Raw genomic sequence first — 72,089 nt, 5'->3', positions numbered from 1 at the left:
GCAAACCAGATTTTTTTTTCAAGGGAATTTTCCACGTCTCAGTAATTTCTCTCGTCGTATTCGAGTGCTGATTGCCGTGTTATAGTTTGTTAACGAAGCTTTCCCTCAAGTCTAAATATTTTAAGGCAGTTTTCCTAGCCTCTAAAGCCGCTCGAGTTCGCTCTTCTCCTTGAGCGGCCATTTTTCCTAGAAAGTATGCCTTCCAACTACTCTGCCCTTAAACTGGCTCTCTCAACTACTACACGCAGAGACAAAGCAACAGCGCGCGCATTAGATCCCATAGATGAGATGAATATTTACAATTAGTATTAGGGTTAAAATTATATTCGAGTGCTGATTGCCGTGCTATCGTTTGCTAACGAAGCTTTCCCTCAAGTCTAAATATTTTAAGGCAGTTTGTCGTGTGCGTATCGTGGCTACGCACGCTTATATCGCATTCCGTTTCTCTACCACGGCTGCGCTTTAAAACCACGGCGCTGCAGTTTTTTGCTTTTCTTTTCTTTCTTCTTCTCCGCCCTTAAACTGGCTCTCTCAACTACTACACGCAGAGACAAAGAAACAGCGCGCGCATTAGATCCCATAGATGAGATGAATATTTACAATTAGTATTAGGGTTATAATTATATTCGAGTGCTGATTGCCGTGCTATCGTTTGCTAACGAAGCTTTCCCTCAAGTCTAAATATTTTAAGGCAGTTTGTCGTGTGCGTATCATGGCTACGCACGCTTATATCGCATTCCGTTTCTCTACCACGGGTGCGCTTTAAAACCACGGCGCTGCAGTTTTTGCTTTTCTCTTCTTTCTTCTTCTCCGCCCTTAAACTGGCTCTCTTAACTGAACTACACGCAGAGACAAAGAAACAGCGCGCGAATGCGATCCCATAGATGAGATGAATATATATATATATATATATATATATATATATATATATATATATATAGAAAACTATCAGTCGTAGCTCTCGTAGTATAGCCCTCTGGGCCGTTTCCTTTTTTTTTTTTTCGAAAGTAGTCCTATTAGGGTTATTATAATTACACGAAGGTACTTCGCCCTCATCAGCAGCAGTCCTTGGTATAGTTATTCTGGCGGCTAGCTTCCCACGCTATGCGTGCCGCCATCGCACCTGGTTAAGCTTTTCCTAGACGCTAGAGCTATGCGTTGTCCGCGCAACCTTGAGCGATCGGAAAGCACGTTTCCCCCTCTTGGCCGGCGGAGAAGGGATGCTTCGTTCCGGCCGCGAAGCTCTCCACATCTCTGTAAGGTGCCTTGTGGATGTCTCGCGCTGAAGATGCCCTCTCGGTGAGCGCATATTTCACCCCTCATCTTTTAAGAGGTTCAATACATACGAGCATTTGTCTAGCAAACCAGATTTTTTTTTCAAGGGAATTTTCCACGTCTCAGTAATTTCTCTCGTCGTATTCGAGTGCTGATTGCCGTGTTATAGTTTGTTAACGAAGCTTTCCCTCAAGTCTAAATATTTTAAGGCAGTTTTCCTAGCCTCTAAAGCCGCTCGAGTTCGCTCTTCTCCTTGAGCGGCCATTTTTCCTAGAAAGTATGCCTTCCAACTACTCTGCCCTTAAACTGGCTCTCTCAACTACTACACGCAGAGACAAAGCAACAGCGCGCGCATTAGATCCCATAGATGAGATGAATATTTACAATTAGTATTAGGGTTAAAATTATATTCGAGTGCTGATTGCCGTGCTATCGTTTGCTAACGAAGCTTTCCCTCAAGTCTAAATATTTTAAGGCAGTTTGTCGTGTGCGTATCGTGGCTACGCACGCTTATATCGCATTCCGTTTCTCTACCACGGCTGCGCTTTAAAACCACGGCGCTGCAGTTTTTTGCTTTTCTTTTCTTTCTTCTTCTCCGCCCTTAAACTGGCTCTCTCAACTACTACACGCAGAGACAAAGAAACAGCGCGCGCATTAGATCCCATAGATGAGATGAATATTTACAATTAGTATTAGGGTTATAATTATATTCGAGTGCTGATTGCCGTGCTATCGTTTGCTAACGAAGCTTTCCCTCAAGTCTAAATATTTTAAGGCAGTTTGTCGTGTGCGTATCATGGCTACGCACGCTTATATCGCATTCCGTTTCTCTACCACGGGTGCGCTTTAAAACCACGGCGCTGCAGTTTTTGCTTTTCTCTTCTTTCTTCTTCTCCGCCCTTAAACTGGCTCTCTTAACTGAACTACACGCAGAGACAAAGAAACAGCGCGCGAATGCGATCCCATAGATGAGATGAATATATATATATATATATATATATATATATATATATATATATATATGTATATATATATATATAGAAAACTATCAGTCGTAGCTCTCGTAGTATAGCCCTCTGGGCCGTTTCCTTTTTTTTTTTTCCGAAAGTAGTCCTATTAGGGTTATTATAATTACACGAAGGTACTTCGCCCTCATCAGCAGCAGTCCTTGGTATAGTTATTCTGGCGGCTAGCTTCCCACGCTATGCGTGCCGCCATCGCACCTGGTTAAGCTTTTCCTAGACGCTAGAGCTATGCGTTGTCCGCGCAACCTTGAGCGATCGGAAAGCACGTTTCCCCCTCTTGGCCGGCGGAGAAGGGATGCTTCGTTCCGGCCGCGAAGCTCTCCACATCTCTGTAAGGTGCCTTGTGGATGTCTCGCGCTGAAGATGCCCTCTCGGTGAGCGCATATTTCACCCCTCATCTTTTAAGAGGTTCAATACATACGAGCATTTGTCTAGCAAACCAGATTTTTTTTTCAAGGGAATTTTCCACGTCTCAGTAATTTCTCTCGTCGTATTCGAGTGCTGATTGCCGTGTTATAGTTTGTTAACGAAGCTTTCCCTCAAGTCTAAATATTTTAAGGCAGTTTTCCTAGCCTCTAAAGCCGCTCGAGTTCGCTCTTCTCCTTGAGCGGCCATTTTTCCTAGAAAGTATGCCTTCCAACTACTCTGCCCTTAAACTGGCTCTCTCAACTACTACACGCAGAGACAAAGCAACAGCGCGCGCATTAGATCCCATAGATGAGATGAATATTTACAATTAGTATTAGGGTTAAAATTATATTCGAGTGCTGATTGCCGTGCTATCGTTTGCTAACGAAGCTTTCCCTCAAGTCTAAATATTTTAAGGCAGTTTGTCGTGTGCGTATCGTGGCTACGCACGCTTATATCGCATTCCGTTTCTCTACCACGGCTGCGCTTTAAAACCACGGCGCTGCAGTTTTTTGCTTTTCTTTTCTTTCTTCTTCTCCGCCCTTAAACTGGCTCTCTCAACTACTACACGCAGAGACAAAGAAACAGCGCGCGCATTAGATCCCATAGATGAGATGAATATTTACAATTAGTATTAGGGTTATAATTATATTCGAGTGCTGATTGCCGTGCTATCGTTTGCTAACGAAGCTTTCCCTCAAGTCTAAATATTTTAAGGCAGTTTGTCGTGTGCGTATCATGGCTACGCACGCTTATATCGCATTCCGTTTCTCTACCACGGGTGCGCTTTAAAACCACGGCGCTGCAGTTTTTGCTTTTCTCTTCTTTCTTCTTCTCCGCCCTTAAACTGGCTCTCTTAACTGAACTACACGCAGAGACAAAGAAACAGCGCGCGAATGCGATCCCATAGATGAGATGAATATATATATATATATATATATATATATATATATATATATATATATATACATAGAAAACTATCAGTCGTAGCTCTCGTAGTATAGCCCTCTGGGCCGTTTCCTTTTTTTTTTTTTCGAAAGTAGTCCTATTAGGGTTATTATAATTACACGAAGGTACTTCGCCCTCATCAGCAGCAGTCCTTGGTATAGTTATTCTGGCGGCTAGCTTCCCACGCTATGCGTGCCGCCATCGCACCTGGTTAAGCTTTTCCTAGACGCTAGAGCTATGCGTTGTCCGCGCAACCTTGAGCGATCGGAAAGCACGTTTCCCCCTCTTGGCCGGCGGAGAAGGGATGCTTCGTTCCGGCCGCGAAGCTCTCCACATCTCTGTAAGGTGCCTTGTGGATGTCTCGCGCTGAAGATGCCCTCTCGGTGAGCGCATATTTCACCCCTCATCTTTTAAGAGGTTCAATACATACGAGCATTTGTCTAGCAAACCAGATTTTTTTTTCAAGGGAATTTTCCACGTCTCAGTAATTTCTCTCGTCGTATTCGAGTGCTGATTGCCGTGTTATAGTTTGTTAACGAAGCTTTCCCTCAAGTCTAAATATTTTAAGGCAGTTTTCCTAGCCTCTAAAGCCGCTCGAGTTCGCTCTTCTCCTTGAGCGGCCATTTTTCCTAGAAAGTATGCCTTCCAACTACTCTGCCCTTAAACTGGCTCTCTCAACTACTACACGCAGAGACAAAGCAACAGCGCGCGCATTAGATCCCATAGATGAGATGAATATTTACAATAGTATTAGGGTTAAAATTATATTCGAGTGCTGATTGCCGTGCTATCGTTTGCTAACGAAGCTTTCCCTCAAGTCTAAATATTTTAAGGCAGTTTGTCGTGTGCGTATCGTGGCTACGCACGCTTATATCGCATTCCGTTTCTCTACCACGGCTGCGCTTTAAAACCACGGCGCTGCAGTTTTTTGCTTTTCTTTTCTTTCTTCTTCTCCGCCCTTAAACTGGCTCTCTCAACTACTACACGCAGAGACAAAGAAACAGCGCGCGCATTAGATCCCATAGATGAGATGAATATTTACAATTAGTATTAGGGTTATAATTATATTCGAGTGCTGATTGCCGTGCTATCGTTTGCTAACGAAGCTTTCCCTCAAGTCTAAATATTTTAAGGCAGTTTGTCGTGTGCGTATCATGGCTACGCACGCTTATATCGCATTCCGTTTCTCTACCACGGGTGCGCTTTAAAACCACGGCGCTGCAGTTTTTGCTTTTCTCTTCTTTCTTCTTCTCCGCCCTTAAACTGGCTCTCTTAACTGAACTACACGCAGAGACAAAGAAACAGCGCGCGAATGCGATCCCATAGATGAGATGAATATATATATATATATATATATATATATATAGAAAACTATCAGTCGTAGCTCTCGTAGTATAGCCCTCTGGGCCGTTTCCTTTTTTTTTTTTTCGAAAGTAGTCCTATTAGGGTTATTATAATTACACGAAGGTACTTCGCCCTCATCAGCAGCAGTCCTTGGTATAGTTATTCTGGCGGCTAGCTTCCCACGCTATGCGTGCCGCCATCGCACCTGGTTAAGCTTTTCCTAGACGCTAGAGCTATGCGTTGTCCGCGCAACCTTGAGCGATCGGAAAGCACGTTTCCCCCTCTTGGCCGGCGGAGAAGGGATGCTTCGTTCCGGCCGCGAAGCTCTCCACATCTCTGTAAGGTGCCTTGTGGATGTCTCGCGCTGAAGATGCCCTCTCGGTGAGCGCATATTTCACCCCTCATCTTTTAGGAGGTTCAATACATACGAGCATTTGTCTAGCAAACCAGATTTTTTTTTCAAGGGAATTTTCCACGTTTCAGTAATTTCTCTCGTCGTATTCGAGTGCTGATTGCCGTGTTATAGTTTGTTAACGAAGCTTTCCCTCAAGTCTAAATATTTTAAGGCAGTTTTCCTAGCCTCTAAAGCCGCTCGAGTTCGCTCTTCTCCTTGAGCGGCCATTTTTCCTAGAAAGTATGCCTTCCAACTACTCTGCCCTTAAACTGGCTCTCTCAACTACTACACGCAGAGACAAAGCAACAGCGCGCGCATTAGATCCCATAGATGAGATGAATATTTACAATTAGTATTAGGGTTAAAATTATATTCGAGTGCTGATTGCCGTGCTATCGTTTGCTAACGAAGCTTTCCCTCAAGTCTAAATATTTTAAGGCAGTTTGTCGTGTGCGTATCGTGGCTACGCACGCTTATATCGCATTCCGTTTCTCTACCACGGCTGCGCTTTAAAACCACGGCGCTGCAGTTTTTTGCTTTTCTTTTCTTTCCTCTTCTCCGCCCTTAAACTGGCTCTCTCAACTACTACACGCAGAGACAAAGAAACAGCGCGCGCATTAGATACCATAGATGAGATGAATATTTACAATTAGTATTAGGGTTATAATTATATTCGAGTGCTGATTGCCGTGCTATCGTTTGCTAACGAAGCTTTCCCTCAAGTCTAAATATTTTAAGGCAGTTTGTCGTGTGCGTATCATGGCTACGCACGCTTATATCGCATTCCGTTTCTCTACCACGGGTGCGCTTTAAAACCACGGCGCTGCAGTTTTTGCTTTTCTCTTCTTTCTTCTTCTCCGCCCTTAAACTGGCTCTCTTAACTGAACTACACGCAGAGACAAAGAAACAGCGCGCGAATGCGATCCCATAGATGAGATGAATATATATATATATATATATATATATATATAGAAAACTATCAGTCGTAGCTCTCGTAGTATAGCCCTCTGGGCCGTTTCCTTTTTTTTTTTTTTCGAAAGTAGTCCTATTAGGGTTATTATAATTACACGAAGGTACTTCGCCCTCATCAGCAGCAGTCCTTGGTATAGTTATTCTGGCGGCTAGCTTCCCACGCTATGCGTGCCGCCATCGCACCTGGTTAAGCTTTTCCTAGACGCTAGAGCTATGCGTTGTCCGCGCAACCTTGAGCGATCGGAAAGCACGTTTCCCCCTCTTGGCCGGCGGAGAAGGGATGCTTCGTTCCGGCCGCGAAGCTCTCCACATCTCTGTAAGGTGCCTTGTGGATGTCTCGCGCTGAAGATGCCCTCTCGGTGAGCGCATATTTCACCCCTCATCTTTTAAGAGGTTCAATACATACGAGCATTTGTCTAGCAAACCAGATTTTTTTTTCAAGGGAATTTTTCCACGTCTCAGTAATTTCTCTCGTCGTATTCGAGTGCTGATTGCCGTGTTATAGTTTGTTAACGAAGCTTTCCCTCAAGTCTAAATATTTTAAGGCAGTTTTCCTAGCCTCTAAAGCCGCTCGAGTTCACTCTTCTCCTTGAGCGGCCATTTTTCCTAGAAAGTATGCCTTCCAACTACTCTGCCCTTAAACTGGCTCTCTCAACTACTACACGCAGAGACAAAGCAACAGCGCGCGCATTAGATCCCATAGATGAGATGAATATTTACAATTAGTATTAGGGTTAAAATTATATTCGAGTGCTGATTGCCGTGCTATCGTTTGCTAACGAAGCTTTCCCTCAAGTCTAAATATTTTAAGGCAGTTTGTCGTGTGCGTATCGTGGCTACGCACGCTTATATCGCATTCCGTTTCTCTACCACGGCTGCGCTTTAAAACCACGGCGCTGCAGTTTTTTGCTTTTCTTTTCTTTCTTCTTCTCCGCCCTTAAACTGGCTCTCTCAACTACTACACGCAGAGACAAAGAAACCGCGCGCATTAGATCCCATAGATGAGATGAATATTTACAATTAGTATTAGGGTTATAATTATATTCGAGTGCTGATTGCCGTGCTATCGTTTGCTAACGAAGCTTTCCCTCAAGTCTAAATATTTTAAGGCAGTTTGTCGTGAGCGTATCATGGCTACGCACGCTTATATCGCATTCCGTTTCTCTACCACGGGTGCGCTTTAAAACCACGGCGCTGCAGTTTTTGCTTTTCTCTTCTTTCTTCTTCTCCGCCCTTAAACTGGCTCTCTTAACTGAACTACACGCAGAGACAAAGAAACAGCGCGCGAATGCGATCCCATAGATGAGATGAATATATATATATATATATATATATATATATATATATATATATATAGAAAACTATCAGTCGTAGCTCTCGTAGTATAGCCCTCTGGGCCGTTTCCTTTTTTTTTTTTTTCGAAAGTAGTCCTATTAGGGTTATTATAATTACACGAAGGTACTTCGCCCTCATCAGCAGCAGTCCTTGGTATAGTTATTCTGGCGGCTAGCTTCCCACGCTATGCGTGCCGCCATCGCACCTGGTTAAGCTTTTCCTAGACGCTAGAGCTATGCGTTGTCCGCGCAACCTTGAGCGATCGGAAAGCACGTTTCCCCCTCTTGGCCGGCGGAGAAGGGATGCTTCGTTCCGGCCGCGAAGCTCTCCACATCTCTGTAAGGTGCCTTGTGGATGTCTCGCGCTGAAGATGCCCTCTCGGTGAGCGCATATTTCACCCCTCATCTTTTAAGAGGTTCAATACATACGAGCATTTGTCTAGCAAACCAGATTTTTTTTTCAAGGGAATTTTTCCACGTCTCAGTAATTTCTCTCGTCGTATTCGAGTGCTGATTGCCGTGTTATAGTTTGTTAACGAAGCTTTCCCTCAAGTCTAAATATTTTAAGGCAGTTTTCCTAGCCTCTAAAGCCGCTCGAGTTCGCTCTTCTCCTTGAGCGGCCATTTTTCCTAGAAAGTATGCCTTCCAACTATCCGACTATCGCGGACAACATGAGTCTCTTTCCACGTAAGTGTGAGGCTCGGAGGAGGAGCTGTGGCGCTTGAAAGTAGCCTGGGGCCTGACGAACCAACCGACTGAGCTATCTTTCCGGGCAACATCGAAGGGTCACGAGTTCAAATCACCTGTTATGTTCCGTTTTTTTTTTTTTTTTTTCCGCCCCCTTTTTCTTTCTTTTTTTTCTTTCTTTTAATGTCTTTTCCTTTATTTTATCACTGTACGGGAACCCTCCTAAAAAAAAAAAATAGATATATATCTTCAAATATGTAAGGCCTCACATGTGCAGGTCATAAATACGAGGTTCTCTAGCCGAGTGCCATCCATGCGGTATAACCGAGCTCAGATTGGTCCACCTTGACTGACCAAGTAGGGCACCACTGTAGGTTAAATGAGGCGTACAACTCCTGCGGGACCCGCCGTGGTTGCTCAGTGGTTATGGTGTTAGACTGCTGAGCACGAGGTCGCGGGATCGGACCCCGACCACGGCGGCCGCATTTCGATGGGGGCGAAATGCGAAAACACCCGTGTACTTAGAATTAAGTGCACGTTAAAGAACCCCAGGTGGTCGAAATTTTCGGAGTCCTCCACTACGGCGTGCATAATCAGAAAGTTGTTTTGTCACGTAAAACCCCATAAATTAATTTTTAATTTAACTCCTACGGGGACGGTAGAGTATCCGTCTCCAGTGCAAGAGGACCGTGATTCAAATCCCGGTGCCGCGCTATTCTCCACCGGAAAATACAAAAAAAAAAACCGTGTGTTGAGAAAATTGCACAAACAGGCCTGGAGTGCGGCCTGATCCCGGTGACCAGAACCGGTAACGCACTCTCTCACCAGAGCAGGATTGGCCACCCTGGTGCAGTACTTGGCCACAACCTCCTATATGAATACAACAATCGAACCCCGGCCCTCAGTCCCCAGCAGCCGCGAAGCAACTGACCACGGCGGCGGTCAGATCTGTGACGCTGCAGAGGGTGCTAAGAATACCTGGCTCCGGACAGGCCGCCATTGGAATCTGAACCTGGCAACGTTTAACGTTAGAACGCTATCTAGTGAGGCGAGTCTAGCAGTGTTATTGGAGGAATTAGAGGGTAGTAAATGGGATATAATAGGACTCAGTGAGGTTAGGAGGACAAAAGAAGCATATACAGTGCTAAAAAGCGGGCATGTACTGTGTTACCGGGGCTTAGCGGAGAGACGAGAACTAGGAGTCGGATTCCTGATTAATAAGGAAATAGCTGGTAACATACAGGAATTCTATAGCATTAACGAGAGGGTGGCATGTCTTGTTGTGAAACTTAATAAGAGGTGCAAAATGAAGGTTGTACAGGTCTACGCTCCTACATCTAGTCATGATGACCAGGAAGTCGAAAGCTTTTATGAAGACGTAGAATCGGCGATGGGTAAAGTCAAAACAAAATACACTATACTGATGGGCGACTTCAATGCCAGGGTAGGCAAGAAGCAGGCTGGAGACAAGTCAGTGGGGGAATATGGCATAGGCTCTAGGAATAGCAGAGGAGAATTATTAGTAGAGTTTGCAGAACAGAATAATATGCGTATAATGAATACCTTTTTCCGCAAGCGGGTTAGCCGAAAGTGGACGTGGAGGAGCCCGAATGGTGAGACTAGAAATGAAATCGACTTCATACTCTGCGCGAACCCTGGCATCATTCAAGATGTAGACGTGCTCGGCAAGGTACGCTGCAGTGACCACAGGATGGTAAGAACTCGAATTAGCCTAGACTTGAGGAGGGAACGAAAGAAACTGGTACACAAGAAGCCAATCAATGAGTTAGCGGTAAGAGGGAAACTAGAGGAATTCCGGATCAAACTACAGAACAGGTATTCGGCTTTAACTCAGGAAGAGGACCTTAGTGTTGAAGCAATGAACGACAATCTCATGGGCATCATCAAGGAGTGCGCAATAGAAGTCGGTGGTAACGCCGTTAGACAGGAAACCAGTAAGCTATCGCAGGAGACGAAAGATCTGATCAAGAAACGCCAATGTATGAAAGCCTCTAATCCTACAGCTAGAATAGAACTGGCAGAACTTTCTAAGTTAATCAACAAGCGTAAGACAGCGGACATCAGGAACTATAATATGGATAGAATTGAACAGGCTCTCAGGAAAGGAGGAAGCCTAAAAACAGTGAAGAAGAAACTAGGAATAGGCAAGAATCAGATGTGTGCGTTAAGAGACAAAGCCGGCAATATCGTTACTAATATGGACGAGATAGTTCAAGTGGCTGAGGAGTTCTATAGAGATTTATACAGTACCAGTGGCACCCACGACGATAGTGGAAGAGAGAATAGCCTAGAGGAATTCGAAATCCCACAGGTAACGCCAGAAGAAGTAAAGAAAGCCTTAGGAGCTATGCAAAGGGGGAAGGCAGCTGGGGAGGATCAGGTAACAGCAGATTTGTTGAAGGATGGTGGTCAGATTGTTCTAGAGAAACTGGCCACCCTGTATACGCAATGCCTCATAACCTCGAGCGTACCGGAATCTTGGAAGAACGCTAACATAATCCTAATCCATAAGAAAGGGGACGCCAAAGACTTGAAAAATTATAGACCGATCAGCTTACTGTCCGCTGCCTACAAAGTATTTACTAAGGTAATCGCAAATAGAATCAGGAACACCTTAGACTTCTGTCAACCAAAGGACCAGGCAGGATTCCGTAAAGGCTACTCAACAATAGACCATATTCACACTATCAATCAAGTGATAGAGAAATGTGCAGAATATAACCAACCCTTATATATAGCTTTCATTGATTACGAGAAAGCGTTTGATTCAGTCGAAACCTCAGCAGTCATGGAGGCATTACGGAATCAGGGTGTAGATGAGCCATATGTAAAAATACTGGAAGATATCTATAGCGGCTCCACAGCCACCGTAGTCCTCCACAAAGAAAGCAACAAAATCCCTATAAAGAAAGGCGTCAGACAGGGAGATACGATATCTCCAATGCTATTCACAGCATGTTTACAGGAGGTATTCAGAGGCCTGGAGTGGGAAGAATTGGGGATAAAAGTTGATGGAGAATACCTTAGCAACTTGCGATTCGCTGATGATATTGCCTTGCTTAGTAACTCAGGAGACCAATTGCAATGCATGCTCACTGACCTGGAGAGACAAAGCAGAAGGGTGGGTCTGAAAATTAATCTGCAGAAAACTAAAGTACTGTTTAACAGTCTCGGAAGAGAACAGCAGTTTACGATAGATAGCGAAGCACTGGAAGTGGTAAGGGAATACATCTACTTAGGGCAGGTAGTGACCACGGATCCGGATCATGAGACTGAAATAACCAGAAGAATAAGAATGGGTTGGGGTGCGTTTGGCAGGCATTCTCAAATCATGAACAGCAGGTCGCCACTATCCCTCAAAAGGAAAGTGTACAACAGCTGTGTGTTACCAGTACTCACATATGGGGCAGAAACCTGGAGGCTTACGAAAAGGGTTCTGCTGAAATTGAGAACGACGCAACGAGCTATGGAAAGAAGAATGATGGGTGTAACGTTAAGGGATAAGAAAAGAGCAGATTGGGTGAGGCAACAAACGCGGGTAAACGACATCTTAGTTGAAATCAAGAAAAAGAAATGGGCATGGGCCGGACATGTAATGAGGAGGGAAGATAACCGATGGTCACTAAGAGCTACGGACTGGATTCCAAGAGAAGGGAAGCGTAGCAGGGGGCGGCAGAAAGTTAGGTGGGCAGATGACATTAAGACGTTTGCAGGGACAACATGGCCACAATTAGTACATGACCGGGGCAGTTGGAGAAGTATGGGAGAGGCCTTTGCCCTGCAGTGGGCGTAACTAGGCTGCTGATGATGATGATGATGATGAGGAATGAAAATAACGGTCGCGTTCGCCGTCTAGAAGTCATGAATGTCAGGAGTGCTACGGGAACCGTATTACAAAGCCGAACGACATGTATTGTTGAAGGCACGGAGTATCCCGTGTCGTCTGAATAAAATCTGCACATATACTGTGCCTCCTGTGCTAAAGGGTATTCTGATTCTGCGTCCCGTGTCGCAGAATTCTTTGACACATTAACGCGCAGACACTAACATGTTTCTTCCTCAACGACGTCGTATACCTCGGCGATCTCCTTGACGAAATGCACCGAGCGCACGCATGTGTTGTTTCTTTTCTGCACTTTGTGAAGCGGACACACTGTACCTTGTGTATTCTTTGGTTGCCCGGTAATGCCGCTTGGCGGATATTGCTTACTCTGCTCATTCCACCGCTCCTCGCGATTTCGCTCTTCAGGACTTTTATAACTACCCGACCATATGTTTTCACAACGGCAAAAGATCCATTATGGCACGCAAGTTGTACTTCCCTCCACAAAGCGTGGCGCAAGTATAGTTGGAAGTTTGCGACCCAGTACGGGAAATCGTACGAAAACGCTTCTCGGTTTGTGCAACGTCGCATCCAACTGAGGCACTGGGAAACTAGCCTACTTAATGTAATGTGCCACAACCTCGACGTGAAACGTAGAACAGAAAAGTAAATATCTTCTTTCAAATCAGATTTGGTGGAATTATAGCCTAACGACTAGAAAGTTGGCGGTATGCGAAGCACGCAGCGCCTACTTAAAGCGCCAGTAAACAAAAAGTAAAAATAAAAGCTTTTCGAGGAAGCCATTAAAAGCTTCCTCTTCCGCCAATAGTTGTTCCTCTTTTTTTTTATCCAATTCACATGCCCGCAGTTGTGCATCGTTTGTCCCAACTACGCAACGTGCGCAAGTTGCCCCATGTGCGTTGGCAATTGCTCGCAAATAGCAACACTCTCGTGCGCCGCCACATTTAAGAGAAAAAGCAATTATACAAGTGGCATTGTTTAATGGTTGGCACGTTTTATCGTTTGCATTTCACATAATGCCAGAATAGCATCGAGAGCGTGAATAAAAAAAAACTAATTATCTGTCTTTTCTTTTGAACAACACAATGCCTGTTCAATGCTGAGCACACGCCGACTTCCCGAATTGTAAAATTATGCTTATTCCAGGAAATATCGCAGCCACGTCGTATAAAAACAACTAATAGTAATAACTAGACTTCTTTCTCGCTCCGTAGCACACAAAAAAGGGACAAAAACAACGAGCAAGAAGATTAAAAGAATGTTTCCTTATTATTGCTCTAAAAAACTAAAGAAGCAAGGCAAAGTGATTACGGAACAGAGAGCGTGGCGCTAAAATGTGCTTGCCTTCGTTCAACAAAGACTTCGCCTTTATCCGGTTTCCCATTCTCTCGTTTACTTCTGGCTGGCGCTTTAATTTGACACGAATCACCTCCGTGTTTTTTTTTACATTTGTTTTCTTTTTTCTCGCACACCATAGCACACACAGTCACCATTGCCCATTGAGGCGATTCTTCTCTATTGTAGAAAATAGAGCGCATAGAAGACGAGCTGCGCAAATACACGCAAGACAGGTGCTGAAGTGGCTAATGAACACTTATTCGACGCAAGCAGAATATAACGCAAGAAAATAATTGTACAAGCGAAGGCAGTTTTCAGAAATGGGGTACACAGCCCTGTTTTTTGCAGTGTGAAGCTGATATGGCATAGGAAATGCTATTTTTTCCAGGTTGATCATGTTACTGCAGCAAACCTGCTTGTTCTGCGAACTTACATGCTTGCTCTAGCATTCCATTAACTTGGAGGATACACCATTATCACATATGTGTAAGCCCGTGATAAGCGCTAGATGGAAGCCCATGTTCGAGATTACTGGTTGTGTCTGTGCTTGCGAATAAAGATAAGCAGGGAAACGGCAGATCTGCATTTCATTAAGAACAGTCGTGACAAGTGTATGCTTGGGCTGTCTATTTCCTTTCGTGAATACGAAGTCGCAGGTCTTAATGAAACCTAATTTTCTATAATTCGCATAGTTGCTTGGCCGCGGGCGTGCGCGCAGGATGAATGTTCTTTTATACTCGCGCCGTGTTGAATAAACATTTATTTGGTACTTCATCGCCCTCTCCCGTGTACTTCTTAGGCTAGCTTCTTTAGTCTTTAAATTATGCTGTCTAAGGGGACAGCTAAAGCGAAATAATTTATATAATAGAGTATCTGTGTTTTCTAACATTTGAGGAAAAACCTCGAATGTCATTATGCTCAAACTGTGATCAGGCTTTTTTATGCGAATAAGTACTTGTAAGTCGAAATACCTTTTTTTAAAGAATTCTTTTTAGTAGATGGTCACTTTCTTGTGTTAACCACTGCATTTTTGACCGGGAAGAAATCTAATCCAGCACTAATTAGCACGATACACAAATTAACCCGTACTAGTTCCTAAAAGGAAACTTTGCACCTGACAAAGATTTGTCTTGGTCCCAGGATTGAGCCAGGCTTCCACATTCACACATAGACGTGTTTTTCTTCAACTCCGAAGATGTATTTCTGAACAAACCTCTAAAGGTTTACTTCGTGACCTCGTGTTACTTTCGGGAAAATACCTTCTTTTTAATTTTTGTAAAACTTCCGTCACCTTGAGTATTCCGGCAGACTTATATATCTTGTTCTATGTTCATGCACTCCGAGTTGTCGAATGTTTTGCTCCGGTGCTACTGTCTGCCAACGTGACGCAGTACATTATTACTTCAGTGTTCGCTATCGCCGTAGAAAACTGCCAATGGGCCCGTTCTGTCATTCTGTTTCTAGTCAAACCATTTTTTTCTCCTTGCTTTGATACTTTCTCGTTTTGAATGTTAGCGCATAAACAGTATTCCTTTGCAGAATATTAAAATACAGTAAGGTACTGCTATAACTATTTATATGCAAGAAAGCTGTGGCGTAGAGAATTGAATTCATCGGAGAAACACTGAAAAAAAAATTATAGAACTTGGAGGGTGTGCTGCATATAGGGGAAACTAAAATACAGCAGTTTCGTCAGACGGACGTCATTCCTTTATGCATTACTAGGACCTTTCCATAGCTAACTCCCAAGCTTGCTTGTACGACCTGCGTAAACATTGTAGTGCAAAGAAGGGTTAAGGCGTACAGACAGGGACACAAGACAAGAGAAGTGGACAACCCGAACGCTGACTCAACTGAAGAAAGCGCTGAGGCCAAAAAAGAGAGAAGACACAAAACTCATCTGCGCATGCTCTTGAACGGTAGCACCTCGTGTGGATAGGGTACCGGTGCCAGTCTACGTGAGAGGTTACAGAAGGTACAGAAGGCAGTAATAGCAAGAAAATAGTAGTAGCTATTCCTTACATTCATTCCAGTATCGCATAGGCTTAAGGAAGTTGCAAGTAGATGTGGTGGTAATGTTGTTTTCGCTGCTCCTAATAAACTAGTTAAGTTATGCGCTGCCGTTTAGAGAAAAAAGGAGCAAGTGAAAGGTAAAAAAAAAAGGAACAGATATTTGTCCAGAGAAGCACTTCAAGAACAACAATTTTATTGACTGTCGCATGGGTGTGGTATATAAAGTTCCCTTTAGCTGTGGCCATTTCTACGTAGGGCAAACGGAACGGTGTATCAATCAGAGGCTAATGGAACATAAGCAGTCATTAACCGGTGGATCGCCTTCTAATCTTTCCTTACATTGCCAAGACTACCAAGATTGTAACTGCACGCCGGAGTTAGATGAATTCGCCAAAATGTACAGGCATAGGAATGAAGATACGCGTCTTATGGTCGAGGCACGGCATATCAATAATGGTGGAGTGCGTGCGTAAGTCAGCCTTCGATTACTTTACATAAGGAAGACATCAAATGCCTTAACAGTTACCTCTAACGCAGACCGGCACGTGTACCCGATGGACACGTGGTGCTACCATTCCAGAGCATGCGCAGATGAATTCTGTGTCTTCTTCCTTTTTTCGCCTCACTGCTTCCTTCAGTTGATAGTCGGCGTTCGTGTTGTCTAGTTCTCTTCTCTTGTGTGCGTGTCTGTACGCCTTACCCCTTCTTTGGATTATGAATCCTTACCAACTAGCTAAGTTTTCTGTCGTGTAGAAAGAGAAAGAGAGAGAAAACATTTATTCGGACCATCGATGTTGTTGATATTGAGGTCGAGTGGGTGCTAAATATTGTAGAGGGTGCACAATCTGAGACAAGGCTGATTTTCTTAGAAGACTGCGAAAATGACGTAGAATTGGGAAGCTGTAGTCTAAAGTAGTGTATGTGACCATCACAGGCTCACATTTATTCAAAAGCTGGATGACACAACTGAAAACAAAGTGAAGTTTTAACGTGATAGCGTTAAGGAGCCGATGACACAGAAAATACGGTGTCGGCGTCGGGCGTCGTTTCGGCAAAAAGATATTCGAACGAGTCATATCCATGCTATCCACGTGACGCAAGGAATCTACTGAACCAATTTAATTTCTCAGGCTAAAATACGTGGAAACATCATAAACTATGACTTACACACAACCTAAAAACATGACAGCTCTCGTATTGTAATTGGTCTATACGAGAAAACAAAATTCTGATACGCGAAAACTTAAAGAAAGCTGTTTTCCAGCGTTTCCACCATCCACAGACCGGCCGCGGCGGCCGCCATTTTCCAGCGCCGGAACGTTGGTGTCTTGCGGGCCACTGAACGGCGCGCCCGTTTCCTTGCAATACCTCCAGCTGGCACTCGCCTCCACCTCATCGCGGCCCCCGCTAGAGGCCGAGTTTCTACCACAAAGCGCGCCTTCGTGCATGGCGTTCGCGGCCAGTGTTGCCCGGTAAGCATTATGGCTACATACGCTCCAGCTGCCGGGAAGTTTGAGAAGCAGTCAGAAATCTTTGAGCTATCGCGTTCCACTCTAAAAGGCGATGCATAAGCATCCTCCAATTTTTGTATAGCATCTCAAGCACCGTGAGTTTTCGACAGCGACTGTGCACAGGCGCGGTTAAAATATCACCTTTGTTGCACATAGGCCAACGTCAGCGACAATTGTCTAAGACGGCCGCCTGCCTGACTTACTATCTGTTTTGTTATATGTTTTCTTCTTACTTATCTCTAAGACGGATATATAAGTTATCTTACAGATAGCAATTGGTTCGAAAATGTCCCGAGGGAACCGGCGAAGATATCCATAGGGTAATGAAGATAATTATGCTACATATATACGCGTTCTCCTACTTTGCTTGTACTAATATTTACTGGAGCTTCGTGATTTAGCAGAAAAGGCCCATGTACAATTGAGAAATCCATTGTAATTATAAATCTAATGTCACTGCGTGGGTCTCGGCAATCGGCAACACTGTGAACAAGTTTGACTTCAGCATAATGTCAGCTTTTGTGCGTCACCTGTCCAGAAATTTAATCAACATAGAACACAGAGCGAGACGTGTTCTTCACAGGGTTCTTACTAAAAAAAGCGGTGGCTAGTTACAAAGGCAAATTTTAACATGATATCTTCAATTAATTTTTTTGGTGCGTGGCAGTCAACGTAGCAGACACCTATACTCATAAATTTGGCGCCATACCTAGCTGTATAAGTTGCTGTAGAAAACAACAATGTTCTATCGTCATGCGACACAGAAAACACAGATGACGTACCGCGCGCCTGATTAAGTGAGATATGTTAGCTTGGAAGTCAAACTCTGAGTCAGAATCAAGCCTCAGATCGCTCATTTTATATCCAGGGACAAAGTGTCACCATCTATTTGACACATGAAGATATGAGCCACGTAATATACGTGTAGAAAACACTACATTAGTCTTTAAGTTAGACGAAATATTTAGCGGAGGACTACTTGGCTAAAGCAGTGAGGTCTTGTTGAAGTAACTGACAGTTTTAAATGGCATGGATTCCTTTAAACTACGGATTTCATCAGCGTAGGAAGAGAATAAGGAGTTTTTGCTGCTGAATAACAGTTTATGAAAACGAACAACAATAGTGTCCTAAGGATGGACCCTTGAGGGACACCGCTAGTGCCGTGCACGTGATAGAGCTCTGTCCGCTCGCGCTGACGCTACACTGACGCTCATGTGACCAGTGACCATAAAGAGATAAGTAAATAGATTTTTGTACGATGCTTAGGTATCTAGAGTGGGTGTCTAGCAACGTGCATAGCGTTGCTCAAATCAGGATAAAAGTGTCGAGTTGCGCTCTACTGGTTGCAAGACACCGCTCAGAAAACTGATGTCCTTCGTTGCTGAACGGCCTCCTTATAGCCACGTTGATTTCATGAAAGCGTCGTCTGGACACAGCCTAATAATACTGTTACGCAAAGCAAACACTATGCAAATGGTGTTTTTCCACTGAGATGTAAGAGCCTCAACAAAATTGTAGAGAGCTCGCACGTAGAACGACACCATCCTCCTCGTTGTCTTTGCACAGCGATATCTCTCTCTTTCTTATTCAGTAGTAACGTAGCATTACCCCCGGCGGCAAAAGCACCATCTCAGTCCAGCTAGACTTGTGTATCTGAGCGACATTGCCAAGCTATATGATTCGGCTGACATAAAGCACGTCACTGAACTTGGCCGCAGGTTGCGTAGTAGGAGAGACAGGAACGAACATCGTAGTTGGAGTTTCAGACCTGGTTCATGACACGCTAAAGGGCAATGAACCGGGAGAATCGCTTCTCAGACAAACCTTTACGATAAAACAGGCACCACAGGAGAACCAAAGAATTGTGTAAGAAGCAGATATTTTGATGCTGGCTCTCATATAGGCGCTTCTGGTTGGCTTGCCAGGCCGACAACCATGAGTGGGGGATCTGGCTGGCGCTATCAGAACGAGCCATGGCATCACGCGTGCACTCGCTGGGCGGCACTGTTGCAGTAGGAATCGGCGCGTCCAGTAACAACGTACATTCATGGGCAAAAAGCATGCACAAAGGCAAATAGCGGGCGCTGTCGTGTCGTGATGGATTGTAGGCAAACGTCATGTAGCGCAGCGCCAGATCCCAGGCACGGTGGTCTGTTTAAATATACATAAAGTATACATGTCTGTGAGCATGAAATTTGAGCGCTCTCAGAGACAGTTTGTTTGAGGGTGATCGGAAGTCGTCAGTTTGCACTGCGTAGAGCAGGAGCGCAAGATTTCGTGGATAACTCTGTAAAAAAAGATGCGGCCGCTGACCATGAACAGGTATGTTGCCCCATAGTGAAAAATGATGCTGTGTTGGTGAAACTCGGCAACGTCAGTAGCAGAACTGGTGGGGATTGCTCGAATGATTGCGTGTCTGGTCGCATAATCAGTGACCACGGTGGCCCACTTTTTGCCCGGATGCTGAACAGACAGAAAATGGAATGTTGCCCGGACAGAAAATGTCCAAGCTAATACGAAACAAAGGTTCGGTCAGTGTAGCGATTGGCTGAAGGGTCCTGCAGGGTGCGCGGTCGGTCGTTTGCGACGCGAGCACTTCTCGCAAGCTTTGACTTGTTCATACCACCGACATTCTTTTATAATGGTATGAACCGTGGAAGAAAGTGAGAGCATAATAGTTTCGCTGTAAAATGTCTTTAACAGGGTGTGAGACCCGCATCGCCAGACCATCGGTTAGAGTTCTCGCAAAAAAAGCAAATGTCGAGGATATATAAAAAAAACTACATATACCTGCTCTTATATAGGCATCGGCCCAATGACGCGATTAAATATTCTAATATGCTCCCGATAGAGAAGCTATCGTTAAAAGCGGTCAGTGAAGCCTTTGCTACGGTTCAAGATTCCGCAATCCATCTAGATTTAACTTAACTGGAAAGAAAGCTTGGTTACACATCGTTGTGCCACCAGGAATAACAAAGGCGGGAAGTATGAAGCACTCGTAATAGGCATCGAAAACGCGGATCGAATAGCACGTCTTAATAAAAAGGCCTTTAAAAAGGCTGCTTCTAAGGCGACACTGTAACTTTCTTTTCGTAAGCTTCACGGCTATCAAGCGCGTATAGTTCCAGCAAAATCTTAAAACATTGGTCACTCGCCCACCCGAGATGTCAATGCCCCGCCATAATGTTTTTATAGCATCTACTGGGGCTCTCATGCCCTACCATAAAAAAGTATAATAAAACGGGGAACGTAGGGTCATCAAAACGTGAAGCGCAGGTTGCATAATGTAGCAAACGCAAACGCAACCGCAGGTATCCTTCACGCAGGCTGTCCTTTTTTATGGTGGTCGTCAGCAGGGGCACAGAACGTTGAGGAGCTTCAATGCTCTTCAGTCATTTTGTTGTACATATTCTAGTCTACATTGCCCTGAAAGCTAGACGGATGTAAATGTAAACATGACTATTGCGTTAAAGTTAACGCACCGTAAGCAGAAAGCGCGGGATATAAGATAGCCTTATGTGTCACGTCTGGGCATTCCCTAATATCTCGTTTTCATAGGAGCCACAACGTACCAAACTTCGACGATATTTTAACATTTGTACCAGTGGACAAACTATAGAAGAATTAATTGTTGGTCTTGCATCGCTTAACCAACATTGACATGGTCTATAGAAAATATGACAATAGTGGAAGAGGCTGCAGATGGTGCAACTAATGGACAGAAATAATGATTATTACGTTTCTATAAGGACATTTCTGCCCACAATTTTCACATATAGTGGAACCCCGCTCATACGTTTTTCACTGGACCGGGGAAAAAAACGTAACAGCCGGGAAAACGCAACAGTGAGGAAAGCCCCGAAAATGAATGAAAAAAGTGCAGCTTCAACTATAGGCAATTTATGTCAACAGAGTGCGCTTAGGATTTTAAGAAGTCCAGAATGATGGCTTGCCGTTTCTTTCGCTCGCTCGAAATCGGCACACGTTTCTGAATATCCCGGCAGGCCGCATTGCTCTCAGCGTCGCTGTGAGGTGCGACGTACCTGCGGAGGAGGTCCAGATCCGCGACGGCTTCTCCAAAGCTAGGATTTGGCAACTCCCCGGCATCATGCGGCTCGTGCTCCTCGTCGTCATCGCAGTCCGCGGCTTCACTCGCGACCGAGTTCTCAACGATCTCGGCGATGCTCTGACACTCGCCGTCACGACGGCAGCATCCATGGCGACGTAGTCGTCGTATGTGACTCCCATGGCACCCAGTGCATTCATTGCCTCAGCTAGCTCTTCTTCACAAGAGGCACTTTGCAACTCTTCAGCTTCCATGGCAGCTTCCATCTCGCCGTCCACGCGAAAGCCACACCGTGTGTTGTCTGTTAGGCACCACAACATCATTTATGCAATGTGTAGAAGTTGCATTTTGGTCACCCTCCACCTTGTGGGACTGCCTCATCGATTCAGTGAAAAGAGGATGCCAGCATACGTCCCTGACCAGTTTCGAATTCTTCCCTCTAGAACAAATGCTCTTGAAAAGAACAGAAAAATAGATTCTGTGACAATGCGAATTTCGCAGGCTCAAGTTGTCTGCTTGCTTCGACCACTAGGTGTGCGGTCCTGGTTGTGCTTCCGTTGTGGTCGTTCAATTATCGTCATTCCAGCTTTGTCATCTCATTCTTCTCATGTCATCGCCGTCTTCATACATTCGTCATGCATTCCTTGTCAAACCGCCATCTTAATGTAATCATAGTCGTTCAGTCACCCACTCCAGCTTCGGGATCTGACTCTCATCATGCTGTTGTCGTCATGTCTTCCGCTCCGACCCAGCGGTTGCCTGGGGCACGCTATCGTCCTTACTGCGTTTTCATCACACACTCGTCGTCATGCATCCGGTGCCATACCGTCCTGGTAATGCCATCGCGGTCATCACATCGCCGTCACAGGAACTTCCACATCCTACTTCCACCATACTATCGCCGACAGCCATCGTCATCACACAGTCATCTCCATACCATTTCATCATGCCATCATCGTCACACTGTCGTTTCACAACAGTGATCCCTTCAGTAATGTCGTTCCATACACTTGATGTGGTGCAGCAATTATAAATGTTCTGTGTCCTTGACGGCGTTTAATATTCGCTTCAGCAGTTCATTAACCTGGGACCGTCCTTGCAGTCGTGGACTCCGAGTTCACACCGACGCACCTTTGCTTTGGCCGTTTGAATCAGCCGAAACGAGCGTGTAGCCAACGAAGGGGCGCGGCCGCCTCTCTTCTCAGGGTCGCGGCGCTGGAAGCCGGAGGGTTGGCATGCTGGCGCCGCCGGCAGCACGGAGAGCGCGAGCAAAGTTACGGGCGCTCACGCAATGTCTCATACCACGAATATGAAACTGTGAAAATCGTCCACGTTGTCACGTTGAAAAGCATTCAAAGCTTCGCGAAAAAGGCTAAGCGAAGGCTGGATTTAACTGAAACATTCGGGTTAACCCTTTGTTCAACGGTTGGGCATATGTCACGGGCCCACGGTACGTACCACCTTCAAATCGGTATCAACTTGCAAGCTGGGAACCCAGATTAAATGTTTTCAAGGGGAAAGGCTTTTAATTATCGTAAGCATATTTTGTTGAAATTTACTTCCTTTACATGAGGTGAAAGCTGACTAACAGGCATTTCAATTGTTTTTATTCTTAAGATATCCTGTTAATGTACGGTTGCTGTCTTTCACAACCTCCTAAATTAAAAAGTAAGTTCTCAGTAATGAATTATTCCGTTAAATGTGTAAACGCGCACGCAAGAGAAGTCATAGTCCATTTCCGAGTGCTCACTCAAATGAAAATGTAGCACGTTTATACTGTCACATTGTAGTGATGCGAAGAGCAGGGCAATTCCTAATGAGCGAGTTATGAGTGTGACTCATTGTAAGGCGAGATTGCACTTGAAAAAAATGACACTCAAAGCCCCACGATAGCTGCTGAGTGCTTCGTCCTAATCTGATCTATGGACGAATGCATCGGTTCATCAGATTGGAATGATGGTACATTGCAGAGCAATCTCGGGCGCTGAAATGTGATCGGAAATGTACGGGAGTATTCGCTTCATGCACGCAATCTGACTAGATAACACTCTTTCACTATTGAATCGGTGACAGCATTCTAGATATTAGAAATACATGCAGGCGCGTCTTGAGCTAACCGATAACTTTGAAGCAGTGATTAGACGCAAAACAAATCTTACACATAAAAGACGAAAATAATGTACAGTTGCATTACTTATTAGCTGAAACAGTGCTCGTGGTAAAAAGGGCTCGCAAGACTGCACAGCGGCGCCGACATACCAACAATTTCAGAGCTAAACACTTTCCCATTACTGGTATTTATCAAACCAGCATTTCTTGAGTCAAAATAAACCTGTAGTCCAGGGGACAGTTCTACCACGGGCACTGTGTCGGATCTCATGTCGCACGTGACTGAACGTATGTCAGCATTGTCACAAAATAACAGTATTTTCTTCTTCAGGTTTTAAGATTAGACAGCTAAAATATGTGCAGCAAAACCGTCATCCTAATAGTTCAACACTTCTCGTTCTAACGTACATGTCCGCGTTGCTCCATATGTTATAAAGTACTGAAAATGTATCCAATTCTTCCCCCAGGCAGCTGTTTTCATTTCTAATAACGCCAGGAAACTGGGCCTGATACCAGCAACGCTCAGCAATGTAATTGGGAGCGCGCACAATGTTTTCGCACACTTTCGGCGATATCTCGTAGCACTGAAGTGAACTTAATTTGCGCCAAGACACATGTAATCATCCATGACCTCACACTTGTGTACGCTTGGGTTTAGCATGATACCATGTGAATTCGCCCGGATGTGTTGCAATAATCACTTTTGAAAGCATTGTTACGTTACACTCTGAAAGATGTTTACACCCTTTGGGGTGTATATCTGCCACACAGCGATAATCGTCATCTGACTTCCTTGCGTTTTCTTTCTTGAAAACGCCGCGCCCGCTACTTTCCTGTCGGCAAAGCTATGTCATGCTGATAACGCGCATGCCGTTTGTTATTCGGAAGTACCGGGCTCGCAGCGTTAAAGAAAGGAAATGCGGACAAGACAAATCATGTTTATTGTTGTGTAGCAAGATACGACTGAGAGGGTGTAAACTTTTCTTACACTCTTAAGCAAAATTACACCCTTTGGGTCGTATCTTGCCACGCAACAGTAATCGCCATCGGTCTTGTTCGTATTTCCTTTCTTTAACGCTGCGGTACCGGTCCTTCCAAGTGACGAACGACATGCGCGTTATCATCATCACAGAGCATTCTCGACAGGAAAGTAGCGGGCGCGGCATTTTCAAGAAACTAAACGCAAGCAAAGCAGATGACGATTATCGTTATGTGGGAAATATACACCCCAAAGTGCGTACATTTGTTTAAGCAGGGTAGATAGTTGAGATAGGGCATCATTAGAAAGCTGTCTCGGGGCTACATACGCTGCAGTGGCTATTACGATAGCAGCCGTAGCTTTATCACAGCTACCGTTTGTGTCTCGCAAACCAAGCACTTTCGTCGCTTCCATAGGCTTCCATAACTGATTGTTTAACCGCTCAAGCCTTCCACAGCATGATCACTACATTTTTCTCGTGTGGATTCTCTTCCAGAACATGTCTGTTGCATGCCCTTTTTTTAAAAATAGACCTGCACTTTTAATTCTTAGGGGAAAACTGACTCTTTCCATTGAAAGCGCGCTAGCTTCGTGCCATGGCCGCTTGGGGCGCTAGTTGGTACGTGTCCATACAAGCTGGATGTCGAACTCTGTACCATGTATGATCACATGGTTAAGGACAGCAATTTAGACAGGATGACGTACAAAAACATTACGGCTCGAGACTTCAGATACTATATTAAGAAAACCTTAAGAAACTTAAGTGCTTCACATCTAGCGTCGCATTATTTTAATTGCGGTTGTAAACCTTTGTATGAAGACGCAAAAATTATTTCAACACACAAATGCCAAACCACACGGGAAATAATCGAGGCATTTCACACTAAAAGATTAGGAGAAACTTTCGTTATCCACGCATCATTGTCTCTGTTAGAAAGCGCATTTCAATATCTTCTTAGGACGTGTGTTAACCTCAAGTGGTGTCTTTCTCTTGTTTGCCTTTTCGCTTTCCTACCCCTTGATATGTTTACCTAATGTCTTTAGACCTTGTCACGCTCATATGCTGCGGTATTTGCAATCACCTACATTTATGCTGATAGTTTCAATAAAGATTTAGCTGAGAGTTAGCGCTCGTCCTGTCTGCTTCTATTCTCTGTCTGTGTCACTTCACGCTACAATTAAAGGTCATGTGACTATATCAACCTGTCTCGCAACACCTCTGAGAAATCATTCACGGCTGCGTCCCACCAGACGTGTTTTTCGAAAGGTCCTTCCCAGGGGTCCTTTACAAGACGTTGTATCGGCCGACAGTTACCGCAAACGTACATTCTTTATTTTTCTGCTCACGTGAAAAAAACAACAAAAAAGAACATGGGCTACTGCCTTGAACTTTGTAGGTTAACCTTCTTTTTCCTTTTTCTATGTTAAATATCTGCAAAGCCGGCAGGGATCTCCTTTACAGGCAAGGACAGGACTTCAGAAGCGCCCAACCACACGTGCTCGATATTGCGCTTTCGTGATGCGGCAAATGAAAGCGGCGGTCTTTTTCTTCTTGGAACCAGAAACCGGAGATGTCTTCGCACCTCGACCTATCTGCGAGCACCACATGTCTTTCCTGCTTCCGTACGTGGGAGAGTTACTTTTTTTTGTGGTGGTGCTTTGCGAGGTCTTTTCTGTCTAGTTGTTGTTGCTACGGAGGCTTAAAAGTCGATGCCGGGACACGAACACACGAATCTCAGCGGTTTTGCCCACCCCGAACGGCAAATAATGTCGGGATCTGATTTACGAAAACGCGGAAGTCGTGTGCTGTATCCCGTTTTCTTGGCATCTAGTCGCCAGGAATGCCGGCTCCTTGCCTTTGCGGCATCAAGAGCAGAATTCCGTTTCGAGCGCATTTCGGTGTCATGGGTTACCCGAATTTCTTGCTTTTGTTGATCCTTACATTGGAATATGAATGAAGACACTGTCGCTCGCACTAATATTTGTGCGCTGTAAGTTGAAACGGCGAAAAGTTGACAGGCATTCCAAAATAAAAGCGATATTGCTGTCATGTGTCGCCAACTCAGGGGAGTTCCAAATGCGATGACTGTGGGCTACGAGTTCATGCAGACATCTCTCACAGGAATGCGTTGCAAGGAAATAGGAAGACTGAACGTCTTTCTTGGGACTGAGTTATTTTAGGTATGGCTTGGCATACACTTTCTTTGTTCGTGGAGCTCCTTTGAATGTAGCGATAAAGAGGCAACGCTATCGCGATGCTAGAAAGCTTGACGTACGTTTTCTTCGAAGAATATATTTTACAAACAAAGGAAACATAATTATTACGTGGTGATAGTACATCCACTAGCATTTTTTGCAGATACGTGATCCAACAAATTTTATGTGAGAAAAAGGCAGTCAAGATTAGATAAGCCATAGTGTACCTTTATTGTAAGGCACAAATGTTTGAATTTCTTTCGGCTTGTGGTGTCAATATCCATTTTTGTTTTTCATTCCGCGTTGAAATTAAAGTTTGAGAATAATAAGCAATTACACGAGAGAGTATTTTTGGTCGAAAGAGCATAGAAATAATAATGTATCTACACGGCAACCATTCTTAAAGAAACAGATGGAATAGTACGAGTAAGTTAAACATTGAATGTTCGGTTAGATAAAAATATCGCAAGTATAGATAATCGGCAATATTTGACCTGCTACTCGAACAAAATAATACTAGTGGGTAGTTTTCACTAAGGAGGGCGCATTTAAATGTTTATCGGTCACACGTCGGCAAGTAATAAAGTAAGACATTTTTTCTTGAAAGTCTGGTTATAAAATTGGACGTAGAGAAACGTCGGACACTCAGTAATATGGGCAGCATAAACATATACTACCCTAATTAGGATGTTCAAGCCGTAAAAAAATTTCTTCCGAGAGTTAAGATTCTCGAAATGCGGTGGTCTAGGAAATATTTTTATATTACCTTCATGTATGCCAGCAGATTGTGTGTACATCACTGTGGGTGATGAAACAGGAATGAAGGCAAACCTATACTAACAGAAAAGATGCTCAAGATTTTTCAATGTGTATGCAAAGCACGAAAGGCACTTCTTTTTTGTCCAACCGTTAAAATTCGAACGTTCTGACGCCTGTCTGTTCTACGTGTACCCGTCTGCTCTCGTATTTATTCACATGAGAAGATAAAGGTCATGCTTACCACTTGCCTTCAATATCATCTCGAAATACGCTGCGCGGAAGCGACGCATCCACCATTGCTTGCTGTCACTTACAAGGTCTCCGCAGTGCATCCAGCGAGACAACCGTGGGAGTTTTTGCTGCTACCGCACATGCGGCTCCTTCGCGCTATTGCGTTCCACGTTGAAGCTGTCGATTTCTCCGCTTCCAGGCGTACCTTTCTTTCTTCTTCTCACAAGCTCGCAAGCGAAGGAAGACAGCTGAGATGTCCGACTCCAATGACAAGTGCTGTCAAGATAGGATTTCAGGAAACGCTGAAATCATGTCCTCCGTCTTTCGCTTTTTTGGGGCTTTCTAACGGGTCACCCCTCGACGTGGAAATAAAACTTTACTCGGCTCCCTTGCGACAGCAGAAAAAGCTGCGTCTCACCGCCACTGGCACGGTTTCTCAATCTTTCTTGTGATGTCTTTTTTTCCTCAGACGAAAGACATTACTAAAGGGATATGGTGTGTTGCTGTGGCCCTTGCAATCTGAAAAGGTAGATCTCGCTTTCTGCGCCGAAATGCAAAAAAAAAAAGAATACCATTACCATAGCTTTTGCTGAGTGGTTCAAGTTTGAGCCACTCTATTTTGAGTGCTATGAAATCCGAAAGGCTCTAGGCAGTGGTTTCTCCGCTCCGAGTGCTATACTTTCGATATCCATGAAACTGCATGCCGCATAGTAGGAGACGCATCTTATGTTATTGTGTCCCTGGATCTGTTCATCGTTGTTGTGGTTCTTGCTATGGTTGTGCCCATAGAACGCTAGATCTGTTTGTATGTAGTAGTGGATGCCAACCAATCGTGATGCTGCACGTAGTATTAGAGAAGGCGTCCGACGAATGACAAAAGCTCTTTGGAAAAAATGAAGAAACAAAACATTTCATGAATTCGGCCATGGTTACATCATGCTCGCCACCTATCGGGCCTCTACACTAATGTGTCCAACATAGCGAATCGCTGGCGTCTGATTGTGCGCACGATTGAGTGCAATACCATCTTTTTTTGTAAATACCGGAGCTCATTCGTACTGTTTTGTTACTGCCACAATCAGGCTACCTCGCAATTTCGACGGCGTGCCTTGATTGAAATCATCAAAACGTCACACGGACGAGAGGGCAGACAGCGTACGCTATAGCAATTGATCAATGAAGAACTTCATATGGTACATACTTGTGTTGGTTTTATATTTCAGCTATCATGCCCTGGTTGCTACGGTTTCTTTATTTCCTAATTTACATTATTACTCATTAATCAGATTTCCCACTTTGACTACGCAGAGCCATAGGCTTGTAAGGTTTTGATATTGATCTTGAAGAAAGACTTGGAAGGGGCCACTCGCCTGACGAAATACTTTGTCAAGCTTAGTTGAGAAGACTATATTGCTGCTTACCACATTGATGTGACATGTAAGTATTAGAAATAAACAAATAGGTATCAATGCATGACATTGTTGCAGCGCGCTATTCAACCAACTTCGCTTCGACATGCAACCTGGGGGTGGTTGTCAGACTAAATTATCTCTTACTTAGGACTTCATATAATATATATTTATGAAATGAAAGCACTAGAAGAATTTTAAATGAAGTTGCCAATAGCTCAAGCTATTCATAACAGCACGCCGTTCCTTGATTTCTTTCGCGTCTTGGGACTTATAACAAATATTCCAGAACATATTTCGTTGTATGAATAACATACCCATGCCTTTGACACCACCATAATGCCATGAACATCATTGCGACGCCAGCAACATCATCGTAGTCAGCTACAATAATGCATGTTGTGGATTGTGAAATGGCCTCAGGCGTTGTCACTGTCGAAGTGCACGTGAGGTTCAAAATTGCTCGCCAAATAGCAAGTCAGAAATTATGCGCCAAAATTTACTGCTTAACACTTCCGAGGTGCCTTGAGTTAGAAACTCAGTGGTAGGGTGTAATTTCTGTGTTTGTCTTTGTCACGAGTAGACTACGTTTACCTGAGATGGAGGAGAGGCAACATTACGGCGTCTGCCGTCGTCATCGAGGGATGGATACAGAAAACGATGGTTTGTGTTCCCATAACTGGTATCGCTATAAAGCTTCACTGTGGCCGTGGTATATGGCGGCCATGTGTATTGCGTCTAACTGCATGCTACAGTGACCGAGTCTAACGTTTCGAAAATGCTACCACATTGCGTCCCGTTCAATTGTTCCTACTCCTTGGTGCACGTCGAGGCGTCTCTCTTTTATGCCTCTCACTTTCTGTCCCTACTACTTTTTTTGCCTAGGACTAAACCGACATTAATGCCAAATAACTGCGATACTGGGCCCGTAATCACAGAATCCTCTTGCGCTATAACTCTTCTTTGGTAACAATTTAAGCCAATCATGGTGAAGGACAAATTAGTAAAGGCGACCGGCCAATTGCAAAGAGAACTTAAGAAACAAGTGATTTGTTGATCCGGCCCCTGGTTACAAAAAGTAGCGCGAAGTGCGAAAAACGGGACCTCAGAGACGAGTCGGAGATCTGTAGACCCGTCTTTGTCATCCCATTCTTTCCTCTTCGCGCTGTACACACCTTTGACATAGCGGGTTATTAAGTAGCCCAATCGGCGACCGACAAATACCGGTGTACTACTGCGTCGTCAGAGCGCCTATGATACCTCTTCAAGCTGCGTATACCAAAGAACGCCGCCTGTTAGCGCTCGCCTTCTAATATGCCTTGCGATCGCAAGGCATATGAGCCTGGCTAGAATATTCAAGATGACACACAGTTTCAGGGCGTTCGTTCCAATGTGTGAGACATGCTACATTCTTGTTCCAATTTTGTTTGTGCTTGAACGCGTCAAACACAATGTTGTTAAGCAAGTAAGTGAAACAACAATGCAAACATACACAAAGATTGGTGGCGCAATCAGTAAAATTTTTTTAGTTAATCAATTACGCAATTTGACACATTGTGTAAGTAACGTCAGCCCCTTTCAACTATCCGATTCAAGGATGAGAATTGTGGTATATACCACTCACAGTTTTTTATTCTTTCCCTAAAAGTAAAAAAAAGGAGCACCTGGTATAATAATTATATTTGTAGCGAACGAGCTATACATAGTTCTTCGCTTTCGCACTGATGTCCTTGGGCCTGATCTCGCCATCGATACCTTCAGAATAGCCGTTTTTCGCGCACTACTTACATATAGGGCAACGGGCTACTTCGCGGCAAGTCAATATCCAGGATTAAGGCTGGTTAGAAAAAGCACTGTCTTACAATAAGCGGGTGGCTCATCATGAATTCTTAAGAGGCCATTAGCCGTCTTGGAAGGAGCGCTCTCCGTGATTTTCGCGCATAAGTTATAACATCTGATTTGCATGCGGCTTTTCATGGTGGCGATGTGATAACATTGAACAAGACTTTTCTTCCCACGCGGCGGATGGCCCCAGTGGTCTTACAGTCAGCCACACGGAATTACCGATGGCGTGGGCCCCATCAAGACCTCGTGCTTTGGCTCGACCCAAGTGACAATTATCTCTTAGCCTCTGGTGCGCGGCTTAGGTCAGGAATTAGGGACGACCCGCAAGTGAGGCCCTGCATCTCCCAGTAATCCCCAAAGAGAGTGAAGACCCACTATGAGCGATGCTCGGGCTGCTTTTAGCCCAGTGTGTTTTTTTTTTCTTCATGTAAATTCACCACAAGGAAACCTTTGGTAAGCTTAAAAGTTCGAAAGAACTGCTTGAATCGGTTGCATGAAAACTTTCATCGATCAGCAAGAAACTGGAACACGTGAGCACTCAAACGTTGTCAAACAAATGCATATTGTGGCATTCGCTTCTTCAATATGATTGCTTGAGTATTACGAAGTCGAAATTATCGCTAAGTGCTCATGAAAAAGAAATGTTTATATGGAAGCTAATGTAAGATGCTATACTTTGCTGCTACGTAATTCCTTTAAAACGCTAGTGTCCCCAATGACTTTATTAGTAGAGCAAGTATCTTGAAATGTTTGCGTTCTTCCCCGGTCACCATTACAAGAGTCTTTTCGTGATGATTATTTACCAGGCGGAAATTAGTTCTTTCAGGAGACCCTCTTTGTTCAGTTTACGATTAAAATGAACAACGCAGATAATTCCAAATTCTTTAGTGGTTACATTAAAAAAAGAAAACAGGAGCAAGAATGAAGGGCTAGCACAAGAGAACTGAGGAGCAGTTCCTGTTGCCGGGCTTTTAAATGAAACTTTTACCATTCACTATTAGTGCATTCGGCCACTTTTCTTTTTTAATGTTTTGCGGCCTTCGTTCTACGATGTAACAATAAATTGAAAAAAAATTTATCCCCGATAATATGTCGTTACAGGTTTTTCTGTTCAATAGATTATCCTGTCCACTATAGCTATAACCAGCAAAATAGCTGGTTCACCTGAGTTGAGATACCAAGCATAAGAGAGATTCCTAGGCATAGAGAATGCTATATCAGCAGCAACATAGTAAGGACACTCCACCAAAGCACATCTAAAGGACACTACAATGCATGGCTTGCAGAAATGCGACGCGTACGCGTAAAATAAAAGCCTGTTTAGCGAGTAACAGGTCGTAGTTTCAGTTGTTGCACCATGCAAGAAAGCTCGAATAGATGCATTTACGCTTTAAAATTTCTACGCTGCTTGTGTAACGTGGAGGCACAGTGGTGACATATTGTTCTAACGATTCGTTTAAAAGCTGTCATTGCTTCAAATTATGTTAAAATGTCATGAGCCATTCCACTTTCTGAAGCTGGATGGCCAGCGAAGCTGTGTGGCACATGACAAAGAGGTGGCATGGCATTTTGAACAAAGGTAAGGGCACATTTACTGTGTTAATCAGCGGTCATTGTGACGAAAGGTACGCACTCATATTTATTTTTATACATCCGCGTTAATTCGTGTTATACGTTCCCTATATATATATATATATATATATATATATATATATATATATATATATATAGAGGAGGAAGAAATCGCCAGCAGTGGCACGAGCGCATTCGATGGGTTACGCCGAGAAGCGCCAACTAACCAGCTTTAGGAGATGAAAACGACAGCGAGTGCGCGAGTAGTGGCGCGAGCCTTTACTGACGATGGTATTTCTTGATCGCACACGTGAATATTTCACGGAACCATAGCCGTAAACAGCTAGCCTTGTCAAATTAGACGTCGAATTTCTACTTTCCGTGTAATCGTGCTGAGCGTCAGGTGACGCATCCTGCGCGCGATCTTCTTCGTGTTAAATGAAACTTAGTGCTGGTTAGTTTGAAGGTAGGCGAAGTAACCCTCCACGTAGAACTTGCAGTCTACCTTGTCATCGCAACTGTATCCAGTTTTTTCGAGGTAAAAATAATCCGGTAACTAATTAAGTCCTACCTGAGCTCGTCAGTTTTCCAAGCAACATCCACTGCCCATAATTCCACCGAGTAAGTATATAAGCAGTGTTGATATCGGTAACCTAGGGCGAGGCCCATGAAGTACTCCTATCGCACGCGGTGAGCCCTGAAGTATTTCTGTCTGGGCAATCACACGAGCACGCCTTGTTTCATGTGCCGACACCTGCCGCGCTTCATAACCGAACTCTGATCAGCCTTTTACATCATTAAATAAATTGCCCCACGACTATGCGATGAGAACATGCGTATAACACGATGCACGATGCCACGGCAACTATAGCTTTCAACGCATGAGAAATTCGTTCACGTGTATGCCGGGGCATCTGTGCTTTCCGTGGCTTAAGCAGGACCTAACACTCTTCCTTTACATACGACTCAATGGGGAAGCTGCATCCTTTGCCCTGAAAATCAACGCGCTCTTCTTAATTCGTGGGAACCCCTACTGGTGATGCGGAAGCACGATCCATCATTTAGGCCTCAATATAAATGATTTATCCTCAGAGTGGCTTCGAATGAGCATCACTAGCTATCTTCTTTTATTTCAATATGATGCTATGACATTTCTGTCGTACCACTTATTATTCATGCCTAGGGTGCGGCTTTAGAATAAAATATGATATGCTTATCAAGCGCATATGTTGGAATCAATGTGAAGCAACGAATGTGCACCTTGGTGGCTACATAAAGCGACTACATGAAGGTGTAGCGCCGCAAGGAGAACGGAGACCACGATATCACAAGTGTTACTAAAGAGCTAAGACTGATGTGTACGGGAGCAGAATGTGTAACGGATGGTCGAGTCAAGGAATGTTTCGTTCCTAAACTGCGTTCACTCCCTGTGGATAGCATTGTCCGCGGTGATTTTGGAGCACTGCTTGTCGACGATGGCTTCCTTGTGTTTTCTACTACGCTTGTGAAATCAAGAGTGCAGAGCAAATGACATCGGTATCTGTGAGTCATGGAGATCAACTTAGTGTTGGAACTGAGTAGGCATTTTTGTATTTTTTCACAAAAGGCACTTCCCTGAATCGCTGTTTCGACTTGCAGAAAACTTAGATTTGATTTGGAATATTTGGTCTACGTGCGATTTGTAAGGAGTTCCGCGACTAATCAGTAGCTGAAACAAAAAAAATAATAATAATTAAGAAAGCTCTGGGAGGGAAGTAATGGAACCACACAGCTGAGCATGCTTTCGATATGTGAAAAAATAACATTTGTTGCACTTGTCAGAATCATGTTTGCCCAGCGACATAAAAACTCCCTATACAGCTTTATGTTGCTCAGTACGTGCTACATAAAAGTGGTTTTCGCAGCATGAAAGAATCCCGCAAATGCACGCAGTATTGCCGCACGACTTGCCGCTCGAGGCGTTTTGCGTGTATCCGCAGGCTTTTTTCACGCTCGCAAAAACACTTATATGCAGCACGTATTGAGCAACATAAAGCTGTATGGTTTTTTTTTTTCATGCCACTCTATAATTTTCTGATCGATACCTTTCGTCTAATCAAAATATTGGCGAGGCTGAATAAATAATTTAGACTAATTACCTAATTAGTCGAAAAGAAAAAAAGTAATTGGAGTACCTCCAAGTGACGGCAAATAAAATTACCTTGGCTCTGTCCAGCTGCGTGGCATATGCATATTTTAAAGCCCTGGCTAAAGTTACATGGGACACCCTTTATACTCAGTATTTTATAAATTACCCTCTATGTAATGCTAACTCGTGGAGCGTTTAAATAAATGCAGTTGGAATGACAGGAAAAGCATTGCCAAAATTTTTGTGCGGGCATTTCCGTATCTTCATTTCAAGATGTTCAAACGCTTCCTACTAATACGTTAGTAGCAAGCGTTTGTATTGTCCAGCTGGCTCTATTGCGATACAGGTTTACTGCAGCGGCCAGGACGGCTTGCCTACACAGCAAAAGAAAAAAAAAGAGAAAACGAAGAAAGAACATATAGGCTTTGTGACATAATCGCAGAAAGAAATTCACGCTGTTACAGCACAGAACATAATTATTGCGCACATGGCAACTTTTTCGTCCTCAAAAAGAAATGTTGGGCTATTTGCGTAGAAATCACTTCTTAGAATTAAATATTATCGCAAGAATCAGATCGCACGTCTTTCGTGAAGTACAAAGGCCTAGACAGTTGTCCACAGCGTGCTCCTGGCAGCGAGGTCAACTTCGAGGGCATTGGGAAAGTAGACGAGCGAGGAAGTCAAGACATTCCCTAAATGCAGCCACGCATGCTCACATCTAGCCGGTTTTGCACCGCGTGTTATCGCAGACCGCAGAACGCAGCTCGTGCGTTCTATAGAAGTTCTTGACCTCCGTAAATAAAGGAAACATGAGTACTGCTTCAGCCTTTTTACCATACGCATTTTTGACTGAAGATGCAACGCCAGTGATGTTTTGTGTTTACCGAGATAGCAGTTTTGAAACTCTTCGCAGTAAAATACTAAGGCAAGTGGTGAACATTTTGTGAATTTGTACTCGCTCTTCGCTTTTACCGTTTAAAGCTAGTCACTCATAGTGCATTCAACAAAACATTGTGCGCCTATAAGCCTCGCACTGTGCTTTTTCTTACAGAATCAGCTTATTCATGTCCGGATTAAACTTTCTCTGTACTTATGACAATGATATTGCTAGCAATTGGCCTGGACAGTAAGCGATAAGAACCTCGTACAAGAACCTTAGTGCAACAAACAGACGCTATGAAACTCAGGCTAAAGCGGCTGGTCGTCGGGAATATAAATAACTAAGCAAAGGAATGCAAGTAGAGAAATCCGCCAGGAGGTACGTGAGCGCCAGTGGTATGCAGAACTAAAGAGTGCCTGTGGGTCTCCACAGAAGCAGCAAGCAGATAATGTAACAGATATATACGGACAGATCGGCTCACCGTGCGCATATGTATCCATAATTTAATCAGTTTATCAAATTTCAGTAAAAGATGCATAAAATAAAGGCCGTCTGGAGTTCTCGTATATTTTAGGGAGAAATGAAAATGCGTACTCAAGCCTCCCATGATGTAATGTATTCGGGCCTTTAAAGAGGCAGAAAAATTGCCATCTCCATCACAACATTTTGCTAGCTATGCACGAAACCACATTATTATTATATCTGGTAAAGCTATTTTGTAGTTCTTGACGGCGACTGGCCTGTGTAAACACCTTTGGCTTAGTGGTGCTCGCCTCGCACGTGCGCGAATTCACCCCGTCTTTCCATCCTTCCTCCCTCAACTTTCTATTATTCTGTTTCTTTTCTGCAGCGTAGGGTATCCAACTAGAGACCTTTATCGTTACCATTCCTGCCTTTTTTTTTTACAGTGAAGCTGTTTACCTGACGAACCCGTATGAATGAGCCGTATGTGTGGTCTTGTAGGCTGGTATCTGGGCTGGCCAACGTCCGTAAAGTGAACAACAAATATGGAGGGGCTGCGTGGTCTCGAAGTGGGGGTATGGGGTCTGGCTGACGTGCGTAAGGTGAACAAAAATATTACGAACCATAGTACGGCGCAGAAGAAACAAAGGACAAGCGATTTCACCACGCGGCACCTGCACAGTGGGGAAGTGCACCCGCACTGGGCGCCTTTCCTGCTGGCTGCTTCTGCTGTGGTCGGCCCTCAATACAACGGCGCGGCACTTGTGGCGGCAAAACACTGGGATGTGCACCGCGGTAGCCGCCACGGTTTGTAAGTACCGGATTGCGCATTGCAGAGGTAAACCATTGCAACAGATGCAACTCCAGCAAGAATAGGGAAAGTGGGAAGACCACGCATTGTGCGCAGAGCTGAAGAACAAGCCGACTAGGAGGAGCGGCGCCTACAGCAGAGACGCGACTATAACCACCGACAACGTGCCCGCGCGAAAGCGGACAATGCGACCAGTGACTTTGGTTCCGAAGAACGTCAGCGAGAGTAGACGCGAAAGTCTAATCGTAGGCGTCGACCGCACGCTACCCATGAAGATCGCGTACTGGAGGCTGCTCGTTAGAAGCGGCAAGCTAGGCGTTCGAGGCTGCGTACAAGTGGCACAAGCGGGAGTTGCCACCTCCTTTGAGTTTCACCGGGGTGAATTCAAAATTCAAGAAATATTTCTGGTTGCGGAGTTTGCCCTCAGTTGCTCGGTCTGCGATCGACAGATTCGCTGACTATTCCGCCACCATATGAATGGGTCGGCCCGATTTTTTCCCCCCCATAAACGTCGAATCTGTAAATAACCGTGCCCTGGAATGACGTCCAAAACATTGAGAAGTAATTTATTTCTACATATATTCATATTTCTTCCTGAGCAAGGAATGCTTACACAACCTACGATGCCTTGTTTCACATTTTGTTTGTCCCTATTGTGCTTGAGTGGACACCGCCGCATAAAGATCCTTCTGGTTTTTCAGCCAATCATTGCTTGTGTTAGAGTCTAATAGGAAAATAAAAAAATAGGAAAACCGAATGTCATGTGGTAGAGCAATTATGGAGGACCAGATGTTCCACAGGACGAAGCATTTCATGCCAGTCGTTTGTAAGGTTCAAGAATCGCGCTCATTTGTTCTGTGACAAAAAAAGCTCTGTTGATTCCACGAATCTGTCCCAGTAAAATTGACTGTTCCTTTATTTTTGTAGTCCTATTCTTGCCACTCGATTCATTGCTACTGTGGCAGCCTCTACCCAGTCAAGAACGAGTCAAAGCACTAATCGGATTCCACCGTGAGTTGACGAATCGGATTACTCCGGTCGGCTTGCGAGTAATCCGATTTTCGAGGCGGAAAGATCGGTAAGTGGGAAAGTGTTACCACAGCCCACCACTTTCGCCCACCGACGTTTTCTCCTAACGAATGCTCCAAGCATCTCATGTGTTTACGGTTACTAATAATCCATGCTTTATCTGCCCACTCTGCACAATATTCGTGACTGCAAATTCCTGCCTGTCTTATGTTGTTACATAAAGTGAACCTGGCGTTCTTTTTAGTAGATGGAAGCTGTGAAGAAATGCCATCTCAAAAAATATTCTTTAGAATTGCTGGAGGTCACAGTGCAATACGGACGATGTGCTGAAAGAACAAAACTTATATAATACGCAGTCCTTACTCAGATATTCATAGATCCCTATCCTTTTAGTTTCCTCCGCATTTAAAGCTGCTCTTAAACTGCCTATCAGATTAGCGATGTATTTCCCTTTATTTTCAGCAAATATAATCTCGCTGACAGTGATCTTTCTCCCACGACGGCGGCCTATTTTCTGTGCTTTTACAAAATACGTTTATATAAGCTTGGAGTGCCGGCAGACGTTTTATTGGAAAGGTCGCGATTGACGCACACAATCTGAACTTTGCGTACGGGTTGTTCACGACTGGCCGTTTCAATAAATGCGAATAAAGCGCCTTACTTAATTTGCTGAGGAAATCGGGGACACATACGTCCCTTACAAAAATGACTTTAGGCTGTCTATAGAAAGTCTATAGACTTTTTATAGACGACCCTGCCTTTCTATAGATTTTGACTTTTGTTGATACAATGTATATAGACTGTCTATAGACGAAAGTCGATAAAGTTTCTATTTCTTTTTGTCTACTCGCAGTCTATAAACGGTCTATAGAAAAAGTCGATATGGTGTTTGTTTCTTTTTTGTCAACTTGCCCAGAACAGACACCTATAGACGAAAGTCGATGCAGTCTGTATTTATTTTTGTCCATCGTTTGTCTATAGACTTTCTATAGACAAAAAGTCGATACAGTCTCCATTTATTGTTGTTAATTCTTCGTCTTTAGAGTGCCTATAGACGCGAATCAATAAGGTGTATATTTCTTCTTGTCCATTGCCACTCTACATAGTTCTTCACACACACACATATATATATATATATATATATATATATATATATATATATATATATATTCTATGGAGCACGTGTTGAGCAACAGAAACCTGTATCGGGAGTTGCTCACGTTGCTCTACCATTTTATCATTGAGAATTTTCGTCTAATTATAATAATCGAGAAAAATAATTAGCACTAATTATCTAATCAGGGGGAGTACAAAAGAATAATGTGAATATCTCCAAGTGACGGCAAGCCACATTACCTTGGTTCTCTTCAGCTACGTAGCAGATGCATATTTTAAAGTCTGGCTCAAATTAAGTGAAGCACCCCGTATACTTCTTTGCAACCTTACAACACTTACCAGACTCTTGAAAGAAGCCAAGCGTTCCTACTTTGAGAAAACGATTGTTAAACACACAAATAACACCCGCAAAACCTGGGATACCATTAGGTCCTTTCTTCATCTGTCTTCACCAAACCACGCACCGAACCAACTTAATACAGGTACAAGGGTAGTAACGGAAGCCACTGATATCGCAAATGAATTCAATACTTTTTTCTGTCCTACACATGATCATTCACTAGACAGTATACCACAGCCAGTACTCAGGCTAACCCCTTATTTATTTTACTTGTTCCCTACATAACCCAAAGAAGTATCCGATTCAATCGCTACTTTATAAACTACAGGTCCTGGCCTTGATAATTTACAACCTTGTAAAATCAAATTAGTATTATCTCATATCGCCGATGTACTCGCGCACATTGTTAACTGCATGTTCATAACAGGCGTTTTCCCCGATGAATTAAAACACGATAAAATAACTCCTATATTAAAAAAAGGGAACAAAGAATTAATTTGAAACTACCGTCCTATCTGCATGCTATCTTTTTTTAGCAAAGTCATTGAGAAACTACTTGTAACCCGCTTAACAAACTACTTTCACAAATTTAATCTTCTCTCGCCTGAACAACACGGGTTTCGTAAAGGTTATTCGACTGAAACAGCTATAACATCATTCACTGACAAAATAAAACATGCCCTTGACAACTCCCATATTGTTGGTTCAGTTTTCATTGACTTCAGTAAAGCATTTGACACCATCTGTCATAACATCCTTTCTTACAAGTTAGAAGCTCTGGGCATTCGTGGCCCAGCTCTTACGCTCATCCGCAGTTATTTGACTAACAGAACTCAAGTTGTAAATTTCGGACGTTCCCTTTCACGTACTAAACCAGTCACTAAGGGTGTCCCACAAGGCTCACTTTTAGGCCCTTTACTTTTCCTGGTGTACATTAATGATCTTCCTCACTGTTTAAGCAGTACTTCATCTATTCTATATGCTGACGAGACGACTATATTTACTAATAGCAAATGCATAAATGCTGTAATAACACGACTAAATTCTGACCTAAGCAACTTATCTGCGTGGTGCACAAGTATCAAACTTCACATCAACCCTTCGAAAACTCAGTTTATGCTTTTTCATACACATAAACGCGTCATCGCGCCCGCGCCACCGCTCGTCTTACAAACTCATGTTCTCTCACCTGCACATGAAGTTGTCTTCCTTGGCGTCAAACTTGACCCCCAACTTAAATTTAACTTGCATGCTGACATGGTCTCAAAAAAAATTGCCTTTGGAATAAGAGTACTAATCCTAACACGCTCGTATTTTCCACAAAACGTTAGAACTTCACTTTATTACGCATTTATTCACTGTCACTTACAATACTGCATCTCAGTTTGGGGAAACACATATTGCTCGCACATAATACATCTACAACATTTACAAAATCAAGCCTTGAGGATAATTAATTTCTCTAGTTACATGTCACATGCAGTACCAATTTTCAGTTCCTTAAATATACTACCATTACGTTACATGCTCCAGCTCAAATTGGTTTTACTAATATACCGCACACTAAATCATGAAATAATTTTAGATGCATTTAATAACTCTGCTCGTACCAACACTAACAATACGAGATTTTCCTCTAACAACAATTTTTTACTTCCTCGAATAAACACTAATTATGGAATGTTTACTTCCCTTTTTACGGCCATTAAATACTGGAACAAACTACCACCCCATATTAAAGCCTGCCGCACAACATTAACATTCAGGAGAGAGACGAAGAAATATTTACTAACGACACTACTGGCTACTGATTCATTACTATAAGTATATATTGTGTACAAATCTATTTCCCAGTTTTCAATGGTTCTGTACTTACCTATTGTATCGACAGCCTTTATTTTGTGGTTATTCTATATCTTCCTTTGTCTTCTTTTTTCTACTTTCTTAGGCATTTCAAATTTTTTGTCGCATAGTCTATGTAACATTCTTACTTTGCGTATTGTAAGCATATATTTATTTCTAATTATCTGTTACATTAACCCCGTGTTCTTTGACATGTGTCATTCCTATGTTCTATAACGTGTCAATTACTACATATTTATTTTGCAATGAGGGTGTTCGCCTAGCAGAAGGGTAACTAGATATAGGTTGTAGCGCTAGGCGTAAACAGGTCGGCGCTATATCGTAACGGGGAAGCAAGCACTTCTCGTCGTCTTCTCTTGCACCCGCACACCAGCACCATGCCCACTGCCCAGTGCCTTCAGTACAATTACTCCCCACCGAAAGAGTAGCCATCCTGGCGACTTAAGGACAGGAGAACACAGGGGGGTCATGGCACTGCTTGAGCCGGGAGACGTGGACAATTTCCTGGCCCCGACGACGCTGGTCGGAAGGCGTTTCGAGTGGCTCGATGAGGTAGTTGACCGCGGATGTTTGTTTCAGTACCCGATAAGGACCGTGGTACTTGGAGAGCAGCTTGGAGGAAAGGCCTGGAGGAGTAGAGGGCACCCACAACCAGACCAGCGAGCCAGGCGCAAAGCACGGAGCCGTAGTGGATGAATCGTGGCGAAGCTTTTGGCGCCACTGGTCCTGGGATGTGAACGAACGAGCGAGCTGGCGACATTCTTCGGCGTAAGCAGCCGCTCTAGAAACAGTCGTACACTCCGAAGCATCTGGCCGGTAAGGTAGAATCGTGTCCATAGTGCATGAAGGCTCGTGTCCGTAAAGGAGAAAGAAAGGGGAGAACCCAGTGGTGCTTTGCGTGGCGGTATTGTAAGCGTAGGTGACGAAAGGTAGAATGCGATCCCAATTCGAGTGTTCAGATGAAGCATACATGGCCATCATGTCACCAAGGGTGCGGTTGAAACGTTCGGTCATCCCATTAGTCTGAGGATGATATGCTGTGGTAGTGCGGTGAATGATGCGACACTCCTTTAGCAATGCTGAAAGGACGTCAGAGAGGAAAACGCGACCGCGGTCGCTCAGTAATTCTCGAGGTGCTCCATGGCGTAAAATCAGATTTTGAAGGATAAAACTGGCGACGTCTTTTGCTGTGGCAGATGCTAGGGCTGAAGTTTCAACGTACCGCGTGAGGTGGTCGATAGCAACAATAACCCAGCGGTTGCCGCTTGGAGTGTTGGGAAGCGGACCGTATAGGTCAATGCCGACGCGGTCGAACGCGCGCGCGGGGCATGGTAAAGGTTGCAAGGGGCCGGCGGCATGTTGAGGTGGCGTCTTGCGTCGTTGGCATATGTGGCATGACCGGACATACTGGCGAACGAAACGGTACATACCGCGCCAGTAGTACCGAAGCTGCAGGCGAGAGTATGTTTTTAATACACCAGCGTGGCCGCATTGTGGGTCGTCGTGGAACGTGGCGCAGATGTCGGAGCGGAGGTGTCGGGGTATAACAAGCAACCACTTACGGCCGCTGGAATTGTAGTTGCGGCGGTACAGCAGGTTATCCCGAATGATGAAGTGCGTGGCTTGGCGACGAAGCGTCCGAGAGATCGGTGCTGGCGACTGGCTGGACAGGAAGTCAATAAGCGAAGAGATCCATGGGTCTTTGCGCTGCTCTGATGGCATGTCGGAAATGTTGAGGGCGAAGGCACCGCAGGTAGAAATAGACGAGTGGACAGGGCCAGAGGGCAGTGGTGACCGGGATAGAGCGTCTGCGTCTGAATGCTTTCGGCCTGAGCGATAAACAACGCGGATGTCGTACTCTTGTAGGCGCAATGCCCAACGGGCAAGCCGACCAGTTGGATCTTTTAGTGAAGATAACCAGCATAGGGCATGATGGTCGGTCACGATGTCAAATGGACGCCCGTACACATAAGGACGAAATTTGCCGATAGCCCAAATGATGGCCAGACATTCCTTCTCAGTAACTGAGTAGTTCGCCTCGGCTTTGGTAAGGGTGCGGCTGGCATATGCGACGACGTACTCTTCGAAGCCATCCTTGCGTTGTGCAAGAACAGCGCCGAGCCCGACACCACTAGCGTCCGTATGGATCTCAGTTGGAGCAGAGGGATCGAAGTGTCGCAGTACTGGAGGCGAGGTGAGAACGCGTCGTAGTTCTTGGAATGCGTCGTCGCACGCCGAGGACCAGGCTGATAGGTCAGAACGGCCGGTGAGAAGCTGCGTCAAGGGGGCAATGACAGAGGCAAAGTTACGGACAAAGCGTCGGAAATAGGAGCACAGGCCGATGAAGCTGCGAAGCTCTTTCATGGTGGTTGGTTTAGGGAACTCGGATACGGCGCTAAGTTTTGTGGGGTCCGGAAGGATACCGTCTTTTGAAACTACATGGCCGAGAATAGTAAGTGTACGAGCGCCGAAGTGGCATTTCTTCAAATTTAGTTGCAGTCCTGCAGTGGAGAGGCACGCAAGTACCTGCTCGAGGCGGTTGAGGTGCGACGCAAAGTCGGTGGAAAAAACCACAATATCATCTAAATAACAGAGGCACGTTTTCCACTTCAGCCCTCGAAGAATGGTGTCCATCATTCGCTCGAAAGTGGCAGGCGCGTTGCAGAGGCCGAACGGCATGACAGTGAATTCATATAGCCCATCAGGCGTTACGAAGGCTGTCTTTTGACGATCGGCCTCTGCCATTGGCACTTGCCAGTACCCGGAGCGCAAATCGAGCGACGAAAAGAATTCCGCTCCCTGCAGACAGTCCAAGGCATCGTCGATGCGCGGCAGAGGGTAGACATCTTTGCGCGTTATTCGGTTAAGGCGGCGATAGTCGACGCAGAACCGAATGGAGCCATCTTTTTTTTTAACGAGGACAACCGGAGATGCCCAGGGACTGTTAGAGGGCTGGATGATGCCACGCTCCAGCATGTCGTCAACGTGCTGGTCGATGATACGGCGTTCAGCAGCCGACACACGATAGGGACGCTGGCGCAATGGTGTTTGCTGACCGGTGTCGATACGGTGAACGACTGCGGACGCTCTACCCAAGGATGGTTGGTCAATGTCAAATGAGGAACGAAAACGTTGGAGGAGTTTGATGGTTTCTGTTTGCTGCGCAGGTGTGAGTTCTGCGTCGACGGCGCGAGCGAAGACGTCTACAGGGGCATCAGTCGCGGCAGGATTAGTGACGGAACAAATCGGAAGTGATGCCGTGTCGCCAAACATGGTGGCCGGGAGAACGCTATCGAAAGCTTCAGCGGTACCCAGGCACTCGCCGCGGAGTAGGGATGATGGGCAGGCGGACGGATTGCACACGTAAAGGGCAGCAGAACCGTCGCAAAAAGTGACGACAGCAAACGGAAGTAGAAAGTTCCGGCGGCGCGCACAAGTGGCCGACGGTGTAAACAGAACAGATGACTTCGCAGCAGAGTTACATGACACAGGAACCAGAGCGGCGGAGAAAGGTGCGATGTCGATGTCAGAGGCGGCAACAACTTTAGGAGAAGAATGGTCGTCATGGTCGCAGCACGGCACGGATAACGTAAGTTCGGCACGAGCGCAGTCGATAAGAGCTTGATTGACAGATAAGAAATTCCATCCAAGAATAACGTCGTGTGAGGAACGAGGTAGGACGACAAATTCTATAACATACATAACGCTTTGAATGACAACCCGGGCTGTGCACGACGCTGAAGGCTGAATGCGATGCGAGGTTGCCGTACGCAGAGAAAGAGAGGTAAGGGGAATGGTCACTTTGTTCAAATTGCGGCAAAGCTTCTCACTAATAATAGAAACGGCGGCTCCGGTGTCGATAAGTGCGTGTACGGTGACGCCGTCTACGGACAGTTCAATTTCGTTCACCGGGTTAGAATGAGGCCTTGAAATGTTCGACGTAAACGCAGTTCTTGCCTCTGGAACTGCGACTGTTAGTTTTCCTCACGGGCTGGGCTGGGTCGGCGAACCATCGGGGAAATGGATCGGCGACGTGGAGAAGGTGACCGGCGTGCATCGAAAGGGAGGCGACTGTAAGATGAGTCCGGAGGAAGGCTAGATGGGTCCTGACGCGGAAGTCGAGCAGGCCTGTAGCTTGAGGCGCCCCCACTGGCAGGTAAACGGGGGCTGCGACGGCGGCAGAATCGTGCTACGTGGCCCGGAAAATGGCAGAAATAGCATATTGGCCGGTTGTCAGATGTACGCCACGGGTTGACGACAGGCGCCCCAGCGGCCGAGTAAGGGACGACCATCGGGCGTGAAGGTGGCGGCGGCACATGGAAGGTGCCAGTGGCCCGGTAGGCATCAGGAGCCGGAGGAGCGTAAGGCCGGGCAACAACGTCAGCGTAAGTGAGCGGTCCAGCTGCAGGCTGCGGAGGAGGGGCAGATGGCAGCGCCGCGGCAACTTGGGTCTGAATGACGTGGCGAAGCGAGGGAGCCAAGGTTGTCGACGGCTCGGGTGTGCTGTTCGCCAGAGAGAGTTGGCGTGCCACTTCCTGACGGATGAACTGCTTTATCTCCGGCATTAAGGCAGAGATATCGGCAGCGTCGCGGCCGAAATCCAACGGAGATAGATCCGTGGTGTCCTGCTGAGCAGCGCGCGTTGATGCACGCTGCTTGCGCAGCTCGTCGTAGTGCTGACAGAGCTGTACGACCTCGGCAATCGTCCGCGGACTCTTCGCGACGAGCATCTGGAAGGCTTGGTCATCGATGCCTTTCATGACGTGCTTAATCTTGTCAGCTTCGTCCATAGATGAGTTGACGCGCTTGCATAGCGAGAGCACGTCTTCAATATAACTAGTGAAGGTCTCCTCCTGGCGTTGAACTCGACCACGCAAGCGCTGCTCAGCGCGAAGCCGGCGAACGGCGGGACGGCCGAAGACCTCTGCCAAAGTTGCCGTGAAAGCCGACCAGGTGGTAAAATCGGCTTCATGATTGCGGAACCATAGGTTTGCCACGTCAGTCAAGTAAAAGATGACATTTGTGAGCTTGGCGCGGTCGTCCCACTTATTATAGGCGCTTACACGGTCATATTCGGCGAGCCAGTCTTCCACGTCGTGGTCGTCTGTGCCGCTAAATATAGCCGGATCGCGCTGCCGGATGACGCCAGAACAGACGATGGCGGGGGGCACGGGAGCAGCAGCCTGGGACGGTCCCGGTTCATCCATTGCAACAGCTGGTGGTAGCGTTCGGCTGCGGAGTTCCAGGATGTCGAAGAGAAACCCAGCAGCTCCACCAAATGCAATGAGGGTGTTCGCCTAGCAGAAGGGTAACTAGATATAGGTTGTAGCGCTAGGCGTAAACAGGTCGGCGCTATATCGTAACGGGGAAGCAAGCACTTCTCGTCGTCTTCTCTTGCACCCGCACACCAGCACCATGCCCACTGCCCAGTGCCTTCAGTACAATTTATTCATACGCTGTATCGGTTTCATTTGCTTGTGTTTTGAACTTCAATTATTGTAAGCAACTTTTTGTATTTGTTTATTTTTCATTAACTTCCCGTTTTCTGATGTCTGTCGCTGCTATGTTGCCAAAATGTATTAATTCATGCAATGCTAAATTACTAATAGGAGGTCCCCCTGACAGTTCTTGTAACTCCGGGACCTCGTTCTGTACTAATGATGAATGACGAAACAAAAAAAAACCGCCGGTGAAGGCCATAGGGTTTGACGTCACCAAAGGTCATGTTAACTTCTGCGCGCAGCCCGTATGCCGATTGTGGTAAGGCGTGAGATGAAGTAGAAAGCTGCCGACACTGTAAAATTCTTCTGGCTTCAGGTTTACATGCCGTCTATAAATTGGCAATAGACAAAAATCGTTAATCTGGGCTGTACGTTGTAACCAAGAGCAGGTAGGGGTGGATAATACGGAGCTGCGTTTGATATAAGCCACTGAAGTTGTATGCTGCTGAGATTGATGTAGAGCCTATTTGTAGCCTTTAGTATGCACATAGTGTACACCTCCGCACTTGTGGACCACATGATATGATCTGCGTAGTCGCTCTCGGCAGTCGCGAGACAGTTTTCACAGTTGTCATAGCATGACTTTTGCGGCAGTAGAATAGAGAAAGCAAAACGCCGATCCAATTGTGATAATACATAATATGAACGCCCACTTTAGCTACAAGCGGATTCCAAACAGCAATCATGCTAACAGCACAGAGACTCGTAATGCTTGTAGCTGACAACGCGCGACTTTGTGAGTGTGCGAGAAAGCGATGTCGCGCATGTGATGTGCGCGTTTTGTGTCGTCCAATTCTCAGATACTTTTCACATTGTCTTCATATCTCCGCTGTATCACTAACATCGGGCGGTTTTTCGTTGACTGATATCCCGCCCTATGAACTCATGAAAGTTTATCATTCACTTAAAATATGTGCCAAATTCTCTGAGCCCACCCAGTATTGCGCAGGCAGTATGCCTGCGCGGCCACGCATATGAGTACCTTATTGCTCAACTGATTGCTTTGATAGATTATCGGAACGAAAAACTTACACTAACATACGTGCGGGCATCACATTTGGCGGTACACTGGAAGATATGCTACAAACGCGCTCTATTACTCGTCGTCGCTGGCGATAATGCAAGTGCCTGAAGGGCCCTGTAAAGGCTTTTACAAACAGCGCATTCACACATGTGTGCGTTCCAGTCTAATACAATAGCCCACAGCATTTGTAATACAACCTGCCAACGCATTTCATTCGTCCATGAAAAAAAGATGAAAAATGGAAAAGAAAAGCAACCCTTTCTAGCTCGCATGGCGCGCAGAGAGAGAGAGAGAGAGAGGGAGAAATAGACAAAAAGAAAAAGGCGCTCAGACCCCGCGGAGCTTGCGCGCCCTGGTGCGCGGAGCTCATGCGCCTGCGCAATGGCGTAGCACCATCTGTCCGCGTCAATTTGAATTCTCAACGAGTGCGCCAGGCACGTAAACGCTTGTAACGGTGCGCGGTGTCTGCCTGCACGTTGGTGTCAGTGTACGCGTGTCTTTTTTGTGGCATCACACGTCAACTACACTGAACAGTAAGCTTTAGCAAAAATGTTTTGCGTCAATAGCTCATAATTAGGTGAGCGCATTTCGTAGCGCTAAACGGCTGCATGTAGCACAGGCGACTCGGGCATAGTATCGGTTTTTCGTTTTCATGATTTGTTAACGCACTCTTGTTCTCAGTTCTACTATACGGAGTGTTTTACGGCAAGCGATCGCTCACGCTTGTTGATTTTAGCGTCATAGTTGATGTGCGTAAAAAAAGAAGTACACCATGTTTTAACTTGATACTGAGCTGCCACTGAGCGGATTGCGTGTGTTGATCAGCCAGTGTGGTAGATCTCATTCCGTGGCGGTCCATCCGGACGCGATGAATGCTGCATCGCATGTGTAGTGAAATTCTCGTGACAAGCTTTACGTATATATCTCGAAATTGTGCTAGCATGAATAATTTTCAAACAGACACGTATAGTTGAATAACTGCTAGCGTACTCTGATGAAAGGCCATGTTTGCGGGGCATGCATCAGCAGTGTGTGCGCTGCCGTTTTCGTATAGTTTAAGAGCAGCAGTATCTTTAAGCTTCCTGGCAACCAATCTAAAAGATTTTGGGAAGTTATCACAAGCAAAACACGAGACTTGAAGAAATATCTAGATTCACCCAATCTAAATATATGCAACCACAAACGCTTTTGGAGCATGAAACGTGCGATAAGCTCAGTCACTCGCAGCTTCGCAACTTAGCCGAAAAAATTAGAGAACAATAAATTAGTCGCTCCGGGAAGCACATTTACACATTTCACACTGAAGGCATTGCGTTTGACGGTAGTTGGAAGATTTTTTTGTCTCTTTGATGAACAATTTAGCAGCAGAAGTTATCTTTCGGGCAATTTGAAAAGCGTGAAGCACCTTCGATGCTTCAGCGTTATGCAGTTTACGTGCTGTTAATCACTAGGCAGCTGCTGGCGCAGATTCGCATTGTGCCAGTCGTGCATGGTATGAAGCCCTTGTCGTGCGTAATAAGTGTTCCGGTTTTCATTACTGTTGCAATTAGTGCCGTCCTCTGGGACAGACTATATTATATGCGCTGTACAAAAGAAAAAAAGAGCCAGATTATCCATTTGGTGGCCTTTTCGTAGTAGATAGCGCAATAATTATTCAAATGAAATGAAATGAAATAATTTAGACGACATTACACTTGTACTATCCTTATCAACACACCTAAGCGATCGTAACATGTTTTAGTTGATAAGTAACCTTATCAATATGCCCCCATTCATATACATTGTACTCAAAGTGTGGCAAACGTATTCATCTCTTAAGTATGAGAAAAGAGACATTGCAGACTGTTCTAAGCGGAAATAAATTGCAATTCTTAACGTGATTGTTCAATACTACAGTTACTGTGCTGAGCATGTTTGTTCGGCATGGGCATATTGCATTAACACCTGAAAAATGTGCACAGTCCAGCCGGGTGCCTTTGTTTCAGCAATTATTATTATAGGAATCGTTTTGAATTCTCGCATTTCTTTTATTTTTATAACTACACTGTGTGTCACCAGAACCTGTCTTGAAACAAAACGTATCGTTGCTGGCACCGGCGACCATTACGGTTGTCTAACTGCTCATCATACTGTAACATAACGAAACATCATAATGGTACTGATTCATATTGTAATGTAGCCTTTAGTCAGAGGCAAACAAAGTTAACTAGAGGCAATAAGTAATGAGAGCAAATTATATAGAAAACTGCTATTGAACCGTAAAAATAATCATTGAATAGTTTCCCCTCTCATTGTTGCATTTGCTTTACGTGTGTGTCTCTGTGTCCTTGTCTTCCTTGCTGTACTCGCGTGGCCATCGATTACGAACTTGACCAAGCCCTTGTCAGCTTTATTAAACAAGGGATTCAATTCAGTTGGATCTAATACTGCATGTCAAGTGATTGTCATGTTATTTGTTTTATCTAAATATTATGGACTGGCAGTGCTTGGCAAGCAATAAACCACAATATTTTGTTTGTTGCACTTAAGTTGCGGATGTAATAGATTGCGAGAAACGTTTTATGAGAACAGCCAAGGAAGGCTTGGAAAAAGATCGGGGAAATTGAAATGACCACAAAGGTATGCTGTCTTGTTATATGTAATACAAAATTTCCAGGGAATCTTTCTGTTAAACATATTTTTAAAACGTTTCATCTCATAACAAGTTGAGATAAATTGGTCCCATTTATTGAAAGAAAGAACGAAAGTCAAGCATACTGACATGGCATTTCTTACTCAATTTGTCTTTTTTTGCGTTAACTAAAAGCCCTGAACATCGAAACCCTAGAAAAATTTTCCATCTTTGAGAGAACCTTAAATAATTTAGTGTGATAGCGTCCATTCGAACTATAGTATCAGTTCTGTTTCCTAGGAGGTGCATATCTGTCGTGCTGTGACACAAAGTGCTCGTGTGATATTTCGGGTGCTCATGTGGTGTACCTAACTTCGAAGCCTGTTAGCATGCCCAAGAGGCCTCATTACCTGTAAGAAACGAAGTGACCATATCAATACAATCAATGCATCTGCCCTCTGTTGAAGTTATGGCCAATGACCCATTCATTTAAGAGTATGAGAAAGACATTAAATCTGTGTTAAGCAAAATAAATTACAATCTTTCGTATCATACTGTGAATACTCCAGTCACGTCTTGTGAGCATATCCCTCTGCACGGCCATGTTTAACTACAAGCCAAAAAATGTACAGACAGTCCGACTGGGTGATCTTTCAGCAATAAATATCGAGATAATTTGGGATAAGTACATTATTGCATCATATATGAACTTGTCATAAAAGGGAACATATTGTTGCTGGCACGAGCAGCAGTTGTGACTGTTTATTTGTTCACCATACCATAAAATAAAACATTCTTTAATGGTACTGATTTGTATTGAGAAGCAGCCATTAGTCATAGCTAAATAGCATTAAGTATTGACTTAAATGGTTCGAGCAAATATATTGAGCTGCTTAATGAACATACAAAGAATACACACTTATTATTTTTGCCTCATATTGCTGCATCTACTTATTTGCAGCATACACCTGCAGCACCTTTAGGTCTAATGACACAAAGGTCAAGGCCAGCCTGGCGACCATGCTTGCCAAGGGGAAGTAGCGAAAATATTTAGTCTCGTTCCATAATGGCACAAGACGTGTATTTTAAGAAATTCATCCATTATATCGTGCAATAAAACAGTTTATTCTTTGCCAGTGCACTTCTTTTCTTTTTTGCACTGCATATTCAGCACTTCACTTCTTTATGTTTATGCAACATATATGAGTGTACAGCTGGTTCAAGAGCATTATTAATCTACTAACGTTAATGCATAAGCGCAGATGAAAAGCAACAGGTACACATGCATAAATACATTTACAATTTTTTGCTACCACACGTAAACAAAAATGTATAGTAATTTGTAGATAGCAGATAGCTATGGACTTATGACCTTATACACTCTTTGTATACTTGTCTATAAAATCTTTGTGTCTATCGACTGTCTATGGATTATTGAAAATTCATGTTTGCTGACAAATGTCTGCAGCATGCCATAGAAAAAAGTGCATAGGATTATATAGTTCTGTTTTTGTAGATTGAAGTATATAGAATGTCTATAGGTAGTCTATAGACATTTGCTTATAGACATTTTATATACTTCAGTCTACAAAAGGAGAACTGCATATAGTTTTGTATTTGTAGACTGAAATCTATGGAATGTCTATAGACATCTCTATAGACAAATGTCTATAGACTATTTATAGACATTTTATTGACTTCAGTCTACAAAAATAGAACTGTATAACCCTATACACTTTTGTCTATAAACATTCTGTGGACATTTGCCTACAAACGTGAATTTTCATTAATCTATAGAGAGTCTATAGACTCAGACTTTTTACAGACTAGTCCATAAGAAATGTATGACCACAAGTCTATAGACTGTCTATAGACAGGTCTATAGGAATAGTCTATAGATATTTATCTATAGACATTCTATAGACCAGTCTGCAAAAGTGGAACTATAAGCCTATACACTTTTCTATAGACATTCTGCAGGCAATTGTCTACAAACATGAATTTTCATTATTCTATAGACAGTGTATAGAGAGTATATAGACAGTCTATAGATTCAGACTTTTTATAGACTAGTCTATAAAATGTGTATGGCCATAAGTCTATAGACAGTCTATAGACAATCTATAGAAAGTCTATAGACTCAGACTTTTTATAGACTAGTTTATAAAAAGTGTATGGCCATAAGTCTATAGACTGTCTATAGAGTAGTCTAAAGAAATCTCTATAGACAGTCTATAGACTTCATAGACAAATGTCTATAGGCTGTCTGTAGACTTTCTATAAAAATTTTGTAAGGGAATACGTGCGTCGTAGAGCGCACGGAGAAAGCGAGAAAATGCGCATTCAGTCAAGATTTGCAGCAGTGACAATTATAGTCCAGATACGTTAAAGTTTCGCCACATATTTCGCCTTACGCACCACCAATTTGACTAAATGTAATCTCCTTGTGACATGCAGTTCTTGTGGGCCACTGGAAAACATAGCTGATCCTGGTCCCTTGTGACTTTGTAGCAACCGCTTGAAACATTTCGCAATGGCAGTAAACAATGGTAGTTTTTGAAACTTTGCCGGCGAATCAAATATGAAATGTGTCCTAATCTCGTAAAAGGTCACCTTTGTGTGCGCTTAGGTCTTTCAGGAAAATGGACAAATTACTTCGCAGCTGTCAAGAGCCGGTCCACTGGCCTTGCATTATAACCACATAAATTGTCTATGTATCTAAAAACTATATCTACCATCACCCAGCAGCATATTCCATTGCGATCTACCAAATTCAGCAAATAATATCTGACGCAGCGCGCGGGCACAATACCGCATACAACGAATTCTGACATTTTGTTTCTCTAGATTTAGATTTTGCATTAAACACATGCATTTCACCTTTAATACATCGAAGAATAATGTCATTGAGAGTGTTTTAATTAGTTTCTGCCTCGGTAAACCCTAAGAGTAGAGAAAACAATGTTTATGACGATTAGCTAACACATTCTAAACAGGTAAAACATGGAATCACTTGTTTGGGCATGTCAAACTCCCTGCAAGAGTTTTGCACTTTATTTATGCTCTATATGCTGAACAGACTGAGCATAGCAGAATAAGCGTCTAATATGGCCTGTCCACTGACAGGTTATTTTTTATTTTGCTGCGCCGTTTTCTCTGGCGGAGAAATTCAAAGCTAAGAATTTACGTACGGGCATGTGTCGCAAAAGAGACACAGAGAGGAAAACTACTTAGGTCATCCCAGATTTGCCTGTGCTGCCGAAAATTCGAAGGAGATACCTGCCTGCAGTATACCTGCCTGCAGATACCTGCAGTATAAGAGCACTGCTTTTTTCAGTGTCAAAGAAAATTTGAAGACTGTGCTCTCGTGGATAGAAAAACGAATAAAGTTTGATGCAACACGAAGCAAACCACAGCACATATCAAATGTCACGTGCGTGTCCTCTACAAGATCCCGCTCACATTTGCAGATTTTGGTCTAGATTACACGGGTCGTTGCATTAATGACAGATGTAAGTAAACACTGTAGATAGATCTTGGTAGGCAAACATTAAAATTCGCTACATCATTGTCAAACATCTGCAAGTATAGAGGAAATCAGAAAGCAGTGTAAAGGAAGTCAGTCAGTTTAAAGGAAGTCAGTATAGAGGAAGGCAGAGAGCAGCAGGAGAGAGAGACTGCAAAAGTGCATCATATTATAAAATTGGGCCGCGATATATGTGGAGGGCCGCATAATTCTATTTAAAACCAGAAGAACGCACTTACTTTGGCAACCTGTGAGCCTGATAATGTTTTTGTTCCCTTCTTTTCCAAATGGTCTTGTGCGTGGATGCACTGCTTCCTTTCTGTGGACGTTCTTTTAAACGTACACGTAGCTATAAGCCCATTCATTTTCCTGCCCTTTTATTTCTTTCTGTACGCGTCTCTTACGATAATGTTTCAATTCACTAGCAAGTATGTACTGACTCACACACAAAAGAAGCGAACAACTTCAGAGACTGAGTGCTAAGCTTTTTCAGCGGCGACGGGCGTTCAGGGGTTTCTGCTCCTATAGCAATAAATTATACATGAGTGGTCTACTGATCTTACTGAACTTCAAGATAACACTAACTGCGTCCTAATGGCTTGAGTAGTTGGTGCCATTAGCGTACGTCCGACTTAATTCCGGAAAATTTAGTTTTCCATATATTTCGTCGTACCTTGAAGTATAGTTTGGTTAATATCTGCTGTTTCCACAATACCGATACTCCATCTTAATGTGGACGTGTCGACCATCATCGTGCGCTTGTTTTTCTTAGCTTGTAGTGTGTGTGTTTTCTCGATCTTGCCTCATCAATTCCTTGTTGAAATCCCCCTCCTCACTTTCCCTTTTTTTCCTTTTCTCCTCATTCTTACGCTGTCCTGATTGCTTCACTGGAGCGCATATTGTACAGGGGCCAAGGCCTCAGTCAGACGCATGTGCTAGCGCCCTTAGTCCTGACCCTTCTGATTTTCTGTAAGCAAACTGGAAAACTCGTGAATAATAAAAAAATGTAGACTAATACTACTAGTTCGACTGCTAGCTCGACTAGCTCGACTACTAGCTCGAGCATGCAGTGATATAGGTGAGGTTTTAAGGAAAACCTTAACTATACCACTGCATCTCCACATTAGTCATTCACAAAAGTCTGACTTGCTCGAAACTAGGATTCGCATAATCCGTTAATCTACTCGCAGGCATTTTCACTCTTGGTCTTTTGCGCCTTTATATTATATAAAAAAGTTAATTTTATTCTGTTCTCTTCATTATGCGAACGTTGCGTCGGTGTGTACAAGTCCCTAGATAGCATGACATAACGGATGTGTTTTTTCTTTCGTCTTGCGCTGGTGGGAAGAAGGAAGGCAGGTTGATAACATTTACAAAGTGGCGCATGTTTCTAAATTTGATGCCTCTACTCAGAGCAGACTTTCATTCTTTTCTCGTGAGTTTTATAGCATGGCTTGAGGTGTACCAACTTTAGCGTATCAGCTTGCCACGAATTTATATACGACTATCTAAATCCTCCTTTTTTTCTACTCTGAAGTTGGTAAGTTCGAATAGACCTTTAGTACACTACATCCACAGGTTTGGAGTGGCGCCTGACATCGGCAAAAAGATGTTTCGAGCCAGCCGGGCTACACTAATCTAGGTACAACCAAATTAGAAACACCCACTAAGCTTCAAACAAAAGACATTCCCTCACCAGAACAAGGATTGGCCTCCCTGGCACAGTATTCGGCCACTACCTCCCTCATGACTCCTTCAATAAACCAATGGCCCTCAGTCCCCAGCAGCTGCGCAGTACCTGACTAAGGCGGCAGTCAGACCTGTAACACAGCAGAGGGTGCTAAGAATCTCTGGACCCGGAAAGGCCACCACTGGAAACTGACTCTGGTGACGTTCAACAGTCGAACCCTCTCGAGTAAGGTTAGCTTTGCAGGACTCTTTAAGGAACTATGATGAATTGTACAGCATTAATGAGAGGGTAGCCATAGTCGTATTTAAACTAATTAAGAGGTATAGAATAAAGGTAGTACAAGCTGACTTTCCAACCACCAGTCACTGAAGATCTTGAATCAGCGATGAGAAAAGTGCAAACTGAGTATACTGTAGTCATTACCGACTTCGCTGCAAAAGTGGCGCAAAAGCAGGCTGGCGAAAAGGCAATTTGAAACTATGACATCGATTCCAGGAACACTAGAGGAGATATGTTGGTAGAATTCGCGGAAACGAATAAGCTGTGAATAATGAACACCTTCTTTAGGAAGTGTAGCAACAGAAAGTGAACCTGGAAAAGCCCTAATGACGAAACAAGAAGAGACATTGATCTCATACTTTCTGCCAACCCCAGCCTAGTGCAGGATGCAGAAGTGATAGGTTAGGTAAAGTGCAGTGATCGTAGGTTAGTGAGGTCTAGGATTCACCTTAACACGAAGAGAAACAGAAATATTGGTGAAGAAGAAACAGGCCGACGTAGACGCATTAAGGGTAAAAGTAGATCAATTCAGGTTGGCATTTGAAAACAAATATACAGCTTTAGAACAGGGAGACGAGGATAAAGTAGATGTAATGAATGAATCCGTAACTAGGCTGGTTTCAGAAGCACCAATTGAAGTGGGAAGTAAGGCACCAGGGCAACCAGAAGGTAAGCTCTCCCAAGTAAGGAAGGACGTAATATAGAAACTACAAAAAAATAAAGTGTCCAACTCTGGAGATCAGATAGAATTCGCGAAACTGTCAAAAGGGATAAGCGAGGAGAAAGTAATGTATACCCGAAATTATAACGTGAGAAAGAATGAGGAAGCAGTAAAAAATGGACACAACATGAAATCACTGAGAAACAAACCTGGCATAGGAAAAGCCAAGATGTATGCGTTGAAAGATTAGCAGAGAAATATCAGCAGCGATTTCGGAGATATAGTAACAGCAGCGGAGGAATTCCATACTGTCCTGTAAAGTAAATGCCCAGAACAGCCAGGATACTGCCATTAAAAGTAGTAATGAGCATGTACCCAGAGACTCCGTATGTAACTAGCGATGAAGTTAGAAGGACCTTCCAAGAGATGAAATGGAGAAACGCGGCAGCAGCTGATAGAATAACAGTCGATTTAATTAAAGATAAAGGAGAAATCATGCTAGAAAAGCTTGCGGCCCTTTATACGAAATGTCTCACGACTTCGAGGGTCCCAGAGAAATGGAAGAATGCCAAAATTATGCTAATCCACAAAAAGGGAGACATTAAAGTATGGAAAAATTATAGGCCCATCAGCTTACTTCCAGTATTGTATAAAATATTCGCCAAGATGCTTTACAATACAATAAGTGCAACACTTGACTTCCGTCAGCCAAGAGAACAGGCTGGCTCCAGGAAGGTATACTGTACAATGGATCACATTCATTTCATCAATCAGGTAATCCAGAAATTCGCAGAGTGCAATCAGCTTCTCAGTTTGGGTTTCAAAGATTACGAAAAGGCATTTGATTCAGTAGAGATACCAGCAGTCAAAGATGCATTACGTAATGAAGGAGTACAGGAGGCTTACGTAAATATCTTGAACAATGTGTCCATATATTCCACAGCTACCTTGATTCTCGACAAGAAAAGTACAAAGATACATATATAGAAAAGGGTCAGGCAAGGAGACACAATCTCTCCAAGGATTTTCACTCCATGCTTGGCAGAAGGGTTCTAGCTATTAAATTGTGGTGGCTTAGAAGTGAGCATCAACAGCAAATATCAGGAACCTTCGATTTGCAGGTGACATTGTCCTGTTCAGCAACACCCGGCACAAACTGCTACAAATGATCGAGAACCTTAACAGAGAGAGCGTAAGAGTAGGGTTGACGATTAATATGCAGAAGACAAAGATAATGATAAATATAATGGCAAGGGAACAGGCGTTCATCATTGCCAGTCAGCCTCTAGAGTCTGTGAAGGAGTACCTTTACCTAGGTCAATTACTCACAGGGAGCCTGATCATGGGCAGAAAATTTATGGAAGAATAAAAGTAGGTTGGAGTGCATATGGCAGACATTCTAAGATCCTGACTGGAAGCTTACCACAACCACTAAAATCAAGGTATACAATCAATGCATTTTACCCATGCTAGCATATGGAGCAGAAACTTGGGTATTGACAAAGAAGCTCGAGAACATGTTAAGGACCACGCAAAGAGCGATGGAATGAAGAACGTTAGGCATAACGTTAAGACAGAGCAAGAGAGCGATGTGAATCGGAGAGCAAACGAGGATCGTTGAATTTCCCAATGACATCAAGAGAAAAAATTGGAGCTGGACGGGCCATGCAATGCGTAGGTTAGATAACCAGTGGACCTTTAAGGTAAAAAAAAAATGGAGGCCAAGAGAAGGGAAGCGCAGTCGATGAAGGCAGAAGACTAGGTGGGGTGATGAAATTAGGAAATTTGCAGACACTAGTTGGAATCCGTTGGTGCAGGACAGGAGCAATTAGAGATCGCAGGGAGAGAGAGGCCTTCGTCCTGCAGTGGACATCAAATGGGCTGCTTGCTTCCTTTGCTTTCTTTGCTTTGATTGCTTTGCCTTGCCTGCTTTGCTTTGCTTGCTTTGCTTTGTTTTGCTTTGCTTGTTTTGCTTTGCTTGTTTTCCTTTGCTTGTTTTCCTTTGCTTGCATGCTTGCTTGCTTGCTACTGCTGCTGAACTTCATTCCCTAAAGGTGCAAATGAGTAACATTTGTTCGTATTTAAAACATTATTTGCAGAAAAAGCGATGATGTATATATGCGCTACACATAAATCAATTACAACATTTTACGATTATTCCTCAGTTTAATTAATATTACTATTACTATTACAGAACTAAAATTCACTTCTTAAGACAATCACTACATGTCTACACACTCCCGGGTGGAAGATGACAGAATGTGGCGTTGTTACTAAAGTAATGCCGAAGGTTACCCCTGAGGGCCCCAGTAGAGTGTTAGGCAACCGCATTGTGGTTGACCGTTCATTTAGCTTTCTTTCATAGACAACTGAACTGATGGCGAGCTTGCTGAAGTAATATTTGATGTTTTAGAAAGAATTGTTATACGTGACCAAACGGACAGTGTTGTGCATGCATGTGGGAATTTACACCTATATGTCGTTACCTTTGCAATACGTATAGTTCGCATAGATCGCAAGCAGCTGAAACAATTACCGTCAGCCAAACGGCTACTTCCTGGTCTTCTGGAAAAATAGGTATACAGCGTGGTAATGCCGGCATGGATAAGCAATTGCTCCCCCCGTTGATCATGAGCGATGACCTATATCGCTTTCGTAACGGCCCACCTAGTCTTGCCTATTAATCAGTCTCTACGCAATCTGGCTGGGTACCGAGCTTATTCACTTGTCAATTTCAGCATTTCCTCTAGCTCTCTCGAGCGGCAACTCCTTCGGCATTTTCTTTTCCTTCCGTATATTGCAGTGATCTCAGATACCTACCCCTCTAGGCATTGGGCCCGTTTCCACTCACAGTTCTCATGCGTTAATGAGTCTTAGATCAGCCTTGGCGCGAGGCGATAGAAACAGTGAGGCGGGAAAGGCAGCGGGTGTATCTGGCTCCTCATTGTAGCCTCGCCTAGTGCCGCGGATATTAGATGCCCTGACACGAAGATATTGCATTCCTGGTAAATTGGCTCGCGTTTCCCTACAAGGAGATTGACTAATGGCTGAAATATTGCCTACGTGTTCCCTATGCCTTGAGTAGAAACTGTGCAGAACTAGTATAGATGTCCGAACGGGTCGTACCTTACGCATATTTAACAGGTGCCCGTATATTATCCTTGTAATTATGTGAGGAGTGCTAAGAAAGACGATGCGACTTCAATCATGAAAATAGGCATGACACCATGTTGTAGTGCGAGAGAACTTTGAGTTTTTTTGACGAAGAGGACTCTGATTCGTTTAATTTTAGTTTGCGCTACGAAATCGGACGAAGATTCGTCCTTATGAGGCAATATTTTTGGTTGAAGATTACAACATTTGCGTGCGTTCGGCGGCCATGAATTTTTATGCCAACGTTGCTTTTGTTTCAACTTCCTGCCTACATTTTATCGAGCAGAAATGTAGGGGAGGAAATTAGGATTAGTCAGACAGCCTTCAACAAGCGCCGCAGGTATTAATTAGTTCACGGGTAACATCTAATCGCTGACTTTTGTGCCACGTTCGTGCTCCACGGTCATTTGAGAAAAGAATGGCTCCTCACACGTTGGTTAACGGTGACTAATATAACTAGCGATAGAATTCCTTGTAAAGCACTTTACGTTGCAGCCGCGTCGCTGTCCGATTTCCTCAGTGTGTTCAAAGGTAGGCACCAGAAAAGATATATTTAAAAATTCGTGTCTTATCCATTCGTCTACGAGAAATGTCCCGTAATGCCTCCTCGCTTCCATTATTACACATAAATGCATTAGGCTAATGATATTGATGATAGGGTAATGATTTAGAAGATCTGCCAAAGGCCGAGCAACGTCGGCGAAATTTTTGACGAAACGGCGAAAGTAAGAACACAGGTTGACGAAGCAGCGCAAGCCAGAGGCAGAACCTGGTGCAGGAAAACTGCGTACGGCGCGAACTTTTCCCGGATCTGGTCGGACACCGTATGCGTCAACGAGGTGTCCCAACACGGTAATCTGACGGCACCCGAAATGACACTTCGTGGAGTTCAGTTGAAGGCCGGCTTTTCGGAAGACCGCAAGGATTGCAGCGAGTCGGGTAAGGTTGCTGCCGAACGTTGAAGAAAAAAAACCATAACGTCATCAAGGTAAAAAAGGAAGGTGGTCCATTTGCAGCCCCGCAGAAGCAAGTCTATCCTACGTTCAAATGTCGCAGGAGCATTGCATAGGCTAAAGGGCATGACTTTGAACTGATATAAGCCATCCGGCGTGAAGAAGACCGTCTTCTCGCGGTCCATTTCATCAAAAGAAATCTGCCAGTAGCCGGATCGAAGATCGATGGATGTGAAGTATTTAGCGCCATGCAAGCAGTCCGAGGCCTCATTGATATGTCGTAGTGGGTAGACAACTTTTCGCGTGATCTTGTTTAAGTGGCGATAATCGACGCAAAAACGTCAGCTACCATCTTTCTTTTTCACGAGGACGACAGGTGAAGTCCAAGGGCTGGCTGATGGCTCGATGACTCCTTTGTGGAGCATTTCACCCACTCCTAATTGGATGACTCGACGTTCGGGGACGTTCAGGATAGGGACGCCGACGAATAGGATTCGTATCTACAGTGTTTACACGGTGGTGAACAACAGATGTTTGGCCTAATGGCCTGTCGCCGAAAGCAAACATGTCATTGTACGGTTCAAGCAGGAGTCGTATGTCCGTGGCCTGTGCAGAGGTGAGGTCAGGTGCGATCATTTTCGCGCAGTCATCCGTTAGGGAACCAGAGCTGTGAGCTGCAATTGCCGCTAATAAGCCACTCTCGGCATTCAGACGCTCAATGTCAAATTCACAATCACTAGAAACGCTGGCCAAGAACATGCCGGCCGGAAGCACTTGAGGGCACAGGCCCAAATTAAGAAGCGGCAAAACGACGTTGTTATTTGTAACCGTGATCAACGTGTGAGGAGCAGCAACGTTCCGGTTCAAAAGCACGTTGATGGTGGGGTGAAGCAAATATTCACCTTCAGGAACCTGTGGCTGGGCGGTCAAAGTGACGTAAGTAACTGCCTCGGGCGACGGACGCACATCTTAAAGCGAGCACAAGCGCGGTGGGGCGGTACTCGGCGCATCGGCGAGTTGAGTCAGTTATAACTGAAGAACGCCGGTCGCGCGGTCGATGAGAGCTGAATGAGCGGATAAAAAGTCCAATCCAAGGATAATGTCAGGAGGGCAGTTGTCGATCACAGAAAAGAGAGCAGAAGTAGGGCGTCCGGCTATAATTAAACGCGCAGTACACATTCCAAGAACAACGAGCACGCTACCATCGGCCACACGAAGCACTCGGGCAGTTGCTGGGGTGAAGACCTTTTATAAACGTCTGCGTAGGCTAGCACTCATCCCAGATACGTGGGATCCAATGTCGACGAGTGCTTGGACAGGTACGCCATCTATTTTGACGTCAATTACACTTCTCCTCGTGGGCAGAGACAAAGGATTTGCTGCAGTAGTCGGCAATGCAGCAGCACCACCTCCAAGGGCTGCATTTCCTAGTTTTCCGAGAGGGTGCGGCCTAAAGCCACAGGGTACGAGAGGCGACGTGGCTGCGGCGAACGGGAGGATGGGCTACGTGTTTGCGATGAACGAGACTGGTGTCCGCGCGGCGATGCGGAGCATTTTCCGGGCAGAGTTGGCGGCGCTGTTAGACTCGGCGGTGGTAGAAACATTGCGGGTATTTCCGTCAAAACGGCTCAGGTTGGTCGCCGTGCGAAGTGTAGATGGCCACGAGTTGCGACAGTATCGCGCGACATGACCAATGCGGCGACAGGTGTAACATTGGCTGGTCGTCCGCAGTTTTCCACTCTGTTGAGTAGCGATAACGTGGAGAGAAGTGTCGGGGTGGAGCTAAAATAGTAGAAGGGCGTTCGCTAGCTCTGGGATTGGCGACATCACACACAGGCTGTAAACCAATGTGTTCAAGTTCCTGGCGAACAATGGCTTGTACGAGGGGAACTGGGGGCTACGCGAACAGAAAGTTCACGCCTAACGATTCTCACCACGTCCTCTACTGGCGACGCATGCTACTATGCGGGTTGATCTTCACACGTTCACGTTGCGGCAGTATTGGGAAGTCTGGCGAATGGTTGCAAGGCTTTTCGGCTTTTGGCCTGCTCGAATTGTCGGCACTCTTTAATGATTGCGTCAACTGTAGAGCAGCTCTTGCACATGAGCAGATTGAACGTGTCGTCCGCAATTCCCTTAAGCACGTGCCTGACTTTCTCAGCTTCTGTCATATCGTGATCGGCTTTACGACAAAGTGCCAGCACGTCCTGGATCTGCGAGACATAGGACTCCGTGGGAAATGGGGCACGGGAGGCCAGTTCCTGCTAAGCGGCAATCATACGGCCGGCTGGTTTGCCAAATAACTCTGTCAATTTCTCTTTGCATTGGTCCCAGCTGGTTAGCTCCTCTTCGTGGCTCTCGTACCACACCTGTGCCGTGCCTCTTAGGTAGAACCACAGGTTAGCTAGCATAAGCGTAGTTGATTCCACTGTTGATTCCACTCACGCATTCGTACAAGGCCACCCACTCTTCAACGTCGGCGCCATCGGTCCCGCAGAAAGTTCCAGGATTCCAGCTGGAGACGGTGACGTTAGAGGCGGCAACAACGTTGATCCCGCGTGCTCGCCGTCATCCATGGTGCGGACGGTGATGCGACGTCCACTGCAGAGCCCCGTTTCCAGCCGTGGTACCCCGCACCTCCACGAATATATTACGGCGATGTTGCGAGTATGTAAACACTATATTTACAATATATATACAGGATGAGTCAGAACAGCTAAGATGGCAGACCACCAACAACACGCAGCAGCCAGCGTCTCCGATCTTCTTCTTCGTCTCTCTTCTCTCATCCTTCCGTAACAATATTGGCGGTTACATCGAGGCATTAAAATCAAAAGGCCTACTGGTTGAGCTTCAAATGACGTATTTTCCGTTTAGAGTAAAATGGCGACACTGTCGGTGCCGTCCTGCCAGCACTTGCCTGTGCTTCATCTTCCTGAGCGATAAATATGTCTCTTAGCAAGAAGCAAGTAACAAAATAACATAGGCTCTTCGAAGCTTCCATAGAAATTGAAATAAGAAACTTGCAATCACGGCTGAAATCCTCCGAATGTTCATAATTATCACAACTAAAGAAGCTAACAGCCACAGAACACAATGAAGTGAGGGACACGAGAGGAAGCAGGTCTCTCTCAGAAGAGCATACAGTTGGCGGGGCCGATCATTCTCGAGTCTGAATATAGATCCTGTGTTTATTCTTCGAAACGTCGTGTTGTGTACTTTTCTTCGCGTCTTGAGACACTGGCGAAAGTATGGGTACTCCCTGATGTCCGCAACTTTGTTGCGGAACGCAGCGTCCAGTTCAAACCGGCCACCAGTTCCTACAGCAGGCACGCATGTCCAGCGCTACAGTCGCCGAATGCAGGGCCTCAGCCTGTGCCTGTAACCTTGTGCCCGTAACATGCGTGTAATAACCTGATGCCCGTAACATGTCAATCTTGTGCGTGTAACATGCGAGATGGCGTGCAGCTACTACATGATGGCCGAACACATTCCTGCTCTACTGTTTAGTCATGACGCTTCAATTGCAAGAGCCGTAGGTAACATCACTCGCGGACACAAGGAAGCTCTACTAACAAAATTTAACCCTGAACGCCGGCTTCTTACAAGAGGTATGGCAGTCGCATAGATAGACGAGCTCAATGAGGTTACCGACTGTATGACTGTTGAACAATACGATTCCGCCGGCCTACTCACCATGCATCTATCCATTGATGTTGGCTTAAGTTTTCTACCTACACATAAAGAAATATTCATTGAGCACGTTGATCAATTTCGGGACTGCTTCTCTTCGATGTCCAAGGTTGACCAAAAGCCACTGACCCAATACCGAATTATTACAGAGGGGACGGCCAGATCCATACGGCATAACCCGTAACGGGTGGCAGTGCGAGAACATGAAGCGGTTGAAAATCACGTACAGAAAATGCTCCAATAAGACGCTATTCAGCCGCCTAAGAATCCTTGCACATCGCCAGTAGTGTTAGTCAAGAAAAAGTATGGCAGCTTGCGATTCTGTGTCGACTACCACAAATTCAACCAGGTCACTAAGAAGGGCGTTTACTCGCTTCGCCACATCGACGATTCTCTCGGTAGACTACGGAATGCACGTTACTTCTCCTCAATGGATCTAGAAAGCGGCTACTGGCAAATAGAAGTAGACGAAAGAGACCTAGAAGAAAACAGTGGTCTCGACACCCGATGGCCTCTACGAATTCAACGCACTTCCCTTCGGCTTGTGCTCCGTGCCGGCAACATTTCGACGGCTAATGGAAGCCGTTCTATCAGGCCCCAAGTGGCGAACGTACTTAGTATACCTGGACGATGTGATTGTAATCTCTGCGACACTTGACGTGCACTTGCGGCGACCACGTGCTGTTTTTTAGGCCATATGGTCCGTTAGTCTCATGCTTAACTGGAAGAATTACATTTTGGCGTCGAAGAAGTTCTTTTCCTAGGCCACGTTGTCTGTAATGAGGGGATGCGGCCTGACCTGGAAAAGATAGCTGCCGTTGAACATTTTCCTGTGCTGTCCTACAAAAAGGCAGTCAGACGATTTTTAGTCTTAGGCTCAAACAATGAAAGGCTTCTTTCCTTCGACAGCTTCGTAATTTTACGCGAGGCCTCCTTACAGCGACGGACTGATGGAGGAAGCATGCGAACTCCGAAAGCTCCCTTCGCCTGTCCTCACGTAAGGAACGGTTGCCGCATGCTTGGGTTGAGGGGATCTCTTAAAAGCTTTACGCAAACACCATTACTCAATAAAAATATGTTGTGTCGTCGCACAATTTTCAAATTGAAGTGCTAATATTGAGATGCGTGCAAGCTTTCTTCTAGTTTTGTTTACTAAGCGTGAAAAAGTACCACATTATATCGCAAAACTTGATGTACTGCAGCAAGGCGTGTCGGCGTCGTGCAAGGGCTAGCAAAGCCTAGGAACGTCACTCATGCCGAACGTGTGACTAAAACTAACATGCCTGGCAAGACGTACCGTGCAGGCGCTTCTCCGCAGGTGGGCGACTGCGCGCATGCGCAGGCGAACGTCAAGTGGCTAAGCAGTGAGGTGAAGTGCTCGTTTAGGGCTAGGATCGGCGTAAGGACGCATGAAGGTAGTATAGTTACCTTACGCTGAGGAAGCACCAGGGAAGCCTTCACTGAGGGACCCTCAGTAAGGAAGCCGTCAGAGGGACGTAAGGTGGCCTCACCGCAATGACGGCTTCCTTACTGAGATAAGTAAAATTTCATTGTTTGGCCCTTAGGCTCATATTACCGGCGTTTTATTGAGAACTTTTCACGCATTGCATCGCCGTTGACATGCCTCTCTGGAGAAGACGCAGCATTTGTATGGCATGAAGATCAGCAGAAAGAGTTCGAGGAGCAACGGCAACAGCTTCAAAATCCACCGCTCCTGGGACACTTCAATACAGACGCCCCGGCAGTGGTTCACACCGATGCCAGCAATATCGGCTTAGGAGCTGTACTTGTATATTGACAAGAAAGCTTATGCGAGTAGAAGCCTTTCCTTCGCAGAAGAAAATTATTCCACAACACGAAAAGAGTGTCTTGCAGATTTGGGCGGGGTCAAATTTCACCGATATTCGTAAGGCAGAGCGTTTGATTTTGTGTGTGACCACCACTCACTTTGTTGGCTGACGAACTTAAAAGACCCATCAGGGGGATTGGAGGGATGGAGCCCGCAACTTGAACAATTCGACATGGCTGCTGCGTACAAGTCAGGAAAAAGGCATACGGACGCCGACTGCCTTTCTCGCGCCCCGTTCGAACCTGGAAGTGCAAAGATGACGACGCTAGAGCTTTTGTTATAGTTGCCAACATGACTACGATCACACAGCAGCAACGAGAAGACCCATAATTGGCGCCCATTGTTAACTTCCTGGAGGGTGGCACTTCTACTATGCCAAAACGTTTTGGAAGAGGAATTTCATCATTTCGCTTATGCAACGATGTCATCTTAAGGTGAACTTATCTCCGAATGGAAGCGCTTACTTACTCATCGTCCCACCATCTCTCATGAGTGAAATATTGCAGGCCTGTGATAAAGAAGCAACCTCCGGGTATTTGGGCTTCACACGAACACTCTGCAGAGCGATAAAAAGGTATTACTGGCCAAGATTAACGGCGACCGTTCAACAGTACGTTTGCACATGCCTTGATTGCCAGCGACGGAAAGTGCCAGCCGTCAAACCAGCAGGCTTCCTCCACCCTATCAAGTGTTACGTTTCGCCTACGACGCGCGGTATAGCCGGCGCGGATACAACGGACGCCGGGGCTTCGTTCAAAGCGGCGGACATTTTGGCCCGTTCAGCGCCGCCGATACGCCTCCCCGCCAAGCGCGTCCAGGCATGTTTCAATGCCACGTGTCTTCAAGCGTGCGTGTGTGTGTGTGTGCATGTTGGTGCCCACGCTTGTCAAAGCGCGACAGCCGGGGAGAGGAGCTCCCCAAGTATGAAGCGAGGAGGTCTGACCGGCGCCGGCCCGGCGGATGCGTCACTACACTCGTCTCAACCTGTCTCTCAGCATGTCCGTGCCCCGTCACGTGCGCCTCTATCGAGGCGTTCCTTCTTGCCCTCAACTCCGAGAGTATAAGAGCAGCTGCCCCCGGACGCCAAGAGAGAGGCTCCGAGTTCTTCTGTTGAGTAACGTGCTCTCCCATCTCTCCACTTCGGTCGACCTGACCGGCCGCTCTTTTGTGATGCTAGAATAAACAAGTTGTTCTGTTACCAGTCGACTCATGCTTTGCCGGGACCTTCGGATGCTTCCAGTTGTGCCCCAGGCCGCCAGGCCAACGCTACCCTTGGGGCTTGCGACCCATTTGCAACAACCAGTGTCAGCGCTGAGATTCCAACACAAGGTACCCGAAACTTCATTTGGTCAAGTGGGAATTGATCGGCTACGCCCGTTTCTAACTTCTGCTACGGGACCCAGATACGTTATCATAGCCACGGACTAGTTCACTCGCTACGTCGGAACCGAAGCTCTACAGCGGGAACGGTAAGTGAAACAGCTCAATTTTTATAGAGAATAACGCACTGAGGCATGGCGCCCCAGCAGTAATAATAACTGACAGAGTAACTGCATTTGCAGCTGAGCTATTGGGCACCCTTTTAAGACTTAGAGGCATATCTTATCGGTGAGTAATGGCATACCATATGCTAACCAATGGACTCACAGAGTGCCTCAATAGCATACTTGCGGATAGGCTTTGCAGGCACGTTGATGTGGAGAATAAAACTAGGACGAGATATTGCCGCATGTCCTCTTTGCATTGAATATGGCTCCGCAGGAGACAACGAGGATTACACCATTCCACTTTCTCCGCGATCGTGATGTCACAACCATGCTGGGCACAATGTTGCCGCATGAACAAGCATACGATGCCGTCGAAACTGATGCTGACTACATTAATCAGTTGGCTGAGGAAGCCCGACAACTTGCACGCATACGTATTAGTTGGCAGCAGGCGCACTATGCAGGGTACTATAACTTTCACCACCGAGAAGTCTCCTACAAGCCTGGGGAGAGAGTTTGGGTGTGGACTCCGTTTAGCGGTCGTGACCTTTCAGAGAAACTGTTGAGGTGGTACTTCGGCTCGTAGACAGTTATCAGACGTCTCTTCGACGTCTACTATTGAGTCGTTTCCGATAGTCCACATCCCTCAAGGCATCGACGGCGTACACCGTACATCGTGCACGTGGTCCGGTTGAAGCCTTATTCACTGCAGCATAAACGCGGCCAGATCCTGGCGCCGTGGCAATAAAGCATCGGGACGATGCTTTCTTGGAATGGAGGCTGTCACGACTAAAGAAGCTAACAGCCACAGCAGAGAACGAAGTGAGGGACACGAGAGCGAGCACGTCCCTCTCCGGAGAGGATAAAGTTGGCGCGGCCGATCATTCTCGAATCTCTGGATATTGCGTTTGTGTTTATTTTTGTACCGTCGTCCTGTGTACTCTTCTTCGAGTCTGGCGACAGTATAGTATATAAACATGACTGCAGAATGAAGACGCCCCTTAGGATTAAATAAGTTAACATCGTGAATATCACAATGCCAGCAGACCGTGTGAACACTTCACTGATTGGTGAGACTGTTGTTGTGGCTTCTTGCGAAAACATTAAGCAGCTTTAGTCACGTATGCAATCATTTCCTTAATAGCCTCGTGGTGTGGTACCTACTCAAGTATATTCACTGTTATATTACAGCTTCTTCACTCAATAAAACATTATAATTCTTAATCTTAAAACATTAAGCTTCGTAAAGTCTACTGTTAAGCGGTAGTAGCTGCAACGTCTGCGAAGAAAAGTAATAACATGAAAATATCATCAGTTCTATTACGAAGTAAATTACGTCTGCCACTTTTTCATGTGCCCATTCATCACTCAACTCGGCTGTATGGCAAATTTATGAACAGTGTTCTGCTCGCCATTAAAAAAACGCATTCCGATATGGTAATCAATAAACTGACTCCATGCACGGCATCACGCTCCAAGCGGTCGCAAAGCAACAACGCAGAATAGTATCTTTATGTGTTTCGGTCACGACTTCCCTCTCTATTGAATATTTTCTCTTCTTTAAGAGACCCGAGCTTTCACGAGTCAAAGTCATTGCTTTTCGTCAAATGCACCGTGAAAAGTCGCCGATTTAAGCCCACTGCTGTCTCCATACACTTGCAAATGTATGCTTTCTTTTATTTGCACATGAAGATACATCGTGATTCATGCTTTCAGTATAGTGCGAGTCATCTCGAATGTTCTGCGAAGCGGTGCGCCCCGGGAACTTTTCTCTCCGTTCAGGAAGTCGGCATTTCTGCTTCCATGAGCCTGGCTGAGCACAATGCAAGCAGTCTATCTTTAGGTTAGAAAGAAGGCAAAGATGTTGCTTAAAGGAGTGAACGTGAATAGCGTTGGGTGCTGGGAGAAAATAGTTTGCGGGAGAGCATGCGATGCACTAAGCGGCCAATGCGCCTGTCTCGTATTTCTAGTGACGCGAAGCTACTTTCATACAAAAAAAACTTCTTTGAACTATTCCTTCGAAATTTTGTGGCCTGAGGTTTTCTTGAGTCCTTTTTTTTCCATTCAGAGCTACTTACCATGCAACACACATATGAGAAGCTGCATGGGCCGCATCGTGGTAAGACTCGCGCACAAAGAGATTCTGGGGTCGCAGTAAGGAACGGCGCGTTTTGTATGTTTTGTACGGCAAGAGCCGGCCGAAATCCAGTTGCCATGTTGCGTTGGCAGTGCGCACATACGAATGTCCTTTTTGTTCCGAGCTCTTGGAGAAGGGATAGCGCTCACCGAAGGCAAAGTGCAGCGACAGGAATTGCGCCCGAGAATTTACTTTTGACGTTGGCGCGCAGTTCCCCGGAAAGGTTTAACACGATAACTTAAAATGCGAGAAACTTTTGGTGCACCATAAACTCTTCCATATATTTGTTTCTTTCTTCTCCCGCCATCTAGATGTCACTGCTGGAAACAATAAATGACACTTTTAAGGTGGCAAATAAGTGAAAACTAGGCTGTCAAACTGACCTAGAAACCGAAACAAAAACCGTACCCGAACCGACGCTCTAACCAGAACGAAACCGGAACCCTAACTGATATTTTTCAATTTGCTTAAACCCAACCCAAACCTAAACATAAAAAATGACGCTTAAAGGTTAGGAACAAAACGCTTCAAGCGTATGCGATATCAGAAGGGTGCTAAAAAGGTAAGCGATTCATTGAGTGGTTAATTTTTCAGTCGACGTAACCCACGAACAGGTCTTTTGGACTCACGAATTTTCTTGTGTGCGGTGATTAGTATAGACTATAGGTGTGAGCAGTATGTGGACACCTAGGCAGAAACTGTTCCACTTCTGAACTCGGCAATGCCAGTGGTTTTCCTCCGCCGATGCGTGGTTTCGGGGGCACCGCAGAATCACCGTTCCTGTTGAAGCGTCCAAATCGGGCCATTAGACCAGCTCGTTAATTATGCTGAATTAACTGTAAAACGCGCACCCAAGGGAGCGCTGAGAGCAAAGTTAGACGGTGACCTGGAAAACGTAAACTAAGAAGACTAGCCAGCTCGTCTGCGCAGTTTCTCTTTTATTTTAGCAGGGCGGTCGCAAAGGAATACCGCCACCTTCTCTGTGCGCGGTAACACTGACTCTAAAAGGCACACGGCAAATATGCACTGTTTCGTACCATCCTTCAGCCTGCGTTTGGCTCCGCCTGCTAGCGCGCCGCACTCTTCATGTTCTGCCAATCGTTCCCCTTTGCGTAACACGAGTGACGTGGACATTTTGTCGGTATTTGGGCAGTTCAAAATACTGCACGATGTTTAGATGCGTAAGAAATATTGTTGCGGTGTTTAGCACAAACTGTTCTTGTTCGTTTTCTTTTTTCAGAAGCAGCAATTTCGTCAGATTCTTCTAATTAAGAATAATGCACAAAATTTAGCACAATATCACTTGCGGTATTCTTTTTCTGCAATAGCCTAGAAGTTTCGAGTTGTCGATTTTTGTAATACCATCTTATTCCGAGCTGAATCACATGCCACAATTTACTCACCAACAGTACCAAAAGTATAGTTGTTTGAAACAAAAGAAGGCTCCACTCACCATGTTGCTCTGAAGGCGTGGACGCCAAGCATGCCCTACATTGTCACACGTATTCTCAGCTATATGCATAATCATTTCCCCATTCCATTCGTAAACGGCACATTGTTGAGAAGAACTACTTAACTTTTTCTTATCAAGGTGCTTCCAGTGCTTACTAAGTGCTAAGTTTCGAAAACGCCATCAGTAAAATCGCGGCGACGGCGCCCACGTGAATACTGCATCCAGATGACGCAATTCCTGCTTTGAAAACATTTACAAAAAGAGAGATAGAGAGAAAGAAAAAACTAGCCTCGAAACCCCGCAACCCCTTTTGGCGTTGTCGGCATTCAGATCAAGAACATTCAGATTTGCGCTGTATTCTCAAACCCAATGTCGGCGCGGTCGCTCTGATCTCGATGTCACGCCTGTGAACTAGCTGTGCTGCGTATCTACGCTTGTCCCAATTTTTATCATAATTGGTACTACACTTTGAGATTTGCGAAGCATCACGCCCTTCGAAATGCTGCGTGTCCGCTACTACCATTAAAACGGTGAGGTGAGCCATACCTTCAGCGGTGTTTTAATTTATCGCAGTTAATTTATGCGTCATGCCACTATCGGCGTTATTTACGTAGCATTCAGGCAGCATCCTATATTGCCTACCGACGCAGAGGTTTCGAGCGTTCCGCACAACATGAGCAAGCTATTTGTAAAATCGAGTCAACGCAACTGCTTATATTGTGTTCCTGTCTATGTAGTCCATACAGGGTGTCCCCGCTAATGTTAGCCAAGTTCATAAAAATAAAATGCAGTTTATGCGAGGACCGAATCAATGGTATTCTGTCAGCAGCGACAAACCACACCAGTACGATTTCTTTCATTATTGAACCTTCGATAATTAGTTGAGATTAATTACCACGATTCTTAATTATTGAATTGAGGGCGCGAATTTTGAGAGGAAAGTGATAATTGTCTTTTAAAACACGCGATTCAGTTTTTGCCGCGTTACAAGGAAAATGGGTGGAATATGAAACTAGCCGCACGGTTATCCGTCCACGCGCCGTGATACCAGCGGCCCTAGGCATTCCTCGGAAGAATTGTCTCTGCTCAATGTCTGGCTCGGCGGCTACGCGAGAGGGACGAGGCATCGATATTGTCGTTGGTGACTGCGAGCCGTGAACTGC

Source organism: Dermacentor andersoni, chromosome 2 (genome assembly GCF_023375885.2).
Source record: "Dermacentor andersoni chromosome 2, qqDerAnde1_hic_scaffold, whole genome shotgun sequence".
Classification (NCBI taxonomy): Eukaryota; Metazoa; Arthropoda; class Arachnida; order Ixodida; family Ixodidae; genus Dermacentor; species Dermacentor andersoni.
Note: the sequence above shows the minus strand (reverse complement) of the source record.